The following is a 61,117-nucleotide window of genomic DNA, read 5'->3' as shown; positions in this document are numbered from 1 at the left end:
GGCTTGCAAGTTCTTGCCAACCTCAAGCACCCACAGGATAAGCGGAACACGAAAGCCACACCAAAAGGTACGACGAGTCTGTCTCGCTTACCACTTTACTCTGGTAAAGCACAAAGCCGAGCTGCATATCGAACATTTGCTCGCATCCCTCGTGATTACCTTCCTCATGCTTTGCATTCTCATTCTCGGTGCCGACCTGTACTCTCAAGTTTGGTGCCTACCTCCACCTTTGCATCTACCTCAAGCTTGGCGCCTACCTCCTGCTTTGCGTCTACCTCAAGCTTGGCGCCTACCTCCAGCTTGGCGTCTACCTCAAGCTTGGCGTCTACCTCAAGCTTGGCGCCTACCTCCAGCTTGGCGCCTACCTCAAGCTTGGTGCCTACCTCCAGCATGACGCCTACCTTAAGGTTGGCGCCTACCTCAAGCATGGTGCCTAACTCAAGCTTGCGCCTACCTCAAGCTTGGCGCCTACCTCAAGCTTGGCGCCTACCTCCACTTTCAAGCTTAGCGCCTACCTCCGCTCTCAAGCTTGGTGGAGACCTCTACTCTCCCTCTCAGGGCCGACCTCTACTCTCATTCTAGGTGTCGACCTCACAACCTTCTCCCGCACTTTCATAAGTGCCGACCTCGAGAAGTGTAGACATGTTGCCTTGCAAAGAGCGACCTCACCTTGCTGAGCTGTATCCCGAAGCATCAAGTCGACCATGTCTTGCCAATCAGCAGTTCTCCTTTCCTTGCCGCCCTCGCTGGAAGTAAGCAAACCGACCCTCGCTGGAAGTAAGCAAGCCGACCTTAATATCTTGATGAGGTTGGACCAAAGTAGTCCGCCCTCATGAGAACCAAGCTCTTTGGCACCTCAACCGCTCTCACAAAGCCTCACTCCATCCTCTCGATTCCTGGATCTAACATGGTGCCAACCTCACTCCATCTTCACTTAATTGGTACGCCGACCAGCTTCTCTTTCTACCATTTTCACGAGAACCGACCTCACAGACGCCGATCTTGCAAGCCTCTTAGGGGTGAGACCTCGCAATCAACGACGACCTCATCCATGGAACCTCTGATTTGTGGAAACCTTGGAACTATCAAGAGGAAGCTCAACCAATCTCTTAATTTTATCACGCCGATCTAACAATGACAGACCTTAAGCGACCCACCGTTAGCGCCGATCTCCTCTTGCCGACATCCTCCCTTGCCCGCAAGGCTGATCTCGAAGTCACTTTAACCCGCGCAAGCACCAACCGCCCTAACGGGCTCCCTCACAAGGACGAAAGTCTACTCTCATCGATCCATGCTCGATGACCTCCTCGTGATGAGCCGCTCTCAATGTCGAACCAAGATGACCGATCTTGCATCATGTTAGCCCAGATCTACGCCAACCAACCATGTCGCAAGGAAGAGACGAGCTGACTATGCCGATCTCAACCTCTCTCACCAAGCCGACCTCGTCGACTTTCTCCTTTCCTAGGCTAGTAACACGCACCTGCCGACCGTCGACCTTACAATCTCTCCTTACCTCTCGATCCCGTTCGAAGGCGCTGATCATCCAACTTCGCGGATATCACTCACCACACTGATCTCGATCTCACCGGCTGGTCGCCAAGCTCTGCCTGAACCATCGAGTGTGTCGACCTCACTTATGTCGCCCTCTCTGCCGACATCTTTCGATGTCTTGCAATTACCAACCTCAGCTTCGCCGCCCTCATGAGGGTGAGAATCCACTCTCATCGATCCTTGCTCGCCGACCTCGACCTTGCTTTCGCTGATCTCCCTCTCCAAGTTTTTTTATGTCGCTCGATAATGCCGATCAACCATCTCGCGAGGAGGAGAGTCAACCCCGCTGACCTCTCTTCCCGTATCTCTTAATCCCATTCGGTGATGCCGACCGAATTTGTTCAAACATGAACCACCATGATGACTACCGACCAGTTCGCCGTCGACAAGCTCATCACCAACCCACGACAAGAACATCCGGACGAGCTCCACGCTCCACGAAGACGTGCTTAAGACACATAACATTCAGACATGCTCTGCGCTCCGCAACAACATGTTTAACGCATACAACATCTGAACGATCTTCAAGCTCAGCAGAATCAATCGTTTTAAACATCACCATACAAAGGTAGATCGTCCCGAGGTAGTCCAGAACGCCCAACGCCGAGCAGGTATATGTGAAGACTCGAAGTACGCCCGCCGATCATAGAAATACCTTGCTCGCCGGACTAAGGAGGAACTATTGTTGGATATGGACTTTTCCCCATATACCAACTCGGCCCAACAAAGACTCACTAGAGATAACACGAAATGAGCCAACTTTGGAGGACAAACTCGGGATTTTGCGCAAAAAGTCTAGAGTGCCCTAACTCCACACTCATCTATAAATAGCTCAAAACATTTATTGGAAACCTCATTCTAACTCCCAGACCTTACCCAGAGAGCAATACTTTGCATCGAAAACGGAGTCTATTGCCTTTTATGTAACTCGTTTCCATTTTTAAGCTAATCATTTTTTTGGAGCAAGCTGACAAACTTTCTTACGCTTTATAATTAACGACCTCATTTCGTTAATAAAAGATTTGCTCCCTTCTTTCTCTGCAAAATCTTATTTATTAGTATTGTACAAACAGCTATAATCTAGCGCAAATTCCCATATCCACCACTCTATAAAACTACGCTCTCTTTTCTTTCGCTTATTTTTTTATTTTTTTATTTTGGTCAAATCACTTATCTTTTTATCACCCCTGTTTTTGTAACTTAAAAAACTTAGAGATGCTTTATCATGCTTACGTATTATGGGAATGTGTTTTATTCTGCGAATATCTTTTTTCTGATAAATGTGTCGGATGTCTTTGTCTCCTTTCGTATAATAACAACAGCTGGTCAAATATTTGGTCATTTTTATATTTCTGCCAGATAAAAAACACAAGGAGACTAAGAATATGTATTAAATGAACAACAACTAACTTCAAAATTTAGTTGGGGGTTTTATCATGACTTGAAAAAAAAATACTTAACACTTGCTTTTCTCAACCTCTCCCAGCTCCCAGCTCCCATATGGATATTAGGAACCTTTTCCCAACCATTCTCGTGTAGCTTATATCTTAAGAAGTCAATTATTATGCAACTACCATGAACCATGGAATAATATGTAGTACAATGTTCCCATCTTTGTTCCCATTTCTCCCCTGGATGTACTAGATATCAAACATCTCTAGTGTCCTTCAGGTTCTCTCTTGTTGATGACTACTGTTATTTAGATTTAAACGTACAGATAGTTACCAATGCAATGTTTGGTCATATACATGAGACTATTACTAGCTTAGAGAAGACTGCATCTGAAGCAGGTGTGGCTAAGAGGATGAAGGAAGAGAGACTGAGCTTCCGTAACTAGGAGGAGAGCGCTGGCTGACGTTATTAGGATGTCAGACAGAGCAAACGTGGAAACAGAGCCTGGTCCTATAAATGTCAAAGAAGGAAGTCTCGTTGGGAAATATGAATCACTGGTGCAAATCCCACTGATAACCAAAGGCAAAGAGAAGGGAGATAAATCTTTTACAGGAACCGGAGGTGTGACTGATCGACGTAGATAACAATGCAATGTTTGATCATATACATTAGATCATTGCTAGCTTAGAGAATACCAGATCAAAAGCAGGTGCGGCAAGAGGATGAAGAAAGTGAGAGTGAGCTTCAGTGATCAACTAGGTGGAGAGGTGGCTGAGATTGTTAGGATGTCAGATGGAGCAGACGTGGAAACAGATTCCGGTCCTATAAATGTCAAAGAAGGAAGTCTCGTTGGGATATATGAATCACTGGTGCAAGTCACACTGATACCCAAAGGCCAAGGGAAGGAAGGTAAACATTTTACAGGAAGCAGAGGTGTGACTGATTAGCTCCTTTAGTTATCTAAGTATTGTGTAGTGCGTTTTCATTTTAAACTGAAACCTTACTGGACTTCGATTTTGGAGCTGAAACATTAGATGTTGTTTGCTTTGATTTCAAAGCGATATGGATCAGAGATGAGTGTAGATGATTGGCTGAGTTTGATGCTTTAAAACATGACTACAAGGTTGATTGGCACTTGAAACACTTGCAGAAGAATTTAAGTCCGACTTCAGAAGAGCTGAAATCGAGGTCTGTAGATGTTAGGAATAAAAGACTGGCTTGTATCAGAAGGATAGTATTTCTCAGAGGGAGGGTATGAGAGATAGAGAGTCGTAACTACACCACGAGTATGTCGGGACATTTCAGGATTAATGGGAAGGAACATGGCTAGGCCTGGAGAAATTTGGTCAGAGATGTTGATGAGACGAGCAGAGGAAGCAACATTGGTTACTCGGGATTAGAGAGGAGCAGCAGAGATTAGGCCTTACTGCAGAGAGTGATTGAATTGGTAATGAGAAGATGGAGGAATCAGAAGAAGAGAAATCAGAAGTAGATGAAGAAGTGAAGAAAAGACAAGAATTTGTCAGATTCATGGCCTTGAATTTCCCGGTGTTGGACATCACGGCTTCCACGAAAAGCATCGAGTTTAACTATTTTAACAGCTGCTGTTCCAGCTTCATCCTAAAAGTATCAAACCATAAGTTATATATATTATCATACATATATATTATTGAAAAAGCTGTCAAGTAGAGGAGTATATGCAGAAGACAGAAAAGGGCAATGAAAAGAATTCCAAACCTGCAAGGCAATGTAAGTATCTCCCATATAGAACTTTCCATGGTTTCGGTTAAGTGAATATGTTCTTTTCTTCGTGTATGTGTTATAGCTTAATTGAGATTTTCTATAATCCTAAAACAATAATTCCATTTTTAGAAAAACAAATGTGTAAGACAAACCTTACAAAGAGAAAGAAACCAAACCTGTCTTTTCTTTTTGGGCAAACCAGACCTGTCTTTTCTAATGTTGAAAATTTCCACAAAATGCTTGCATTATGATCAATCATAATGCAAGCAACAACACTATATCAATCAAAAACCAAGCAACCACAACTAATTCTAGTACTACAACAATTAAAACACAACTAACAAGATACACTATGGTTAATCAAAATGGAAGCAACAACACGATGGATGATATTATTGAAAGCGGAGGAAATAAAACATGTACTTAAGCTGAGATCACACACCACTGCCACATAAGATATCATGATTTGAGAAACATATCAGATTTATGATCAATCAAAACGCGAGAACAACACTACAATAATTAAAACATATCATAGTACTACAATAATTAAAACGCAAGTAACAACACAATGATACACTATGATTAATCAAAACGCGAGAACAACACTGTGATATTTATTGAAAGCGGAGGAAAGGAAAAAGCATGTACTCACAGACCACTGCCACAGAAGATGCCATGATTTGAGAAACATATCAGATTTATGATCGCGATCATGGCATGTATATCAGATTAATGATCAATCAAAACGCAAGCTACCACAACTAGTTCTAGTACTACAACAATTAAAACGCAAACAACACTTTGATACACTATGATTAATTATAACGCAAGCACCAACACTATAATATTATTGAAAGCAGAGGAAAAAAAAACATGCACTTAAGATAAGATCAGAGACCACTGCCACAGAAGATGTCATGTCATGATTTGAGAAACATATCAGATTTATGATCACGAGTCATAGCATGTATAAAAGTTACAAAAATTAATAGAATACCAATACATACCTGCTTGCAAAGAGGCTGAATGTCCCATACATCCAGCATCTTCCCAAATGCATGATAATTCCCCCCATGTTTCCTGCAGATAAAGTAGCAGATCCACAAAGAAATTGTCATACAAATTTTTAAATATCGATTCTGCAAATGTTATCAAAGACAACGGTGCAGCGTTAACTACCCTACTTGTTCTTTATCTTAACTCTTACAATATATTATAAACACTAATGAATATAAACTACAACGAATTTATTATCAAGTCAGAAAGAAGCCTATATGATGTTGAAAAATTATGAGATGTATCATTCATCACTACCACTGTAGTATATGAACTTCATGAACTATCTACGAATTTACATGTCAAAACATTACAATATACAAAGAACAATCATTTGGTCTCTGACTCAAAACATATGATACAAATACATACTTACTCGTTCAGTTAATCCTGTTGTGCACTAGAAGTCACCAAAATGCCATCAAAGAATCACATAGTCTCCCACAAATCCTCTCACTACAACAATATAGATAGACACAACCAATAACACTATAACATTAGAAACTGATTGGAAAGATAGTTACAAAAAGTCAAACCTGAGACAGATCATTGCACACACTCTAGTTCTCTAGTTCACTAACCTTCAAGAACTCAGCAACTTTAGCAGCCAGTGTCAGCTGTTCATGCACACTTTGATTTCCATGCCATAGGAACATGGAGGTACCAGACTGCAGAAGGAAGCATTCATAAGAATTTAAAAATGTTGCCACCTGATGGAGGTATTGCAACACAATTACAAGTCAATATAACAAATCAAAGAATATTATGTTAGCCTAAGTCACCTCTATACAAAGCTGAATAATAACACTACACACCCTTATTCAAACAACAATATTTCAAAAAATAAGAAACTAAAATTTAAGGTACCAATTCAAATTGCATACCATTATTATTGTGAACCAGTTCTAGATACTTGAATAAGTGCAATTGATTCTGGCGTGTAAGTTTCGTCTGTCGACCCTGTCTCTCCCACACTGTTTCTGTACCCAGAGCTCAAACCACCCTAAAATTAATGTCCATGTAAACCATATGAATCATTGTATTTTCTCTGGCGACTAAAGTCAACTTCACCCTCATCTTGTAAACAACATACATACAAATACCTTTAGGACCACCGTAGGTTGAAAAAGGGCAACAAATTGGGGAGGCTCTTTACCTTCGTATATACGGCCCTGCAAGAAGACCCAATTATTCAATTTTTTTAGTACTATTCATAATTGCTTTCAGTATAAAGAAAACATTGTACCTGCACATGTCTTCCTTTTAACGAGTTTAAAATTGTAGTCGCTAGTCGAATCGTCGTATCTTGGTCCTCCTGGATAAGGGAGAAATCAGAACTTTAAATGGTTAAACTCAAGTGAAGTTTAATATCTGAGATCCAGAACATTAATACATTATTTTCATAAAGCTACAAAACAACAAACTATACTAACATCAGGAACCAATAATATTTAAAGCTAAAAACAGCAGCGCTCTAACAAATATGAATCAGGTAATTACAATATAATTTGGAAACATTTACTGGCTACTGTTAACATTCATATGGAAGATACAATCACAACCAATTTCGAGCTTAGTCATAAATGTAGTACAAGGAAAGACCAGGATAAAACCAAGATAACCAATATATAAAAGTTATAAATAGAAAAAGAAACTGAAATGGAGGATTATACGATAGGTGTAAACTAAGGAATCATTTTCTATAAATTACATTAAAATTACTTGAATGCTTTTCTTTCCCAACCAACAACACAAGAAACGGTCGTCTTTTCCGTCTTTTCTATCACCAACATCTTCTTTAGGTAATAGACCTAATACATAGACATAATAAATATCAAAATGGATATACCCAAACCTAACGGTGAAGAGTAAAGGGATAAACAAGTCAAATAGACTAACAGACCTTCAGCTTTCCACCACCTTCAAGCAGAGGTGGAAAATCCTCAATCACTGGTGCACTTTTCGCAATGCCCTTGAGCCCAACACCTTGTTGCTTTAGTAAAGCTAGAGAATAGTGCAGCGCCAATAGTAAATCAAGGCTAAAAAGACTGTTAATGTTATTTTTAGTGATTTAAATTTCACAGTGGTATCTTACCGGAAAGTTTTCCTCGTCCTTCCTCGTTACCAGGAGTGGCCGAGCTTGATGGCCAAGAGTCAAAGTTAGACTTGAAAGAATGGGACTCATAATCTTGAATAACATGGGTAACACGTGTTGCCTTTGGCCTATTGTCACTAGCAAGGAAATCCTGAAGATGAAAGGTAAAAAGTGAGAAGCAATGATCACTAGCAACTTTCCTCTCATCCATAGTCCAAGAGGTAGCATTTTGTGTTTTCCAGCATAGATTTGGATAGATCACCATCTATATAGGTTCCACCTTACCATCAGTGATGTTAAAAAAAAAAATTAGTACTGCAGAAGATATAAGTAGAAGAATGGTGTGTATTACTGTATTATATGAAAATAATTAATGAGAAATTAACAAACCGGATTCTAATTAAAGGGAAGAGAGTACCAATAGAGTTTAGGGGGAGATGACTCTGGAGAAATGTCATCATCATTGGCAACTTTCCTTCCAATTGGTGCAAAACCACCAAAGAGGACCCAAAATGCACCAGAATCTGATCCTGTATCTAATTTTCTATCATCTTATACCAGCAAAGTATGAATATAGATTAGTTTCCACCATCTCTGTAAACTATGCCACACACAAAATCTATTCTTTAAGCATTCAAACACTGTTTCTTGACTAGAGGGAAACTGAGGAAGAGCCTGCAATTTGCTTACCAACAATCGCAAGTTCCTTCGTGATACTTGTCTTTCAAATACTGAACGACTTCCAAAGCTTTGGCTCTCTCCTGAATGTTCGAATTTGCACCATTGAACTGATAATCTTTTCCTTGGTTCCAAGATAAATACTTCATCATGATTCAGCAATGGGCGGGCAAAAGGAACCTACGCAAAAAAATGGAAGAGAAGATAAGTTAATGCACATTGGTTATCATTCTTCTAATGCGAAGAGAGAACAATAGTTGAAACATGCTTCAAACGGATTACAGGTATATCACCGGGTCTCAAACACCTCTTCTTCATGTATTTTAAATTTAGACGCAACACCACACTCTAACAGAATAATACATGATTTGAAGTCAGACAAGAATTTGTCAGATTCATGGCCGTGAATTTCCCTGTGTTGGACAGCACGACCTCCAAGAACAGCATCGAGTTCAACTGTTTTAGCAGCTGCAGTTCCAGCTTCATCCTAAAAATATCAAACCATAAGTTAGTATATAACACTGTTTCTCTATCAAAAACAGCCGTTACCAAATGAAAGAGTCTTGGTGCTAGGTACCTGACTTGTACATTTACCAATCCACAAATGGATATCAAACAATAAGCATCATCCCCTTTATTTTGTCTTGTCTGCACAAATGGAAGATAAACATAGCACAATGTGAATGATGATAATAAAAGGAACGCACACTTCCCATACATATGCTACTCTGTCTTGTAAGAGATATTAACATTATATATAATCGAAGAAGCTGTCAGGTAGAATCTCATGAAAAAAAAAATCAAATTGCTCCTTAGATGTCTAATACTAATGCAAAAAGTAGTTATTTTGCTGAAAGGATACAGTTTCTGGCCAGCTCCTTAAAATGCAGGATCCAACATTTTTGTTGAACCAGACGGTATTCTGTAGAACAGTCAAATCCTTTTTTGTGTCAGCAAAACTTTGTAGACTAGAGACGCCAATGAACCTGTTGGATAAAAAAAAATACAGAACTAAGTTAAAAGAAAAAACTGAGATTGTCATCTGAACTGAGCTGGTTTATTAAGCGTTGGAGTTGAGATACGTACCTCTTTATTAAGACGTCAGATTTTCTCTCTTTCTCTCGTTAGTGCTTTGCTCGAGCCGCAACCCATCAAGCGTTGCACAATAATGTGCCTTCGCTAACAAGAAGAGCTTCAAGATAGGCGTAGAGCATTTCCCAATCGGACAACATTAGCCAAGTCTTACTTGAAATATTTTATCCTCATCAAAATGCAGATCATTGAGAGTTTTTTAACTCAAGAAATTTAAAAGCAGATCATTGGGAGTTTTTAAACTCAAAAGTTTTCATAGCAGAGCATTGAATATAATCTCCATCAATAAGCAGATCATTGAGATTTTTTAAACTCAAAAGTTTTCATAGCAGAGCATTGAATATAATCTCCAACAATAAGCAAGAGCATTGAATATAATCTCCATCATTAAGCAGATCATTGAATGTATAATCTCCATCAATAAGCAGATCATTGAATGTATAATCTCCATCAATAAGCAGATTATTGAGAGTTTTTAAACTCAAAAGTTTTCATAGCAGAGCATTGAATATAATCTCCAACAATAAGCAAGAGCATTGAATATAATCTCCATCAATAAGCAGATCATTGAATGTATAATTTCCATCAATAAGCAGATCATTGAATGTATAATCTCCATCAATAAGCAGATCACTGAATGTATAATCTCCATCAATAAGCAGATCATTGAGAGCTTTTAAACTCAAGAGTTTTAAAAGCAGAACATTGAATAGATCTCCATCAATAAGCAGATCATTGAGAGCTTTTACAGCAGAATATTGAATCCTTACTATCATGCTGCCCAGCCAGCAATGAATAAAAGATAATCTCAGAGATCATGTGACAAGTCTTACTGTGTTAAACACATGCTTAGGGACATATATCTCTGTTTCATTCACATTCTTAGGCAACATTATATGACAAGTCTTACTGTGTACACATGCTTGTCTTACTTGGGAACAATTATATGACAAGTCTTACTGTGATAAACACTTGCTTGTCTTACTTCAGGAAAATTATATGACAAGTCTTACTGTGATAAACACATGCTTGTCTTACTTCCGGACAATTATATGACAAGTCTTACTGTTATATTACAAGTCTTACTGTGTTAAACATATGCTTGCCTTACTTCGGGACAATTATATGACAAGTCTTACAGTGATAAACACATGCTTGCCTTACTTGGGGACAATTTTCCCAAATTAGAAACCGGACAGAACACAATCATATAATGTGTCATCCCTTTCTTTTGGGTTTGTGGAAAACAGAAAACTTTAGTCTTGAAAATCGATGAAATATTGAACAGAGCACAATTCATGAGTCTGTCCGTTCGGATGAAAAGTAATTTTGATAAAAAAAAGGGTTTCTTCTAATCCATTAAAAAACGGAAACAAATCTTTAAAACGTGATCTTTGATCAGAAACCAACACATGAACAAAAATCTTTCAAAAATTAAGTAAGAAATCACGGATCTAAAAAGAGGCTCTTGATAAAAAAAACTCTAATTTGTAACAAAAACAAAGAAAGGTACAATCTTTCAATAACCTGAAACGTCAAAAAAAGTGCTTTGCGAAATTTGAAACCTTGTAGAAACTACGAACTTAATATGGTCACCTAACTCAGAATCATACTTGTTTGTCCCTATAGACTCTTCAGCAAGATCAGAGATCTAAAGATTGATTAAAGGTAAAAGGGTCTAACCTTGAGTGGAAGCGGTATTATATGCTGGAATGTATAAACAAACTGCTCAACCTGCATAGCAAACGAAACAGGCTGGCCCTGCCAACAACAAAATTTCCCCCACGGGATGAAAAGATAGTATCCATTTAAAAAACAAAAGAAGTCAAAAGACTTTGAAAAATTGGAGTATTACCAGTTAGTTCGGATCCACTAGACAAGATGAGTCCAGAACCAACTGGTGCATAATTAACACCTTGAAACATGTCTTCAAGTTCGTCCAAGATAGCTAGGAACGAAACGATCAGCTGTTCACAAGATTTGCAGTATTCAATATATATTTCTTTCTTTAACAGGCAATAGAGTAGATACCAGAATTTGAACTCAGGCAGACGGCGGATAAATGGCTTGGAACTCATCAGAGACCTCGAGCTCAGGGTCAACAAGAGGCGACAAACAAGAATCGGATAAGCAGATTGAGGAGGTAGATGCCAAGACAATAGAAGATGATGTAGAAGGCCCTGAATAGAATAGAGAAAACCCCTCAAACACAGTAGATGAGAAAGAGAACAAGTGTTCTGTAAGTTGAATGAGGTGTAGTATTGTTCAGATAATATTGGTACAACCCTCGATGCTTCATGTGCCTTCTTTTGCACAGGTGATGATGCCATCGAACCACTGTCACCACCAACGCTTACGTCCATTGTGATTCTTGAAACCTAGAAATTGAGTAAAATACACAATAACGTCACTCACATTACATCCTCTCAGACAATCAATGACATGTTCTCGACCACATATATAATTTTAGCCTCTGCAAATAACCTACCCAAATTAATGCAAATAAATTTAACACAGACACATTATAAGCAAAAGCAAAGAAGAGTCCCCAAGAACATGATGAAACCATAACGATAAAAAAAAAAAAAAAAAAAAAAAAAAAAAAAAAAGAAAGAGGGCTTTTGGAATTGCGAAATTTGAAGACTTGTAGAAACTATGCCTGAAACGAAAGATTTACAAACATAAGAAAAAAAAAACATAATCACGAAAATCAAAACCCTAAAGACAGGAACACAAAATCGCAGAATCAACATTCAAATTCAAATTCAAATTTATGATAGGTTTCTGAATCGATTGAAAAAATAAAGAAAGAAATAAAGAATAAGAGAAGTCAAAATCCAAGTTGCTGTAGAGAGATTTCGAAATTCTAAGATTCACACAATCAGACAATCGAAAGAAGGCTGGATCTGTATGTATATGCCATAAAACAAACCCAAATAATTTCAGAAGAGCAAAGATAGAGAAACAAAACCTTGAAGACGATGAAGAATTGAAGAAGGTGCTCGAAGAATCTTCTCCTCCGCTCCGAAGAGAGAAAACAAAAAAAAAGGAGGAGAAAGAATTGAGATTTTGATGACCGTTGTGAAGAAATAACAAAGAGACGGTCTGTGGTGATCTCTCTCTCTCTCTCTCGCAGTCTCGCTTATCTTTTTATTTTATGTATTGGGCTTAAATGAATTTATAGCCCAGCCCATATCTTCATTCTAGGCTTTTTTTTCCTTTATAATTAATTACTCTTCTAGCTAGGTATAATATGTGTTGTTGTACAAAGTTTCTACGTATATCTTGCCAAGTTTTATTTTTATTGACTTCCAAATCTTTATCATGTATTTGATCAGATTGTTTTATAGTTTTGGAATTGAATTTTTAATATTAAAAAAACATTACTGACAATAAATTACAAATATTATAGACAAATTCACTTATACACATACATACATTCAAATTTATGAAAGAAATAATATCAATTGTTGTATTTTAATAGTCTATCAAACTATCAAAATGTAAATGATGCATATCTAGAAACTGAATATTTTTCAAAAAAAATTTAGCTATTTATATGACATGTTATAGTTTATAGAGTCTTTTATATCATTATAGTTTGAAAACACAAAATAACAATTGTTTTACATATATGAGCTTTAAGAGAAGTATACATTATTATATATGTATATATAGATGTAAATTTACATGATTGTTATCCCTAAATGATAAAGAAGTATAATGATATATGTGTGTTCAACATGAAATACAAAGATAGATTTAACAATTTCCTAAAAAAAAAAAAAAAAAAAAAAAAATTAATAAACTTAAGTGTACTCATCTTCAATAAGATGGCACTTAAGTCTTCTTTTATCATCAAAAAGATAATGAGAGCTTTCATCTAGGATATAATATTAACGTCAACATGTGTGTAAATGTTGAATGAACCATATATGACAACAACGCACAACTTATTTCTCTATGAAAAAGCTTGGTAGACACTTCATTCAAGCAAATCTCATAGTGATTAATGATTATCATCTACTTCATCTGTTGAAATAACAAATACAATCTCCTCAAAGGCATAAACTTGGTAAGGGATGGTAAAAATAGAAAATCTCCATCAATATTTTCGTTATGCCATTTGTCGATATAATGAGCTGGAATTTTCTCTACTTTGTATTTGACATTGGAGTAGGGTTTTATTTGAAACCATATACAAAGAGAAAGATAAACTGGCTTCAAATGCAACATTTTTTTTGTTTCAAATAAAAGTTTCAAGAAAACCTAATTGGAATAAATCATTTACTTTTATTCGTGAATGTCATAGAAAAGAAATCCACTCTCATATTATGTGGCATTAAATTTTCAGAATTCTCCCATTTCAGCTTGTTCACCAAAACCATAGAAAAGTCCAGATTAAGTGCATGCGTCGTTAGTCCATTCAAAATATTAACTGAAAGTGATGATCAAAACCTTGAGCAAAGAAATATGGATCACCAATATCAAAAAATGAAGTAGTATACTCACTGTTGAGTGGTTGAGAATGCATTGGACTCTCAAGAAATTGAGATACTAAAATACATATGCTATCAGTTCATATATGTGCAAAAAAAAAAATTCAAAAGGATTGGTTAGATTTTATGCAAAAGAAAGCACAAATATACATATGAACTTGGAATTAAGTTTAAAATACATTTTTCCAATCAATGTTGGTGAGATCCGACGTAATAACAAAGTTTTGACTAGCTTATTTTGAACTATACATATAACCAAATAGAATCATAATTCCAAATGAAGGGTCATTACCAACTGAAGGTCTAAACAACAATTTCTCCAAATAAATATGAAATGTTTGGAAGACTAAAAAAATGTTCTTAGAATCTTAGGAACAGTAAACTAATTTTTAATAATGAATTACATATTTAGTAAAGGATTCCTAGAACGATTTTTGAAAAGAAACAAAAATCACTTTTGAATTTTAGGTTTTTAAGAATAATTTAATATTTATATATATAAATAATTAATAATTTAATATTTATAGATAAAAATAATTAACTTTTTATCAATTAAGATTAATTTAATAATTTTCCACTATAATGAATGATATTTTCTGAATTTCACCCTTGTGTGCTATTTTTCTTTTGTAAAAATGGTTGGGCTGTCAAAAAGAATTGCTCTAATTTTATTAGTCCAAGATATTGACCTATTCAAATTGTTTAAGAACATAAAATATTAAATAACTTGTAATAATTATATTATTTATCAAATATATATATATAATATAACTTTTTAGTTTATATAGTTATTAAAAATAAATAAATGAAATAAGTAAAACCATTTGAAATAGTCAAATGTTATTTATTTTTGAAATTAAGAAAAAACTTTCAGAGAAGTCGTCTCACTTAAACAAACTTCGGGGAAGACGTGATTAGTACTCCTTTTTTGAAATACAGACCTTTTTAATTAGCTATATATATATATATATATATGGTTACCTACCTGAGCTACCTCCAAGGGTGACCACAAGAGCAAAGAAAGCATTTTGACTCCAGTTAGAGATCCCAAAATTGATAGACTCTGCAAAGATATTGGCACCTTAATAACGAAAGATTTGATACCATCACAATCGTGTTGTTAACACAGTTGTGAATATAATTCCAGCAGATATAGGGTCGGTTTCAGAGGGGTTTTTGCTAAGACTTGTTAGTATAGCGAGTTATGTGGGAGCATCTCTCACAACAAAGACTAACTTAATTAGAAAAGCTGGTATCTGCAACTCGAGGAGGCAACTCTTGAAGACCTCTTGTTGCGTTCACACTCATCCTCTCATCACCGTCGCTATGATACCGACTTGGTGGCTATTGATAAGCCATTTCAAGTATAAACAAGGAAGAGGAGGAGTGAAGCTACAACACGTGTGGAGTAGAAGTAATACACGTGAGAGAGTAAAATGTGATGTTGTATATTAGGAAAGTGCGATTCTAGGGCGATTTTAGGGTTATTGCGCTCCTTGCTCACGCTAGGTTTCGCGTGATGGCTGCCGCCGGTGTGCCTCCATGTCGGAGCCGGATGCATCTGTCTCCTCTCCGGAGGATGTTCCTTCTCCTCAAAGTAAACAACAATCCTATGCTGCTGTGGTGGATAAACGTCCATTACTTAAGAAACACGATTTCGACATCAGTTTGGTTGACGGCGTTCCTACGATCGAGGTTCCTGAGGTGGTGCTCCAGGACTCTGTGCCTCTATGGGACGATTTTTTGGTTGGTAGATTTGCCTCGACGGTTCCACACGTTGCGAAGGTTCATGTCATTGTTAACAAGATCTGGCCACTTGGTAACAAGGATATTCGAGTTGATGTCTATGAAAACTCTGCTACCTCTGTCCGGTTTCGTATTCGTGATGAGTCCACACGTCTCCGCGTGCTAAGGCGGGGTATGTGGAACATTGTGGGTGTTCCTATGATGCTATATAAGTGGTCTCCTTTGCCTGAGGATGCTCAGCGGGTGATTACTTCCATGCTCTTGTGGGTGACTCTCAAGAATGTTCCCCATTCTATGTTCTCTTGGGAGGGCCTGGGTTTTTTATCTAGCCCCATTGGCATTCCTATTCGACTTCATCCGGACACTGAACTCTACAATAAGTTTGATGTGGCTAAGGTTTTTGTAGAGGTCAATCTTACGCAATCTTTGCCCAGTATGTTTCGGTTCAAATTGAGTAAAGACGAGGATGTTACTATTGAGTTTCACTACCAGTGGCTCCCTCCTAGGTGTTCCCAGTGTCAAAAGTGGGGCCATACTAGTGAGGGTTGTGTGTCGGCTCCTCTGTCTCCGGCTAAGTCACCTGTTCCTGAAGTTGAGGAGGGTGAGATTGTTCCTCCCCTTGTGGTTTCACAGTCCGCTCCTCCTCCTCTGATAGTTCCGGCTCAACAGTCTTCGGCTAGTGCTACTTCGGCTGTTCCATCCTCAGCTCGGTCTCCAGCAGAAGGGGTTCCCCCTCCTCCGTGGTTGAGGACTGTGCAGGTTGGTCTGTTGTTTCTCCCGGCAAGGGTTGTAAGAGTTATGAGAAATCTAAACTGCAGGCTGCTAGTCAAGCTACCATGTTGGCCTCTTCCCGCTTCTCTGTTCTGGGTGAAGCAGGGGACCCCTCTGCTGACTGTACAGAGTCTGACGTGGTCAAGAATCCCACTACTTCTTCAACTCTCCCTGGGGAGAACGCCCAGGGTCCTCGTGATACCGTGAAACAGGGCACCGAGGTTGCTTCCTCTCGAGCGTTTTTGCCGCGTCAGACTAAACTCTCAGCCAAGTCTTCTTCGGAGTCTTCTTCTCATCAGCCTAAGGGTGGTCCCCTTGGCATCTCGAGCAAGAAGAACTCCAGGAAACGTCATTAATGTCAGGTTTTTTCTGGAACATGTGTAGTTTTAACAAATCAAAAAAACATTAAGTTGTTCGCGATTGGGTGCATGCTGAATCCTTACAGTTTGGATGCTTACTTGAAACGCGTGTCCAGGAAATCAATGCTTCTCGAATCATCTCTTCAGTGTTTCGAGGGTGGTTGTCTATAACAAATTATGAATTTAATCGTCTTGGGAGGATTTGGGTTGTTTGGAAAGATGAAGTGCGTGTTACACCTATTTTTAAGAGTGGTCAGGTTATTACTTGTTCTGTTCTTATGCCGGGGGCAACTCACGAGTTTTTTGTTTTGTTTGTGTATGCGTCGAACTTTGCTGATGAAAGGAAAGAGTTGTGGTCTGATCTCAAGTACCACTATGATTCTCCTCTTTTCTTAAATAAACTGTGGTTGGTTGTGGGTGATTTTAATGAGACTCTCTCTTATGATGAGCATTCAAATTATGAGGATTCTCCCTCTATTACGAGTGGTATGAGGGACTTTCAGGATTTGGTTCGACATTGTGTTTTCTCAGATATGAAATGCCATGGTCCTCTGTTTACCTGGGGTATAGGAGAGATGCAGGGTCTGTTTGCAAAAAATTGGATCGAGTTTTGGTCAGTGAGGCTTGGAGCCGTAGTTTTGCGGATACTTATGGTGTGTTTGATTCGGGTGGAGTTTCTGATCACCTCCGTTGCCGGTTTACTGTGGGAACACACGTCTCTACACCAAGAAGGCCTTTTAAGTTCTCTAATGTGCTAATGTCCTTCCCTGAGTTTCTTTCGACTGTCGAATCTTTTTGGGACAGCACTGAGCGTCTTTTCCACTCCACATCCGCTATAATTCGATTTTCTAATAAGCTTAAGGCTCTCAAGCCTCTACTTCGTACGTTAAGTCGACAGAAACTCAGCAAGCTCTCTGAGCAGGTGGACGAGGCTCACCGTGATCTCTGTGATCGGCAAACCTCCACGCTCTCACATCCTTCTCCGGCTGCGATAGCAGCTGAGGTCGAGGCTTTTCAACGTTGGGATCATGTTTCTGATCTGGAAGAAAGTTTTTTGCATCAACGTGCTAAGTTGCATTGGATGTTGGTTGGAGATAAAAACAACAAGTATTTTCACTCTGCAGTTCGTTCCCGGCAAGCTCTTAACGCTATTAGGGACATATCTACTCCTGATAGGGCTGTTCTTAATACTCAATCGGAGATTAAAACGGAGGCTGTGAGATTCTTTAAGGATTTTCTAACACACACTCCGTCGGACTTTGTTGGTTCTGGTGTTGATCAGCTGGAGCAGTTGATTCCTTTTCGTTGCTCTGCTTCAGATCACGCCAGCCTTCTCAAGTTGGTCTCTGCAGAGGAAATACGCACCACGCTTTTTAAGATGGCAGGAAGCAAGGCTCCGGGGCCTTACGGTTACACGGTCGACTTCTTTAAGAAAACCTGGTCAGTTTTGGGGTCTGACTTCATTGTTACTGTTCAATCCTTTTTCTTGAAGGAGTTTCTCCCTAAAGGAGTAAACTCGACAATCTTAGCCCTTATCCCCAAGAAGTTGGATTCTAAGGAAATGAAAGACTACCGCCCCATCTCCTGTTGCAATGTGTTGTATAAGGTTGTTTCAAAGATCATCGCCAATCGGTTAAAGTCTATCCTGCCAGCGTTCATCGCTCCAAACCAATCTGCTTTTATCAAAGATCGACTTATGATGGAGAATTTGTTGCTTGCGTCTGAGCTGGTGAAGGATTATCATAAAGAGTCAATCTCCTCGCGTTGCATGATGAAGATTGACATCTCCAAGGCTTTCGATTCAGTCCAGTGGCCTTTCTTGCTCAACATCCTCAAGGCTATCAATCTACCCAGTGTTTTCATACATTGGATTGAACTCTGTATTGGTTCGGCTTCTTTCTCAGTTCAAGTAAATGGGGAGCTAGCCGGCTATTTTCAGAGTACAAGAGGTTTACGTCAAGGATGTTCTCTATCTCCTTACCTCTTTGTCATTTGTATGAATGTGTTATCCCTTATGCTTGACAAAGCTGCAGTTGATCGCCGTATAGGTTACCATCCTCGTTGCAAGTCTCTCAATCTCACCCACCTCTATTTTGCGGATGACATTCTTGTCTTCACGGATGGGCGTTCTAGCTCTGTTGCTGCAACTTTGAGCGTTTTCGCACAGTTTGCTGCAGCCTTTGGCCTTAAAATTAGCTTGGAGAAGTCTACTCTCTTAATGGCTGGTTCCACGCCTGAGCAATAGCAAGATATTCTACAACATTTCCCGTTTGCGGCTGGTTCTCTTCCTTTTCGTTATTTGGGTCTTCCTCTCCTTACTAGGTCGATGACGAGATCAGATTATCTGCCACTTCTTAAATGTATCCGTCAACGTATTACCTCCTGGACAGGTCGTTTCCTCTCCTTTGCAGGCAGGCTCTTGCTCATCAAATCTGTGCTTGCTAGTCTTACCAACTTTTGGCTCTCTGCTTTTTGTTTGCCAAAGAAGTGTTTGCGGGAGATAGACGGTTTGTTCTCGGCTTTCTTGTGGTCTGGTCCAGATCTTAACTCGAAAAAAGCAAAGGTTTCCTGGTTGGATGTGTGTATGCTTGTGGCTGAAGGGGGGTTGGGGATTCATCGACTGCATGAGACAAACATGGTTTGTATCCTTAAGCTTACTTGGCGCCTTCTCTCTGCTCGATCCTCCTTGTGGGCTCGTTGGATTCGTTAAAACCTGCTCCGCTCTGATTCCTTCTGGTCTGTTAGTGCATCGAGTGTTAGTGGTTCCTGGATGTGGAGGAAAATATTAAAGCATCGCAACCTAGCCATGTCGTTTTACAAAATGAAGGTCTCTTATGGGATTGACACCTCCTTTTGGTTTGATAACTGGAGCTCCCTCGGTCAACTTTTTGCTTTGTTTGAGGCTCGGGGTTGCATTGATGTGGGGATCTCGAAGCAAAGTACGGTGGCAGAGGCTCTTTCCCTGCATCGTAGACGTCGACATCGTACTGAACTGTTGAATCAGTTAGAGGACGAGCTTCAGTCTCTTCGTCCTTTGTTGCAGGTCCTTGGCCGTGATCAGCCATTATGGCAATGCCGGAATGGTTCTTACAAATCCACCTTTGCTACATCTGATACTTGGCATTTAACTCGTCAGCACTACCCTCATTGCGCTTGGTCTAGTGGAGTTTGGTTCACTCACTCTACTCCGAAATACTGCTTTGTTACTTGGCTAGCTTTTCACAACCGACTTTCGACGGGTGATAAGTTGGTCCAATGGACGGCTACTGCAAATGGTGCATGTGTCCTCTGTAACAGCCAACAGGAAACTCAAAACCACCTCTTCTTCTCCTATCCTTACTCCTCTCAAGTTTGGTCTTCTCTGACTTCTACTCTGTTGGGGAATAAGTTCATTGTAGTTTGGGATCAGCTAGCCTGTTTGCTACTCGACGACTCCATCCCTCGGCTCCAACGTTTTCTTCTGCGTTATGCTTTCCAAATTTCGATACACAGTATTTGGCGTGAACGCAATGCTAGGCGGCATGATAAGGCTCCCACTCCATCGTCCAGTCTCTTTCGTTTCATCAACAAAAGCATTCGTAACAGGCTGCTCACCTTGTCGACGGTTCCTGGTTATGAGAATGGTCTTCAGCTCTGGTTCCAATCTCACCCATTTTAATCAGTTGTTTTAAGCAATTTTAGATTTCTATTTCTAAATTCAGCTACAATGATGCATTAAGTTATAAAACAGTCTTTTTTGGTGAATATAATTTAACATTCATACAAAAAAAAAAAAAAGATGTTGTATATAAATGTAAAATGTGATCTTTAGGTCGCTGGTTCGATTCTGGCAGGTCGGACCAATTGATAGAGTTGCATATGAGATAATGGCCTCGTAAGCCCATGAGCCCACACTCATCCTCTCATCACTGTCGCTATGATACCGACTAGGTGGCTACAGCCTACAGTTGTTGAGACTTTTTTTAAGCTAGAGAAAACAGTTTTCTTCGCATCTTTCTAGTAACAATGGTCAATTGGTGCATTCAATCAGGAAGGTGGCAAAGCTTATTGATTCCTATCTTCAGGCAGTGGCACAAGATGTCCATATATCAGTTTCCAAATTCGTGTCTCTTGCTGAGGCAGTGCCCGACATTGCACGTGAGAGCCATGCAGACTTTACAAAGCGATCAACATATATCTCAAGCAGGCCCGACTCTAGCGGTGTGATGGGTGTGCCAGTGCACCGAATCCACTCATTTTTTGGTTTTTTTTCTTTATATTTAGGGTCCAAAATTTTTTTTTTTATTATAGAAATTAGGGTCCAAAATTTTTTCTAGCTCAGGGTCAATATATTTATTGGGTCGGGCCTGATTTCAAGGTATCAGTGCAGAAGAGCTACTAACTATAGTTGAGAATCACACCAGTCTACTACTTTTAGCAATCATCCATTTTATGCACAGAACATGGATACAGTATTTGGAACTGAAAAACATTTGGGTTACATAACAGGTGCATCCCGAGATAAGCAAAGAAGAGAAGAAACAACTATGCCGAAGTCTTGACTGCCAGAAATTGTCTGCAGAGGTACGTCCACACGCTGTGAAAAATGAGAGGATGCCATTAAGAACGGTCGTCCAAGCCCTCTTCTTCGACCAAGAGAGCAGTTCTAAGAGAGCATCAAGTCGATTAGAGAGCCAAGAACTCTTCTCAAGAGGTAAAGAGACGTCCATGGATATACACAACAATATGCACAAGCTTCACCTAGGTCAAGCTGAAACAGCTTCTATAAGGAAAGCTAAGAATATAGTTGATGGAGCCGAAAGAGGAGAAGAGAAAATTAGATCGAGTACAACCAGCTCGAGGTGCCAAGCCACCGACGGTCCAGATTCGCGGGCAACCAGTGAACCAGCAATCAGGCTGCTGCTCATCTTGATTCCTCTTTGGATCATCACTCCATTATAAACTTCTCCAAATTAACAACTCAACGCCCCCTCTTTCTCTTTGGTTTTCCATTTATCTTCTTTTCAATATTCTTTTTTTTTTCTGATGTATTTCGAATGCTTGAAACACATAAATGGCTTTAGTAAAGTCCCTTTATGCAAGCACTAAGGCAATTTAGCGTAAAACATAAGTCTTTAGAAGATTTCGGCATTGATGAAAAGTTTGATTGAATAACAGAATTTGTAATACGAGAAATCGAAATATAAAAAAAAGGTCATAACAATTTTTTTCCATAACGTAAAAACAGACAACGGACATGTTTTGCAGAAAAAGACTTTCAGAGTGTAACAACAATAATAAAACTACGAACAAAAAATTCAACCAGAGAGATAGAAGAGAAGGGCTGAGGGGGACCAAGAGAGGGGGGAGGGGGTCTACTTGCCCAACGACGGGAACTGAGCAGTGTCTCCAATCGCCGGAGCAGAAGGTCCTCGCCTTTGATTTTCTCCTCCGTTACTACCACCTCTCTGATCACGACCACCACGACCACCGCGACCTCCTCTTCCGCCGCGGTATCCACCTCTTGCTCCATCAGCTGGCTTCAAGAACTCATTAATGCTCAAGGACTAAAAATTCACAAACACGCATCGGTTAGCATATTCATCAAATTGAAGTCCATATCTTGACTTCTTAAAGGTAAAAAGGTTAACCAATTTATATCATGGTATTCGTAATCTTAAATCAGTTTGTGCTTCAATTAAGAACTAAACAGAGTGAACTAAGCAGTATTTATGTTCAGAGTGCAAAAAAGAAAAAAGTAAGGACCTTTTTGGTCTTCTCGGCAGCATCTTTGCGTTTGTCCTTGTCAGATCCCTGAAACAATCAAGTGTTGACTATTGCTCCATTACAGCAAAGGGAACCGAGAAGGAAAACAACATTTAAAAGATTTCTAACCAGCTTGACGAAGATTTCCTCCTCAGTAGTCTTCTTGTTAGAAAGCTGTTGCATGGACTCAAACACTTTGGTGTCAACTTTTCTTTCCTCGACCTTAGTGGCTTGCAGAGCCTTCTTCTTCTCCTCCAGGATTTTCTCATACTCTTCCAGAGTCATCTCCTAGTACAACAAACAAGAATGAGTTTTCTAATTAGCAATCATTCAAACTTTACATAGGAGTTGTTGCAATAGCTGTAACTGATGAATGTACCTTGTCTTCAGCTTCTTTCTGTGCTTTCTCTTCGGCTTCTTTGGCTGCATCAGCGGTTTCATCCTCACCTCCTTGCTTCTCAGCAACAGGGCTCTTCTCAACCTCCGTGGTGGGTTCCTCAGTAGCTCTAATATACCAAAAAACATTAGTTTTTAAACAGCCTAGAGTTCAAGACATATGAAAACTAAAACTGAAGACCAGGATGCTTACGGAGCAATGTCATCTTCAGTAGTTCCCCAGTTTCCACGACCACCACCCTCACGTTTTAGATCAGTACTAAACAAAACAAAACAAAAAGATCACAAATATTAGAAGCTAAACAACGAAGCAGTAACCAAAGTAGTGGAAAGAAGAAAGTAAAAAAAAAAAGCTTACCCACGACCAGTACCGCTACGGCGCTCATAAGTCCTTTTTGGGCGTTCAACATCACCTCCTTCACCATTGGCAAATCCACGGCGACCTCCACGACCACGGAATCCACCAACAATACCCCCACGCCTTGCTCCATCAGCATCTTCAGAAGCTCTGTATCCGCCAGAAAAGCCATTCTCATTTGCAGGAGGAGCATCATTGTTCCGGTTGTCCCGGTTAAATCCACCACCCCTACCACGGGAAAAACCACCACCACGTCCACCAGCACCACGACCCCCTGAAGGAGCATTTCTTGACTCCCTCACTATATTCATAAAACAGACAAAACAAGGCCACAGTTCATTCAATAACTTTTCAAGACATCATTATATATTTTGACTTATGAACTAACGAGAAAATGTTAATATTCTGAATACAATAAAGCTACCTTTACTTAAAAATCGAGATTAAGCTTTCCATAATCAAAAGCTAGCAGAAGACAAAAACTAAAAATGGATAAAGAAACTAAAAACTTCAAATGACAAAAGCAAACATTTCATGACAACAATAAAGAAGCTTCGAACCAATCAAACACTACGCAAGTTCAGTGTCAACTACATATAAGAGTAAAATAAAGCAAAGAACTTTAACCTGCTTGAGAAGGAGGAAGCGGCTTGGTTGGCATCTTAGCGGACTTAGCAGGTTGAACAGCAGCAGCTTTCTCGACTTTTTGAGTCAAAGTAGCAGCGAGCTGGCTGGGATCCTCAGCGTCATCTCCTAAGAGATCGAAAGGGTTCATAGACGCCATTTTATCGGTCTGATAAAGATCGAAGTTAGGTACAAAGTCACCGGAGAAACTGCTTGCTTTGATGGGTTTATTGAAAAGGGGAAATCAGTAATCCATGACTCGATATACAGATTCTTAAATAAGAAGAAAATAACAAGAAGAGGTAAACGAACGAAGAGAAATGATTAGGACAGTGTGTTGTATCTAAGAGAGCAAATGAACAAGAAGAAGAAGAAGATGAGAAGAAACCCTAAGAGATGCTGCGGCAGAGAGATGTGCGCGACTTAAAACCTAATCTATAAACCCTTCCTGAGTTATTATCCTCTGCGGGAGGGTACTCTGGTCCTCTTCTGTTTTGTCCGTGGGCTATATTATAACTAGTTAAGCCCATTTGTAATTATAATTGTAAGGGCTAAGGGCTCATTGGTTAGGCCCTTCGATTCACAACATGTCTTCTGATAGATGGAATTTTTTTGGTTACACTTAGCATTATAATTCTCAAACTGATTAAGAAATTGCATCCGGGGATTTTGGTATTATGTAAGAACTAAAGAAATAACACCAGATTGAAAAATTAACACTCAGGCTTTGTAAAGTGTCTGTTTAGTAGTAGTGTTATTACTTCAAGAAATAAACAAATAAAATTCATATTCCATAAGTAGTAATTTACATGAGGGGAACAACACTTTACTTCTTGGCCTCTCTAATAGCATTTCATAACAAAACTTTCAACTACAAAACTCACACAAAATCAAACCAATAACTCGTCAATACGTGTCTCGTCACCAACCTCGCACTTCACCTCCGACGTCAGATACTCTGTTTTTTTCCTCCGTTTCAACTTCCCGTTTTCAGACGAAGATGACGATCTCTTAGACGTGATCCGAACCGGTTCAGGTTCACCGGAGTTAACCCTCAATGGAAAATTCAACAAAGCGCGGGAGCCACGCATCCTAAAAGCAGCTCTATCGTAAGCCAACGCCGCATCTTCCGCCGTCTCAAACGTCCCTAACCAAACCCTAGCTCCGTTTTTCGCCGGATCACGTATCTCCGCCGCGAACTTCCCCCACGGCCTCTGTCTCACTCCTCTGTAATGCTTCCCCTTCGGCGCCTCCTCCGCCGCAACCGTCACCGCTTTTTTCGGTTTCTCCGCGGCCAAAACCTCAGTCGGCTCGATTTTAACCGCCGGAAAATCGTAGAGACAGCTCAAGTCCGACGATGACGTGTCGAAATGGAAGGCGTCCTTGAGGAGTCCGTAGACCAACATGTCCTCTGAGTCGTTCTCTTTCAAAGGCAAATCTCCCCAGCTCTCAGTGAGACACGAACTCGGCATCGACTCATTGAGCCGCAGCTCGTTCTCTCCACCTAGCAAGTGACATCGCACCATCTCTAACAAATCGTAATCTGATTCTATATCGCACTGTCCATACATTTTCGCAAGAGAGACTATAGATTAGAGTTTTCTTTTTCTGTTTTTTTTTGTGTTGTTTTGATCGATTTATCAAATATCTAATTTTTTTGTTTTCGTATGTGGAAGTGGTTTATATAGAGGATACGAGGTTCATGAACCTAACTAATAAAGGAAGATAAACTTTTTACATGTTTATTACTTACTGTATAGTTTTAGTAGGGAATTAAAAAAATATGAAAGTTGTGGATTTTTCGTAACTAGTTACGAAGGTTCGTGGATGAGTGAATTAAAAAACACGTGCGCTTTATCCGTAATATGAGTTCACGATGAAGAAGGGTCAAGATGACGTTACTGGTCATCATGACATTTTTAGGGAAGAAAGAAGAAAGATGCTGATTTGGTTTTGTCTCTCTCAACTTGTCCCTTGTTTTGTCCCTTCGAGTTCCGGTTTTATTAAGCAACTAAAAGTGTTTAATTAGTTTGTTAATATAGAAAAGCAAGGTCTTAATTCACATTTTAGTCTTTGTTAAATTGACAATTTGACATGATTTTTTTGAACCAAAACTAGACTTCTATCGACTCCACTAAACTAATTCTTTTTTCCTATGGGGATAAATTAAATATCATATACATAACCAGAGCTGCTAATCTATACTTTATTAGATAGTTGCCAATTGTATATTATAAGTTTAATTACATGATATCTAAGATTAGATCTCGTTGTTATATATGGTGGTGGTGAAACAAAAATCTAACAAGGTGGGTCATACTTATATGAATGCGACACTTGAAAATGTCTGCACAAATTGGGATACATTTCTCCTGGACACCAATTAACAACATCTCAACTTTTTCCCCCCTTTTACCTTTCATATTTACCAACTTCTAGCTTAGAATTTTCCTAATTTCCAATGTTTGTTATAAAACTCATGAGTGTTAATTAAATGAGTGATTAAGAAATTCAGTAGTGCAACTCTAGTCAATGAATAGTAAAATAAAAGTTTTCATGCAAAACTCAATTCAGAAATTATAGTTCAATTCATATATATATATATATATATATATATATATATATATATATATATCTGTTATAATTTTTTTTTACTAAAAGAAATTGGAAATAGCCTTAGATATTTTTGTGCACCAAACCAATGATTTGGGATTTTATGGATAATTATTTGAATTTCTGTTTTATCTTTCTATCGACTAAAAGTCAATAACAAAAAAGACTGACAGACAAATTTAATGGTAGGTCTCTCACATCTATCAACTTGCAAAAGGGACATCTTTCACGGAAGCATAGTTTTAGACTTTTAGTCAATAGTCACTCAAATTCTCTAAAATATTGTACTTTTTTCATTTTCTAATCGATTCCAAGAGGAGTTTTGGTTACCATGGTTTGATGGGTTCGATCAGCTATGCTGATTTTGAGTGTAATTATGATGTTATGGTTAAGTATGTCAACAAGTAGGTAACCAATATAGATAAAAGTGTTTTACAAACATAAAACAAATAGTTTTAAATATTGGTTTTACTTTTAAATATTGGTTTTACTTACATAGTTACATATAATGCAATTTCTTTAACTTTAATACTGTGGGGTTTGTGCATTTAACATAAATTCGAAGCCATTTTACATAAAGAATTGTCATCAAATTGGGATAAATACTAAATTATAGCTCAATTTTAGCAAAAACATGATACATGGATAAACAAGAGTCATCATATAACATAAGCAATATAATAGTTAGTGTAATATACAAACTATGGACGATGGAAATAAATAGAAATGGTCACAATTTTTAAACAATACAAAAAAAGATGATATAAATTTTGCAGATTCGTCCATGTGGCTGTGGGAAAAATTGCCAACGTGATTAATTAGACTATATTTCAGTCATATAATTAGGATTTCGAATTTATTCACAAAATCTCTACAATCAAAATATTTTTCAATTAAAATTTGGTGATCAGATTATTTTTACATTTTATCGGTCAAATATCTGACTTTCTATGTTTGGATCGTCAAACTATTTTAGTTTATAAAATTTTAGACAAAAAAAAGCTCTTCACTTCCATAGTATATCATAATCTTAAATTGACTAAGATTAAAACTTTGATCATTTTTAATTTACAACCGAATGTATTTGTTAATTTAAAACCAATACCTAATTTATTTCAACCAAACTTTCTCTTCCAAACTCGAATATCGAGGCGTTGCTACCCCCAAAATTCTCCGACGCCGATGGAGCTCTTGCTCGCCGGCGTCGGGGTATTTCGACTTTAGCTTCCGTCCTTTGCTTTCTTTGTTTCCTTAGTTTTCTTTCTCAATATCTTTTTCCCCTTTTGAGTCTCCTTTTGCAACCTACGCAAACCCACTTTAATCAATCAGATCCATGCAAAGGCTTGCGCAACACCGAATACAGAGGTCGGAGGAAATTGACAAACTCCTCTCTCTGTAACCCCGACTCAGCCTCACTGCCGGCGGAAATCAAGTCCCTTTGTCTTTCTAACTCTCGATCCGGAATGGTAATTGTCTCTGCAGCACTTTCTATCCCAACGTCACTCGAGCCTTGGCAGGCAGAGACGGAGATAGCGGTTGGTGAGGAAACCTCCAGAGAAGTGATTTTTCTCCGGTATTGTACTACCGCCTTGAACGCAAGTCACCCCCTGAGCTTGGCAGATCTGTATTTGCTTTCACCGGAGAGGCAGAAGTTTTCTTCAATCTCCTCGGTCAGCCACTGTGCGCATCAATTATCCTGGTAATCCACAACAACCTCTCTTCTGTGGATGAACACTAAATCTGATATCAGCATTTTAGCTTTACAAAAGATCTTGCCCAATCTCCAAAAGCCCAGGTTCTCTCTATCTAACCCCATGTTATCCTATTGACTTTGCCTAGTTTTTTTTGCTATCCTCGGTGTTCGAAGACTGCATCAGAGAACCCATTTAGCTAGTTTGTCTTGGGTGTACAAAGGGTATGTTGGAACTATGGTTACTGCTCAGCTTGTGACATTGTCTGTTAGATCCCAAAACTGGATTTTTCAAGGATTACTCAAATCCCAGCAACCATCCTCTCTTCTGAAACTCAGGTATGTTGTTTCCTTGTCCGTGTCTTGCCGATTACAAACTTTGTATGGAATTTTTGATCACCATATTCATGGCAGAGAGGATCCACATGTTTTGTTACGGCTTTACACTTATTTTTTTGCACATGTTAGTAGCTTCAATGGTGAGCTTTAATGCTCCCAATACCCTGCAACCATCCTCTCGTCCGAAGCTCAGGTCTGTTTATTATCTGTCAGTGTCTCACCAACAACATAATTTGTGTGGAATTCTTGATCGTCATTTTCATGGCAGAGAGGATCCACCTGTTATGTTACGGCTTTACACTTATTGCTTGCGAATCCTGGTATCAGCTTTAATGTGAACCTTACTTCTCCTAAGTTTTTGAAGTCTCATGGCATTTTAGTTCTAAATTCAAATTGTTGAGGCTGTGACTATGGTCTTAGAGTTTTCTCTACCAACAATCACCCCTCGACAATTCTAGCCAACTACTTCAAGCACCATTTTTTAAAGCAAACCACCATCAGCATCTCCACCACCATCTGGGCTTTTGCCCCCTGAATCCCTGCCATGGCACTGCTTCTGCTAGTGCTCCTCACTCCGGTGAGTTCTTTGGCTTTGACCGTGACCTATTTGTCATCTCTCGAGTTCATCGACAATGTCCAATCTTGCAACTTTGATCTTGCATTCTCCAACTGCTCTTTAGCACTTGTTTCATAGCTCTCATGGATTCTTGCTTGATGCTTTCTTTATCTTTTTTCATGCTTATGGCTTTGGGCAAAGTCTATGCTTGTAACCTCTTAAACTTTGGGATACTTTATCTCCCTTCTTGTAATGCTTATGTTTGAATGAATAGAATCATCCGTTTATTAAAAAAAAAATATATATATATATATATATATATATATATATATTTCAAACAATACCTAATTTAATCACCCAGTTCCTCTTCCAAATATCTTCCCACTTCTTCAGTAAGAATCTCTCAGAATGTCTCATCTATCAATCATTACAAACGATTTCTATTAGTAAAAAAACAAACAAACCAATTTCAAAATAAGAATTGCAAAGAGACAGGCGTAAAAAAAATGACAGAAATGAGACATCGAAACAAAATAATCAACCAAAACAACAAGAACAGATAAAATGCAAATCACACAAAATCAACTCAGTGAACAATAATCAGAGAAATTTTATCAGTTGAATCGAAGAGTAAGTTCTTACTCTTGCGGAAGATGAACAAATCAAGAAAAATCGCTGGCAAGAGCCGATTAAATGAAGGTAAAAATGAAAATGACAAAAAAAATAATATATTTTTGAAAAAAAGTATTTAAAAAGTGTATTTTTAACAAATTCTGAAAGAAAATTTACATTAATAATAATTTTTATAATCTTAGTTTCAAAATATTTGATTTGGTTGATTAGTTAGAGAACACACATGAATACATTTGCTTAAAATAATCTTGAGTTTTGTTGTTCATAATCTTATTATGTTGTAGACTAATTGGTAATCATATTTTGTAAATAATATTTTTTCATATCATCTTTAATGTGAACCTTACTTCTCCTAAGTTTTTGAAGTCTCATGGCATTTTAGTTCTAAATTCAAATTGTTGAGGCTGTGATTATGGTCTTAGAGTTTTCTCTACCAACAATCACCCCTCGACAATTCTAGCCAACTACTTCAAGCACCACTTTTTAAAGCAAACCACCATCAGCATCTCCACCACCATCCGAGCTTTTGCCCCCTGAATCCTTGCCATGGCACTGCTTCTGCTAGTGCTCCTCACTCCGGTGAGTTCTTTGGCTCTGATTCTTCTACCAACGGCACAATGTCCTTTGACCGTGACCTATTTGTCATCTCTCGAGTTCATCGACGATGTCCAATCTTGCAACTTTGATCCCGCATGTCTCCAACTGCTCTTTAGCACTTGTTTCATAGCTCTCATGGATTCTTGCTTGATGCTTTCTTTATCTTTGTTCATGCTTATGGCTTTGGGAAAAGTTTATGCTTGTAACCTCTTAAACTTTGGGATACTTTATCCCCCTTCTTGTAATGCTTATGTTTGAATGAATAGAATCATCCGTTTATTAAAATATATATATATATATTTCAACCAATACCTAATTTAATCACCCAGTTCTTCTTCCAAATATCTTCCCACTTCCTCAGTAAGAATCTCTCAGAATGTCTCATCTATCAATCATTACAAACGATTTCTATTAGTAAAAACCACAAACAAACCAATTTCAAAATAAGAATTGCAAAGAGACAGACGTAAAAAAAATGACAGAAATGAGACATCGAAACAAAATAATCAACCAAAACAACAAGAACAGATAAAATGCAAATCACACAAAATCAACTCAGTGAACAATAATCAGAGAAATTTTATCAGTTGAATCGAAGAGTAAGTTCTTACTCTTGCGGAAGATGAACAAATCAAGAAAAATCGCTGGCAAGAGCCGATTAAATGAAGGTAAAAATGAAAATGACCAAAAAAATAATATATTTTTGAAAAAAAGTATTTAAAAAGTGTATTTTTAACAAATTCTGAAAGAAAATTTACATTAATAATAATTTTTATAATCTTATTTTCATAATATTTGATTTGGTTGATTAGTTAGAGAACACACATGAATACATTTGCTTAAAATAATCTTGAGTTTTGTTGTTCATAATCTTATTATGTTGTAGACTAATTGGTAATCATATTTTGTAAATAATATTTTTTCATATTACATAACAACATGTTTGAATCCTCTTATAAAGAAGTACATCTTTTCAACCAATAAAAATATGAGATCCACCATGTATAAAAAATGTGATTTTGACCAATGTGTTGTTCACAAATTTTCAAAATTATTTTACTACTATAATTTTTCATTTATAACATAAATGTTGTGTAAAAAGGTAACAAATTATAGTTCAATTTTAGCAAAAACATGATTCATGGATAAACGAAAGTCATCATATAAAATAAGCAATAGTTAGTGTAATGTACAAACTATAGACGATGAAAATAGATAGAATCGGTAAATATTTTAAACAATACAAAAAAATGATGATATAAATTTTGCAGATTCATTGATGTGGTTGTGGGATCATTTTCCAACGTGACTAATTAGACTATATCTCAGTCATATGATTAGGATTTCGAATTTATTCACAAAATCTCTATAATCAAAATACTTTTCAATTAAAATTTGGTGATCAGATTATTTTTACATTTTATCGATCAAATATTCTGACTTTTTATGTTTGGATCGTTAAACTATTTTAGTTTATAAAATTTTCGACAAAAAAAAAGCTCTTCACTTCCATAGTATATCATAATCTTAAATTGACTTAGATAAAAACACTGATTATTTTTAATTTACAATCGAATGTATTTGTTAATTTAAACCAATACCTAATTTATTTCAACCAACATATGAATAAATTTTGTTAAAATGATATTTGTTTCATAAGAATAGAACATATGAATTTAAACTAACTTATGATTATACAAGAAAAGAAAAGTACAATTTAAAGCTAATAAGGGGGAGAGGCATTGTGCATCAGCAATTCAAAAAGTTTGAAATTGACCAATTCTAGTCTTGTTTGACTATATGACTTTTCAAACATTTTCTTCTATTTGTAGCAAAACTCAATTCCATACATGCAAACAACCCGCACGTGCGTTCCCACCGCAATGTTTGATTTTTCTTCCAGACAAAGACGATAATTTTTTTGGTATGATATAATATATAATTTTATTATATTAATTGGAAAATACTAATATGAAACTAACCATTACATTCAATTGAAAACCTTAATTAAAATTAATTAATTAAATAAAAAACGAAAATTGAAGATACATAAAATAAAATAAATTGTAAAAAAGTAAAAAAAAATCTATTAGAATCAAAACTAATTTACACTTAAAAAATATATATATAACAGCTAAGATTTTAAAATTTTAATCGAATAAAATCTATATAACTACAAATTTTATCAAAAAAAATTTTCCAGCACGAGTTAAAATATTTATCAAAAAACAAATTGAATAAAATATATAACAGTTCCGTTTAATTGACTAAAGTTTAAAAAATTTATTCATTACATGCAAATGTTTTATTGACAGGTTTCCAATAAACATTTTTAAAATACAAAAATTTTAATATAAACAAACCGATTTTTTAATCACAAACCTTTATAAATAACATAATAACAAAATGAATTATTAAAAAAATTCAGAAAAAAGTCTAGCCTGTAGTTTTCGCGGGTTAGTAGTACCTAGTAGAACATTAGATGAGAATTCAAAGATTCTTTACAAAATAATAAGTATTTATTTTTAAAACAAGATTCACTATTACTAATTATCCCATTTTCTAATGTTACAGTAGTGGTTACGTTGAAGATTGGTTGGTGAATATTGTTGTTTATGCATCATTGATCAATTAAAATTGTTATTTTCCACTGAATATTATTTTCTTGACCTTTGAAATTTTGTAGTGTAGATTTATACGGAAAAAGTAGTTAATCATTTATGTGACGAAAAATGTATTGTCCCATAACGACAGAAAACTATAAAACAAACTTGTATGGGATTACTCGATTTCGAGCAACAGCTGTTATAAATGGTGACCATATTGGTTCACATATATGGTGATTGTCATTTATAGGTTTTTCTTTGTTTTATCATTTTTTTTGTAAGGAAAAGTTTCGTTGGTTAAAGTACTCTTTTTTGTTATTAAGTACAAAACTTCTCATTCCTTCATGATATGATCAAATTCATACAGACACTGCAAATTTTACGTTTATTGTAAATCGAAAAGGCCAACGACTAGAATTGAGAGGGATTGCTACAATGCTTACAATCAAACTTTTTTCTTTCTTTTTTTGGGGCAAAAACAATCAATCTTTTCTAAAAGTGATAAATTAAATTTTATTTTATTTCTTTGTAATGATAACATGGCTTTCTAGAATCTAGTGACTCGTTGTAGTTAATTCATTCTACAAACAAGTTAATGCACCGTGTAAAATCTTTCACGTGCATGGTCATAACGTACAGAATAATGTTTTATATTCATAAGGTATAAAATTAATTGGAGCAGGTGGAGGTGGTGCAGTGCATGAAGATCGAGCAAAGTAAATACGAAACCAACATATAATTCACTATAATCTTTTAAAATAATATTTTAAAATGGAGTTTATGTATAATCTGTCAATTGAAGGCCGTATGCATTGACTTGACTCTTTCTCTTGTTCTGCTTACTAAATCCTCCATTATGCATCGAACTAATCATAACTGCTAACTAGTTGTACATGTTTGGTTAGACATTAATGGTTTACTATCGTTTTTTCTAATAATTACACGGATTTAGGTTTAGGGTCGTGCAAGTGTCATCCGAACTGATGACTTATAGATTACATGATAAATTTTATACTAATTTTTATTAGTTGAACTATTGACATTTGGGTTTTACGTCTCTTTGTTTACCATGTAAAAAAATATCTTCAGAAGGATTATACAATGTTGGCTTCAATCATATAGGTGTATATTCTTACAACACACTATTTATATTCCCGTGCTAGCTAGATTAGCCGGTTGATATAAAATGTCCTTCAACTACAACGGGTTATTTCTTTTGTGAATTTGGTGTTGATTTTTTTCTTTTTTTTTGTAAATCGATTTTATTCAATATTTGAGTAAAATTTACCTATAAAATATTAAGTGAATGAAAAACGTTCACTTCTATAAACTACGTAACCAGTTAACTTATATGAACACAAAATAAAGTGATCGAGTAAACAAAATAATGGAGTAGATACGATATATCATAATAAGCTAAAATGTAAAAGTAGTTAGACGTAGATGCAGGCAAGTTTATCCCCAAAACAATATAATTATGCAATATTAATTGGGGTAGTTCTAGTCTTAAACTACGAAGAAATGATAAAGCGGAATGAAAAGACGAGGAAAGGCTCATGCATTTCCATTCGAAAAAGGAATTGTTTGCAGCATTATATTTGGAATCAGTAAACAATAAAAGCATATTCCGGAAAGTGGGAAGACTGGGTAGGTATTACCGTATTAGTAAAAACCACATTCACACACTGTACTACGTAAAGAAAGCCTAAGTGCGGATGGGGGCAGCAAAATCTGCGCTTGGAAAACAACATGTAAATTGTACACTCTGTAATTATTACGATCATATATGTTATTTGCTTAACAAGATATTAAACGTAAATAGAAATAGTGATACTTAGGTGTTCTCATTAGCATATAAAATTTGTTGAAGACAGACAGATCTAAAAGTCATTTTTGTTATTTACTATATGGATTATACATGGATCAGATTCATACGTTACAATACTTGAAAATTTGGGTTTGTTCAACTATTTGGAGACTATTAAAAGAGTGTATTGATTGATCACAAGTTTACGTCTAATAATATGATATAATAATTGAATAAAGGAAAATATGCGTTTTCACTTAAAAGTATACGACGATATTTCTCTTAGCTTTAAAATGTAAAATCATTTGTTAATACGAAAAGATTGTTGTAGAGAACAAGTGCAAAACGGAACGATCACAAAAACAATGTCGACGAGACGAATCCAGTCATATGATCCAACGGCTCAAAGTCCACGAAACACGAAACCCAATTCCAAGTGGTGCTCTCTTCTACACCTGATCATAAATGCCTCTTTATTATAAATAAAATAAAAAAGGATGGTTCGTTCGCTCCTTCTTCTTCTTTGTTTCTTGATTTTTAAATTCAAAAAAAAAAAAAAAAAACTCCATTGAAAAAGTCCACTTGACGACAAAGTCCCCCTTACGGTTCTTCTTGTAGTATATATACATCTTTCCACTCCCTCTTCTCTACTCAAATCAAATCCTTCTCTAATTAAGCTTTTGAATATTACTTAATTACCTGAAACTTCAAAAATTATACCAAATGGCCACTCCTAACGAAGTATCTGCACTTTGGTTCATCGAGAAACACCTACTAGACGAGATCTCTCCCGTGGCTAGACACGAACCAGCACCATCCGAATCTAGCTCCGACTCTTCTTCTATGTTCTTCCCTGAATGCAAACCCGAAGAAATCATCGATCTCGATAATCCCAGATTCTTCGATTTTATATTCGACGACTCCCCCCAAGTCTCTCTTTCCGATTTCGATTTTAAACCGTCAGACCAAACTCAATTAGAACCGGAGCTACGAAAACCGCCGTTGAAGATCTCGCTTCCAGCTAAAACCGAGTGGTTCCAATTCGTCGCCGAGGATCCTAAACCGGAAGTTACTGAACCGGTGGTTACTGAAGAAGAGAAGAAACATTACAGAGGAGTGAGACAAAGACCGTGGGGGAAGTTCGCGGCGGAGATTAGAGACCCGAACAAACGCGGTTCTCGCGTTTGGCTCGGAACGTTCGACACAGCGATTCAAGCGGCTAGAGCTTACGACGAAGCGGCGTTTAGACTACGAGGTTCGAAGGCCATTTTGAACTTCCCTCTCGAGGTTGGGAAGTGGAAACTACCACGCGCCGCCGACGAAGCTGAGAAGAAACGGAAGAGAGACGATGTCGTCGATGAGACGACTGTGGTCGAGAAAGTGTTGAAGACGGAACAGGGCGTTGACGGTGACGGTGGAGAGACGTTTCCGTTATGCAGCGACTGGGATTTAACGGGGTTTCTTAACTTTCCGCTTCTGTCGCCGTTATCTCCTCACCCATCGTTTGGTTATTCACAATTGACCGTTGTTTGATTTTTTTTTTTTGGCGATGTGTATGCTGACGTGGACTTATGGTACACGTAGGTGCATGCGATAAACATTTAAAATTAAAAAATATTCCATTTGTTCATATCTTTGCTTACTTCTATTTGTTCTTTCTTTTTTTTTTTTATTATTTTTCACAAATCACAATAACGTTTTACGTATTAATTCATTATGAGTGTAGTAGAAAAAATCAGAGTAATTCAACTTATAAATAACACTCCTGAAATTATAGAATTAATGTAAAAAAAAATCAATTTGTTCGTATTTATGCTTACTTCTATTTGTTCATTCTTTTTTTTTTTTTCACAAATCACAATAAAGTTTTACATATATAATTGATTATGAGTAGTAACGTAGTAGAAAAAATCGGAGTAATTCAACTTATAAATAATACTCATGAAATTGAAGAATTAATGTAATTTGACATTGAAGAATTTTATAAAGTTGACATTGTGATTGAAGAATTCACATTATGAGTAGTAGTATAATGAATTAGATGAGCAGTATAATTCAATGCAAATTTGACATTGAAGAATTTTATCAGCTAGCTAGAACCTCGTCGTATATAAAAAGAACGTATTCATACTCCTGAAATTGACCGGCAAGAGTTGAAGACACAATAAATGCAGAACCGTGAACATGTCTCAGGTCTGAACAAGTCGATTCAGTTTTGTCTTTAGGATAAATAATGATGGATACACTTGGTCAAAACGATGTCGCACGTGGGTAGACTTTTGCGTACTTGGTAAAACACATGACGAATAATATGTAAAGCCATATCATTTTTTTATCTAGAAGATTATTTCTTGGTATTTTTAGTATTTGACATCTAATTTGGAAGACCATTAAGAATTAAAAACCGAAGAATCTCGTTGGGTCTTGTAACATTTTTCAGTTCACTACATTATCTCATTGATTACACTAATAAATGGGCCTTGTGTTCTAGACCTTGACAGTATGTCATGTGAAGAATCTTTTTTTCTTTTTCTTTTTTTTTGAACAACAGTGAAGAATCTAATATCTTTCTCTCTAAACATATCTAGAAGTTCTGGTCTGGATGGATAAGTTCTACAGCAACATATCTAATTAATATATACATCGAAAAAACTGAAACTATACAAATAGTCTTTACCTAAAATTTCTTAATTTGAGTTGTAATCCGTTGATGAAACCGGATTATACAAAGCGTTTCAAAGATGAACCGTAATCAATTTTATTCGGTTAATATATGTATAGGTATAGTATGTGGTTTCTGCCTCGATCACAAAATAACTTGCATATTAAAATTACTAGGCTAGTATTATATATATGTTCTATATATAGAGTACCATAGAATGGTTCGTCATCCTACGACTATTCAATATCCAAACATATTTTATTTGAAAAACCCGACCAGGAATGATGATGGTTGGCATTACATCATTATCCAAACAAACTCAAATTGTTAAAAACTTATTTAAATTGTAATATGGAAGACACAATGTTATCACGAATGTGGATCATCATGCACTTCATCAGGTTACCTAATTATCCTACGTGGACAATACCTAATCCTTCCATAATTTCCAATTATTGCATTTCATTTTTCTAAACGTCATCATTGTCCTGTCCATAACGCAAACTTAATTAGTAATACATCTCATCGTTATTTTTTTTTATTTTTTTGGACAAAATCATCGTTATTTATTTACATACATTTTTTTTGTGAAAAAAACTACATAGATAAGTAAATCTTTACATATTTAGCAAAATATTTTGTATCTTGTAATCTCTCTATGATATAATATATTTGGTTTGTCGGAAAAGAAAAAGTAAGGCCAATGTTATCCAATGTCGAAACAAAATTGTATACACAATCTTGATTACAAGTATTTAGAACCCTATTCTTTTCCCCAACATGATCATTGATCACAAACCAAAAATCCAAGTTTTTTTTTGTGATATTTATATTATTAATTTACTAAATATAAAACAGAGAGGACAAGATATCTAAGTCACCAAGGCCCATATCCACGTAAGCTTGAGCAACAACCAGATGCTGTATTATCCCACTCTCGTCGATTACTGCCGTCGATTACTGCCGTCGATTACTGCGTGAGGGGTACATACACGCTTTATTTATAAATCAACGAACGAGATTATGAAAGAGTGTTGACTGTTGAGGAAGAAAGACCCTCTTCTTGAAGGAGAGGGATCGGATCATTGAGATAATATCCGTTTTATCCATATCCTTGAACTCATGAAGATTCCTTCGTACAGACAACTCTCTTGAACTTGTTAAAGATTCTCTGATACCTAACTTATTGATTCCTTTTTTGTTCTCCTGTATTTTTCGTACACTAATTTGCTTTTACTTTGTTGATTTGAATTAAAAATCCTGCCACTATCGTGTAAGTTTATTTCCAAAAACTTTGGAATATTTTATTAACCTGATAGATAATTAAGAAAATACTATAATTAAGAAGTAAGTATAATGTTTCAAAATAATACTCCATCCATTTCACTATATATAATTGAGTTGGTGTATTATTAAAGGATGTTTTGTTACATTTTATATAAAAGACATTCTATATAAGTCTGTCTATATAAGATATTTTATATTCCTTCTAAAAACTGTATAAAATCCCCAAGACATCATTATTTATTGTAATAGATAGACACAACACGTAGCCTATCTGCCTATATGTCTTTATTCAACCAAATGAAAAAAAAACACGTAGCTTTAGCTATATATATGTAGTATTAGAATAAAATTTACATATATTAATAGGGTTTGTAATATATCTGGCCGGTTGAAAAATAAAAATCGTAGCTCAAGAAGAAATTCACGTGTATTTTGTCTTTTGATGTAAGATATTGAAACTGTTCTTGGCTTTCCTTTTCTCATTTCTCACTTAACCACTCGATTCACTTTACACCACACATTATAAGTGTGCCTCAAAAAAATCTCTCATTACATACATTTCTCTTTCTTCTTCATTTCATTCTTATTTAAGATTTTAATCTGCTCAATCGCTTGTAAGCAACTTCTAAGTTCTTTAATCGCTGTCCATTTATAGTAAAAACCTTTTTTTTTTCTCACATAGATCTAAGTTCGAGATCTTCTTTGATCTCCAATGGATTCTATATCTGTCTCTGAGGTTACTGTTATTGGAAGAACACATTTGGGTTTTATGCACAGTTTCAGACAGCCATTTTCTGGTGTTCCAATGTCTCCAAAGTTCTGTTATTCCAGAGGTAATAATAACACCTAAAAATCACTTCCTCTTCACAATAAGTTATTTCTTTAATTTTTTTTTTGTATAATTTTAAAAATGATTTTTAAATTCCTCTGCATTTGGATGAAAAGTTGAAGGGCCAAGGGCAATATCATCAAGTGATACCAACACAACGAGCCAATTTGCTTATGGAGAACGCACAGCTGCAACTAATTCAGATCTAGGGTACAAGATCAATGGAGTAAACCTAAAAAGCAGAACACTGATAAGTTCTGTTAAAGAAAGATTATTACTTGATGCTAATGATGATGCGTATGGTGGAGTAATCGTTGATCATGAAAAATTACCATCAAATCCTTACGCTTTCGCTTCTATTCTTCGAGCTTCTCTTTCCGACTGGAGAAGAAAGGTAAACTAAAAACCCTGTAGAAATCTTAAACCCATTTTTACTAAAAAGTCATTTATCTCTGACCAATTTTTATCAATTGGGGGGAAATTTTGTAGGGGAAGAAAGGAGTTTGGTTAAAGTTACCTGTGGAACAATCAGAATTTGTCCCAATAGCTATAAAGGTAAACAATATGAAAATGGTGCTTGACCTTGTCTGATAAAGCAGAGTTGATTTGTGTATGCAAGTTAATGATGTTTTGTGGATTTTTGCAGGAAGGTTTTGAGTATCATCATGCAGAGAAAGGATATGTGATGTTAACATATTGGATACCGGAGGAGGAACCTAGTATGCTTCCTGCAAATGCTTCACATCAAGTTGGTGTTGGAGGTTTTGTATTAAATCAACATAAAGAGGTGCTTGTGGTACAAGAAAAGTATTGTGCTCCATCGATTACAGGTCTATGGAAGTTACCAACAGGGTTTATAAATGAATCTGAAGAAATTTTCTCTGGTGCCGTAAGAGAAGTCAAGGAGGAAACTGGGGTAATTATATCCGAGAACATTAGTATAAATCTTGATTTTTAATTGAAAAATTCCCACGATCATAACCATATTTGGCCTTGTTGTGTTGTGTTCTTTAGGTAGATACAGAGTTCTCAGAGGTTATAGCTTTCAGACATGCTCACAACGTTGCTTTTGAGAAATCTGATCTGTTCTTCATCTGTATGTTGAGACCTCTCTCTGATAAGATAACCATCGATAGTCTTGAGATCGAAGCCGCAAAGGTAAATGTAATAACAAGTTTGTAGTTAAGAGTCTACAAAGGGTCCAAATTATGACGATTGTTGTGTGTTTTCAGTGGATGCCATTGGTGGAGTTTGTGGAGCAACCGATGATAAGAGAAGATAAAATGTTTAAGAGAGTGATTGAAATCTGCGAGGCGAGATTAAGCCATCGGTACTGCGGTCTTTCTCCACATCGACTTGTCTCTACTTTTGATGGCAAACCTTCTTCTCTCTATTACAACGTTGTTGATGATGATCATGATCCTTCCAACTATTGCAACACTGATTTCTTATAAATAGAACGGATCAAACCGAACCAAACAAAATGCTGTATATACTTATTCACATGTAATGTGTATTGTATTACTCTCTTCAGTATAGTAGATTGTGTTGAAGCATAATCAAATCCCGTATCACAACATATTTGCATAACATAACATATTTACATAACACAACACATTTACATAGCACATCACATTTGTATAAGTTAGTTATTTGATTAAGGGACGCAAGTTGTTCTGTTTTACAGTTGTGTCTTTTGATCAAAGAAGTTGTGTCTGGTCTGTTATCACAACACAATGGTTCGGTTCATATAAGTATAGATCAAGTCTTTGTAACACAATACAATCGAGTCTATAATACATTCAAATTTCAGATCAATAAAAGTATTACTTTCTTACTCTGTTTTTTCATCATCGTAAACACACAAATACAAAACATCAACATGGTATCAGAGCTTTGCGATTGAGAAGACCAGAGAGAAAACACTAAAAGAGAGAACAAGAGAGATCGTATCGTCATCCGCAAAAAGCAGAGACGATGCAAGGCTCCTCACATCAAGTGATCCCTATATTCGATGGGGAGAAGTACGACTTCTGGAGCATCAAGATGGCAACCATATTTCGAACCAGAAAACTATGGTCGGTGGTTGAAGAAGGCGTGCCGGCTGGACCGGTGCAAGAGGGAGAAACCCCTGAAACTGCAAGAGCAAAGACGCTCAGAGAACAAGCAGAGGCGAATGATACGATGACTTTGCAAATTTTGCAAACCGCCGTAACTGATCAAATCTTCTCACGAATTGCAGCAGCATCATCATCAAAAGAGGCGTGGGATGCGTTGAAGGATGAATATCAAGGCTCTCCACAAGTCTGATTGGTTAAACTCCAACCACTGCGTAGAGAGTATGAAAATCTAAAGATGTATGACAACAACGACATCAAGACATTTACCGATAAGTTAATTGTTTTGGAAAATCAATTAACTTATCATGGTGAAAAGAAATCAAACTCACAACTCATACAGAAGATACTCATCTCTCTCCCAGCCAAGTTTGATAGCATTGTTAGTATCCTAGAGCAAACTCGCGATTTGGATTCACTAACAATGTCATAACTTCTTGGTATCTTAAAAGCACAAGAAGCGAGAGTTATTGCAAGAGAAGAAAGCACAAGAGAGGGAGCGTTCTATGTTCGTTCCAAATGATGAGAATCCGGTTTCAAACGAGACAACACCAACAGCCATGTCAATCAAGGCAAGAGGTGGTGTGGTTTTCACAAGAGTAACAACCACACAGAAGAAGAGTGTCGAAACAAACCGAAGAAAGATGATCATGGCAAGAAACAGAAGAGTAACATCAAGTGTTACAAGTGTGGTAGGATCGGCCACTACTCCAATGAATGTCGCTCAAAGAACAAAGAGAGAGCATATGTAAGTATCGAAGAAGAAGACTTAAGTGAAGATCATATGCTGTTTAGTGCAAGTGAGGAATCAACCACAACTTTAGGCGCATATGTTTGGCTGATCGACAGTGGCTGCACAAATCATATGACGAAAGAAGAACGGTACTTCTCTCACATCAACAGAAGTATCAAAGTACCAATTAGAGTCGGAAATGGAGATACAATCATGATAGCCGGTAAAGGAGATATTACCGTCATGACTAGCCATGGCAAAAAAATCATTAAGAATGTATTCTTAGTACCTGGTCTGCAGAAGAACTTATTGAGTGTTCCTCAAATCATCTCAAGCGGCTATCAAGTACGTTTTCAAGACAAGAGATGCATCATAAAAGATGCAAAAGGCAAGGAGATCTTGAATATTGAGATGATAAACAAGAGCTTCAAGATCAAGTTAAGTTCAGTCGAAGAAGAAGCCATGACGGCAAATGCACAAATGGAGGAAACATGGCACAAAAGACTTGGCCATGTAAGTAGCAAGCGTCTGCAACAAATGCAAGACAATGACTTGGTAAAGGGGTTACCAAGTTTTAAAGTCAAGAAGGAAGTGTGTGAGGCATGTAACCTTGGGAAGCAGTCACACAAAAGCTTTCCAAAAGAATCTCAAACGAAGACAAAAGAGAAGCTTGAGATTGTGCATACAGATGTATGTGGTCTGATGCAACACCAATCACTTGATGGAAGCCGTTATTTTCTATTGTTTCTGGATGACTATACTCATATGTGTTGGGTATACTTCCTAAAACAAAAATCGGAGACCTTCTTATTATTCAATAAGTTCAAAGCAATGGTGGAGAAGCAATCAGATTGTACCATCAAGACGTTGAGATCCGATGGAGGTGGTGAATTCACTTCACAAGAATTCAACCAATTTTGTGAAGAATAAGGAATCAATAGGCAAGTGACTTTGCCTTACTCACCACAACAAAACGGTGCAGCAGAACGGAAGAACAGATCCTTGATGGAGATGGCAAGATCAATGCTTGTGTAGCAAGGATTACCGCTCAAGTTATGGGCAGAAACGGTATATACTTCGGCTTATCTACAAAACCGTCTACCATCAAAAGCAATCGAAGACGACATGACGCCAATGGAGAAGTGGTGTGGACACAAGCCAAACGTGTCACACTTGAAGATGTTTGGAAGCATATGTTATGTGCATATTCTAGATCAGAAAAGGAGAAAAGTAGACGCTAAGGCAAAGCGTGGGATTCTTGTTGGCTATAGCAATCAATCTAAAGGCTATATAATCCTCATCTTGGAGAATGAAAAAATTGAAGTGTCGAGAGATGTGGAGTTTGAAGAGAATAAGAAGTGGAGTTGGGATAGACAAGAGGAAGTCAATAAGATCGTTGTCTTACCCATCAATGACACACAAGAGTCAAGAGATCAACGAGGAGAAACCTCCAGTCATGTTCTGTCTCAAATCAATGATCATGCGAACAATGAAGAAAGAGAAACCTCCATCCCAGTTTTGTCTCCAACCAATGATCATGTGAGCGATGAAGAAGGAGACAACTCAGAAACTCCAAAGAGATACAAGAATGTGAAAGAACTCATGGAAAATACACAAAAGGTGGTTCTCAAAGAAACAGCTCACGTCATAGAAGTTTGTCTTCTTGCTCATGAAAAACCACAAACTTATGATGAAGCTTGTGATGATGAAGAGTGGAGAAGGTCCATGAGCGAGGAGATAGAAATGATCGAGAAAACAGAACATGGAAACTAGTAGACAAGCCAGAGAAGAAGAATGTGATAAGCGTGAAGTGGATTTATAAGATCAAGACGGATGCAAGTGGAAATCACATCAAGCACAAGGCAAGGCTAGTTGCAAGAGGTTTTTCTCAAGAATATGGAATCGATTATCTTGAGACATTTGCCCCTGTCTCAAGATATGATACAATAAGAGCCTTACTTGCGTATGCGGCTCAAATGGAGTGGAGATTGTATCAAATGGATGTGAAGTCTGCGTTTCTAAACGGAAAACTTGAAGAAGGGACTCCCATCTTCTGTGACAACAAGTCTGCAATAGCAATTGGAAAAAATCCGGTGCAGCATCGAAGAACAAAACACATAGAGATCAAGTACCATTTCGTGAGAGGCTGAGCACAAATGACTCATTCAACTTGAGTATTGCAAAGGAGAGGATCAACTCGCGGATATACTTACCAAGGCTTTAAGTGTTACAAGATTTGAAGAGCTTAGAAGAAAGCTTGGAGTGAAGCCGAGATATGATTAAGGGGGAGTGTTGAAGCATAATCAAATCTCGTATCACAACATATTTGCATAACATAACATATTTAAATAACACAACACATTTACATAACACAACACATTTGTATAAGTTAGTTATTTGATTAAGGGACACAAGTTGTTCTGTTTTCCAGTTGTGTCTTGTGTGTGGTCTGTTATCACAACACAATGGTTCGGTTCATATAAGTATAGATCGAGTCTTTGTAACACAATACAATCGAGTCTGTAATACATTCAAATTTCAGATCAATAAAAGTATTACTTTCTTACTCTGTTTTTTCATCATCGTAAACACACAAATACAAAACATCGACATATTAGAATAGTTTCTCGGCAAAATCTATTGTATTAAAAAAATAAAAAGCCGAATCCAAATCAAAGACTCTTCATTTAAACTCAAACTGACATGAATCCGAAGTCTTGACTACTCTTTCCAACTCTTTTAGCATCTCAAGTCTCTCTTCCGAACTACAATTCGTTTTGGAGAACGTTACCTTTTTCAAACGACTTGCGTTCCTTAGTATATATTTCGCTACCTCTTTCTCTTCTTCGCGTTTCCCCTGGTAGCCTTCCCACACAAATGTCTCGAGATGGAGCAACAAACATTCAGGAACAGTCTTTGGTTGATTCCATTTCTCACAGACCACATGATCTCCAACCTTATGCCATTGCTGAGAGGGAAACACAATGTAACATATTATATATTTATATCAGATCATCAAACCAAAAACCATGTAGACAAATGAACTTGTAGATGCGTACATCAATGAGGAGCTTGAGGACTCGTAATGTAGGCGAAGTATCGAGCATGAACATAAGTAGATTCCACCATGCCGGTTTACCTGTATATATCTACAAATCTACCAACCCATAGTAGATACTACCAGTAGGATACTACGAGCAATGATGCAATATTATTAGTACAATAACACTGTAATAACAAAACAAGTCAGCTGCCAAAGATATAAAGGTTACCTCCAAGGGTGACCAAAAGAGCAAAGAAAGCATTTTGACTTAAGTTAGAGATCCCAAAAGCTTCTCACTGATTGTTTCACATGAAATTTTCGCCTCTACCAGCTTCAGAGAAGTCTCACTTAGACAAACTTCAGGACCCTTCTCCAAATCAATGTGCAAGGATTTCAAAGAAGGAGCATTAATCACGTATTCCCAATGGTCTACTCCGTCATTTTCATCATGAACTGATAGACTCTGCAAAGATGGCACCTCAATAGCGAAAGATTTGATACCATCGCCACAAGCAGCTCGTCTCACGACCAGAGTTTCAAGACAAGGGCATCCAGATAACAGGTTACGCACTGATTTGTCGTCTTTGTAATACATATAATCAAGATGCAGAGTCTTGAGGGACTTGAGACAAAATTGAGAAGAGACATCGACAAGGGCATGAAACCTAAGTATCAAGGTCTCTAGTGTTTGACATGTATACAACAAGGTCGGAGGGAAACTGAATGGCCTAGTATTCTTCCTCCTAATCTTGGGGTACACGTCAAGTAAGAGCTTACGCACATCGCGTCCGAATGCGATTCCAAGCAATATCCCAATATCCATGGCAGTACATGTATCCAAATCAACTTCAAGATGCAAACTTAGTAGCACTGGAGCTTTATGTGATAGCAGTGATTTGCAAACATCCTTTGAAAATGTCCCGAGCTTACGTTTGTGATCGCAAGAATCAAACATGAGGACAGGTACCTTCTTCCAGTGAGACTGCCATTGTTTAGACAGAGCAGTAGTGGCTACGGCATCTTTTGTTGGAAGTAGAGACAGTATTTGCACAATCAGAGCTTCAGGAAGTTGAGTAAGTCTGTCTTCCTTCACAACAGCTCGTTTACTCTTAATTTTAACACTAGAAATTGAACAAAAACATGAGTTTGGGAGCTTTATATATATACATGGTTACAGGAGACCGTACCGTCGTTTCATTGAAGAGATGACAGCAGCGTTGCTTGTTAGATACACTAATGCTGATCGAACTATGATGGCCGACGCTAGGGCTTCGGAGGAGGGAGGAAGCTGCGGAGGAAGAGAAGATCCTCTGTAAAATTTCCAAAAAATTTTCAGGTTTCTGTTCCAATTTTATTGCAAATTTCAGTATGAACCGATCATTAACCGGATTGAACCAAACCGGACTACATAATTGTAAGAACCGAACTAAACCAAACGCAGACCAGAATAATTGGAGTATATCACAGTTTACCATTTCAAGTTTTGCAAACTTTTTTCACATCTTTGAGACGGAGTCCGGGTTTCTACAGTCCCAAGAGATTGATCTGTTTGGAGAAATAGCTGGGATCTCCTTCAGCCCCGACAGTAAGGCACTATATGTTGAAGCTTGATGGAGTATAAGAGGAGAAAGGATAATAAATCACTATGTAGACTCCTTTTTCTGATGAAAGGAGTATTTGTGTTCATTTTAGTATGGAGACTTTTCTCTTGTAATATATGTGTGTGTGTAGAAATCAGTATATGTATGTAATCCTTGTCTACAATTTTTTTTTTCTTGCCAAACTCAAAAGTGAAAACTCTTTTTAAGTAGTAATTTTAGGATTGAGAAAATTATTTAAAAGTGAACAACACCATATCTGTAAGATATGAACAATTTAGTTGGGCTTCCCATCGAACATCCCAACGTAGTTAACAGAAGTTGAACTCAACATTTGTCAGCAAATAGTTCTACCTTAAGCGGATGGGATGCTAGCTTGTGTTGTGGCCTCATCAACGGGAAGGGAATAACCAACTGCATCTGCGTTACCACTTAGCCTAGTTCTACCTCAAGCGGATGCTGGCTTGTCTTGTGGCCTCATAACCGGGAAGGTAATAACCTCCTGCAACAATGTTTAGAATCATGAGTTTTGTCACAAAAAAACATAAATCATTCACCAATGGTTAGCCAACCTCTCTAACCATTGTTGCACAGTAAAAAGAGGGACCTTGATGTTCAGGGAGTCAGTAAAGAGCATAGCAAGTCTGTCTATTCCCAAACCCCAACCACCTGTGGGAGGCAATCCGTATTCTAAAGCTTTACAAAAGGTCTCATCTAAAACCATTGCTTCATCGTCTCCAGATTGTCTATCCTTGAGCTGATCAGCAAAACGCTGGCGCTGTACCACTGGGTTGTTCAACTCGGTGTAGGCATTGCAGAGCTGCGGTTCAGATATATATAACATGCTTGCTAGTCAAACAAACAAAACACTAAAGAAAGAAAGTAGTGTGATTGAGTCAAATTCATCAATCATCATCATCAGCTTTTACTTACTTCATGTTTGTTGATGAAAAGCTCAAATCTTTCAGTCAAAGCATTGTCCGATCTGTGCCATTTTGCCAAGGGACTCATGATCACTGGATGGTTGATGATGAAAGTTGGGTTCACACACATTTCTTCAAGAAATTCTCCAACAAGCTGCAGACAACATTAAAGATTTAAATTTCCTATTCTTGATGATTGCAGAAGACAGGGAGGGAGAAGGGAGACAGAAGAGTTTTTACTGTATCCAAAAGACGAGCTGTTGTCAAAGGAGGAGGGCATATGACATGAAGCCTCGCACATGCATCAACCAGATATTTGTTAGCTTCTTCACTAGCCAAGTCTTTTGGTATATTGAGGTTAGCCACCTTCTCTAACTCCCCTATCATCTCAATCCTCCTACCAAAAAACAAAACAAAAACGATGCAGATTATATTACCTACTACAGATAAGCTCCTAGGAAAAGATTTTTTGAGGTGTAAGTGTAATCAAACCTAAATGGAGGGGTGAAGTCGATTTCAATTGGATCCTTATCATATCCATTAGCATGATACTTGATTTTGTAACCACCTGTAAGTTCCTTTACCATACCACTCAACATATCCTCGGTCATTTCCATCAAGTCATAGTAGTCTGCATAAGCCATATAGAACTCGCAAGTGGTGAACTCCGGATTGTGTGTCATGTCAATACCCTCATTCCTGAATTGATTTCCTATCTCAAAAACACGGTCAAATCCACCGACAACAAGTTGCTTAAGAAAGAGTTCAGGTGCGATACGCATGTAAAGATTCATGTTCAGATCATTGTGATGTGTCACAAAGGGTCTGGCAGCTGCACCACCAGCATTCATGTTCATGATAGGCGTCACAAACTGCAGGGGGAAAAGAACACTTGAACCATAAGCCATAATCTAAAGGGAAGGGAGTGAAATATATTTTGGTAAGAAAATGAGAAAACATAGAACCTCCAGGAAATTTTTATTCTTCAGGAAAGTGCGGATGTAGTCAGTGACATTAGCTTTGGCCGTAATTATCTGGCGAACCTCCTTGTTCAACATCATGTCAAGAAAACGCAGGCGAAATCGAGAATCCTGACACAGCAAAACAGAGAAAAGTAGTATCAGCAACATGAAATACAGAGAGGAAGTGATCCAAATTGAGGAATCTAGATATATAGCCCTAGGAAAACTCATCATACCGGATCTTTTAGAATATTAGCTTCAGGATTTCTTGATTCACCTGGATGCCAGTTGGAACTGACGTTATCGGCCTTTCTCGGCAACATGTGGAGACAATGGGACAGAACAATGAATGATTGCGGGAAGATAGTCAACTCTCCCCTCTTTGTTTTTCCTGAAATGTAAAGAGTGATTGTGTGCATAGTGAAAAAGGATGACGGGATAGGCTACATGAACGAAGGAATAATAGAAACAAAGAGGCTGCACAAACCTGGAAAACCAATGACACCAACAAAATCACCACGCTTAACATTCGAGTGGAGCTTCGAAAACTCATCTTCATCCAATCCAGACTTACTGGGACAAGAAAAATCTTCCCAAGTAAAAAACCATAGTTTCAAGAGCAATAAGTTGAGAAAGAGGAGAATCAGGTAAAGAAAGATTCACCTTGCATCAGCCATAACTTGGACCTTGACATCATTACCGTGTAGATCATAGAAGAAGAGCTTGGAAGACGAAGATCGTTTGCTCATTATCCGCCCTAACAAAAGTAATTTTAAAAAACACTTACTTTTCAGTGCAAAGAGCAAGTGGCAAATGGGCATTGAGCGTGATTGAAACATACCAGCTAGAGAGACTTGAGCATCTTCAAAATGTTCCCCATCGCTTAAACAACTAACGTACTTGTTAATATATTCAGGAATTGACATTGACACAGAAAACTTGTGAGGGTATGGATTCTCCCCTTTAGCCATCTCTGCCTCAATATATTTGATTCTGTTCTCCAAGTATTGCTGCAAAAGGAATTTGATTCAAGTATTGCACAAAGATGAAAATAATAAATTATTGAACAGGTGATTAATTTGTGTACCGTTGGATCCTCATCATCTGCTGCCACTGGATTCTGCCTCATCGTATCCTTCTTCGATGTCTTGAGAGGCTTATCACTGACAGAGGTAGAATTATCCATGGATAGCTTTCCTACTTTGAATACCCGAACCTGATTCAAAACACCCACAAGAAAAAGGTGAAAACTTTCACCGATTGCTTCAAGTTTGTGAATGTAAAACTAAAGCTTGCTTTTCAAGTAATCATATAGACCCTAATTCAAAACACCACAAGGTAAAGGTGAAAACTTTCACCGATTGGTTCAAGGTAGAAGTTTCGGATTCTCTTTGTATCGATCTTTGTTTATCTGCCTCGATTCTCTCTTTTTGATTACTAACCAATTTGATTCTCTAAACAAAAACCAACTCAAGCTTCTTTTCAACTCTTATCACACCGATTAAGTTTTTTTTTTTCTTTTATCGACAACACGATTAAAGTTCTAAAAGACAGATTTTGGGGGTTTTCAATTTAGAGTTCTTATCAATGGGAGAAACGAAATCGAAAAGAATCCGGACCAAGTCGATGTTAGTGAAAGAGTATCGAAATCAAACAAATAATTGTTAGGGTTGAATTGAAATCAAACAAATAATTGTTTGGTTGAATTGATAGGAGATAATATTATTGGTTCTACTATTTTGGAATAATGTTAAAAGCTGTTATTTTTTGAGGAAATTAGCATTGAAGTAGAGATAATTTAGGGATAAAATTTCCGATTAAAGATTTCATTTGATTAAATGTCTGATTTCCAGTAGATATATTTCCTTATACGTTTATTTCGGAATATATATATATCTATAATTAACTACTCCGATTAATTAAAAATTATTTAGGATGTTATTAATTAAAGATTATTTAGGATGTTATTAATAAGGATTTAAAGCATGATCCGATTAGTGCAATCAGGTTTGTTTGTTTGAATTAAAACTTTTGAAAAAATAAGATGACACAAATTTGTACTTCAAAAATGTTAAGATAAATCAAATTTTAAGTTATATTTATGTGTTAGTTTTGTTTAGTGTAAGATTATAAAGTTGTATTTGACTGTTAATTATAAGATTTAACCTACAATTTACCGCAAAATAATTTGTTCTCTACATTATCATAAATTACTCAATTTAATATATCTAATATTCTAATATTGATAATGTTAGCAAAATAATGAAATGATAAATTATTCGTGTAACACCAAATTAATGATAATTAAATTTATATTCATATTGATCCAAATCCTTCGCACAATATAACTCCAACGCGTGATATTATAACTTTTAAGTGTAAATATTCATTATATATTAAATTAACTCAAATGTAAAATAATCTATATTCGGATATACTTGTTTAGTTACAAAAATCCTAAAACAATTTTTAAAATATATATCCGTTTATAAAAATTCAAATCACATCATATGCTAAAAAAATATAAAACTTTATTAATTTTATGTATTAAATAGTAATTCAAATAATTAAATATAAAATTTAATAAAAAGTGAAAGGAGAATTATATTTTAACATATTGCTTTAAATTAGGTAGATAGATTTTAGGAAATTTGAAACTAATATTATCAAATAGGAAAACGATTTTGTTTGGTTGTAAGAATTGTAGAGAATTTAGTTAAGACTTGTTTGGATACAAAGATAAATAAAAAATGGAACAAAAATGTAATCCAAAAATGTTTAGATAGATTGGAATTTTTCAGTTTAAAAGACTTCTTCATATTTCTCGACAATATCTGAACCTTGTATGAGAATCATTTGAATAGGATCTTTCTTCATAACCGATCCACGCTTTTTACAACCCATCACTTTGAGTTCGTTTTAGCAGTAACTTAACAATACTAAAGACATCCTTGCTTTTTACAAACCAGCAAAGCTTAACAAAACAAGCAAGTAGAGAGGAAAACAAACAAGAAATAAGAACTGGACAATACAAAGATGAGAGCCAAAGTGTGAATGTAGGAAAAAATCGCTCTTGAGCTCCTCCACTATCCCCATTCAACGGCCTAGCTTATATGAGATCATCATCGTTTTTCTTCTACTGGGCGTTGATGAAGATTGGGGCAGTTTTCTATCTCGACTTTGTTCAGCTTCAGTTTTGGAAAAGAGACTTGACTCCCATAGATGCTTCTTAGTTCTTTCAAATAATGTAGACGAAGGACTTGTAGCTCTTGAAATGGATTCACTCCAGCAACACCTTCAGCTTTCGCTTTGTTTATTAATTCGGTCATCTTAGGCGAGGATTCCACGCTTAGAGACTCGAGCTTCGCAGCATATACCAGCCATGTCAAATCTTTCAGATGTATGCATGAGTTTATTACCACAGCTGTGAGATCCTTGAACCATGGATTGATTGGAGAGATTTCATTGGATGCTGTGGATGGAGCACACTGGTCTATTCTGTGGCCTTCCCATGCTGACTCTGTGATATCGCAGTTTACCATTTCAAGTTTGTGAAGACTACTCAACTCACCAATGGCTGCAAATGGTATTTTAAGTCCTTCGAGATATAGACCATGTGTCATCCCTGCCAATCTTTTGCTTCTGAAAAACTCTTTCAAAACAGAATCGTTATTCACAGTAGCGGTCAAAAATTGTAAACCCTTCAACTGATCCAAGATCTTCAGCAAGCAGCAATCTAATGCAGCAGCAGAACCATAAAATCTTAAAACCTGCAACTTTTTTAATTCTGAAATCAGACGGATGTTTCGAAGATTGGACGTGGACTCCAAATTCAAGTGTATCAATTTACTCAAGACACTTAAACCTTCTGGCAGATACTTTATACTCGTCCCTTTTAAGTTGAGAAGCCGCAAAGAAACCAACTCCGAAATTCCTTGCAACTCGGTGATTTGGAGGTTCCAAGATAGATCCAAAACCACCAGAGTCGACATGACCAGAAAGAACTTACTAACGATATCTACCAACTTGTTGTTCTGAAGGAACAAGGTTACAAGATTTGTCTGGTCAGGAAATTCAGGATCTTCCGGTATGCTCTTAATCTCATTGTTGATGAGAGACATCTTTGTCACGGTTGTCCAATCCGTGACATCAGGCAGCTGGCTTAAACCAGCATCTGTTTTCACAAGAAATCTTTCTCCATCCCTGATTTTAGACACTATCAACAATGCCATCTCACGGATCATATCATGCATATACACTTTCTTATTAGACTCCCCACCATCCACCAACAACAAACCTGCCCCAACAAGAGTATCGATGATCTCATAGCCTCGATCCTTTGCCCTCTCTCTTCCGTCTTTTTCATCTATGAAACCCTCACCTATCCAATACTCTACCAGCTCATCTTGTTTGATATAATATGCCTTGGGAAACAAAGCACAATACTGGAAACACTTGGCATCTTTTATTTCCAAGTTATCATAGCTTAGCTTCAAAACTTGAAAGATGCCCTCCTCTGTACCTTTAAACTCACTCGGATAAGACTCCAAAGTCTCGAGTGCACGACGCCATTGATCAACACTAGTTTTAGATGCCAGAGTCTTTCCAATGACTTCAATTGCAAGGGGTAAGCCACAACATTTAGCCGCAATCTTTTTAGCGATATCAGAAACTTGGTCATTAAACCCGTCGCATCTGACCTTGAGCTTGAACAAATCCCATGCTTCACTCTCCGCCAGACACTGAACTTGTATGTCCTCATTTGCCCTCATAGTCGAACAAACATCCTTAGAACGAGTGGTAAAGACGACTTTGTATTTTCTCCCCAGCAATGGAATACCGATTGCTGTTAAACTCACTTCCTCCCATAAGTCATCTAATAACAGAACGAACCGGGGCTTTATCTGTCTTAAAACCCTGCTTATTTCACCAGCTTTCTTGGTTCTTGAGTGTGTAGACCAGTTACTGTCACAGATGCGTAACCTTTCCCCAATCGCATCTTGAATCTTGTCGACGTCAGTATCTTTGGAGGATTCAACCCAAATAACAACATCAAACTCATTCTTGACTCCAACGAACTTGTTGTTAATTAGAGTGAGGAGGGTAGATTTGCCAACGCCTCCCATACCGTAGATTCCCAAGATTCTAAAATCATCTTTCCTGAGAGTTTCCCAAGTCTTCTCCAGCGTGGCATCAAGACCAACAGTTTGGTGGCAAAGTCTCACTTGAACCACAGGAGGAGGAGGTTGCTCAGTCACATGTTGAAACCCTTGACCGGAGAGGCTTTGAACTTGAGTCAACTTCTTGAATACCTCTTGGGCTAGGTCGCAGGTAGAGAACCAGCAGCCAGATGTTGAGAGACGGTGATCCTGAGAAGAAGAAGAAGCAGTACGAGAGGAAGCAAGATCAATTAAGAGATAGGTGTGAGTCTCAATGGTCTGGACAAGTGAAAGCCACTTATCAACAGTAGCAAGGCGTTGCTCACGCTTAAGCTCCCCAGCGTTGACTCTGTTCAAAACATCATCCCGTTCAGCAATAAGCTTATCCAAAGCACTCGTCAACAAGACAAGATTTTTCTTCAATTTCCAAATGTGACCGACCTTTACACAAAAGTAAGACAGAGCAGAGTTATAACATGGCTCAACAACGGGCCAACACCAACTCATATTTTTGTTTGTGCTCTCAGGTATTGAGAATAGCAAAATCTAAGAACAGATCTCTGAAAAAAGAGACGAGAGAGAAAAAGAGAGATGAGATGACTAATAAGAGAAGAAGAAAAATGCCGCACATGTCTAAAAGAATTAAAGGTCTAGTCTGCTTTTCCTGTGTGTGTGTGGGGGTTGTTAGAAAAGATAAAGATGTATCCTTTTTCTCTATTCTAATAATATACACAGTAGAAGAGACGTTACGGGCCTAAAAGAGATGGAAGATGGAAGATGATCTTCTCGAATTCGGAATCGTATCAGGAATTTTCCCACTCTTTTTGCTCATATTGAAGTAGGCAACTAGCTGCCACTCTCTGATCCTCTTCTCGCATCATACTTTTCAATCTTCAGTTCTGCTGTTCGCCGGCGACGTTCTCTCTTGTCCGTACCGTAACATCTCTCTAGTCACAAGAAAGGATTAGGACCTTATGTAGAGGGATTGCTTCATCGGGTTTCTTCCTTTTTGCCGCCAAATCCGAGGTGAATTGCTGCTCATCTTATGCTCTTTCACCAATTTTTTTTTTTGCCGGCGAGAGGAATTTAGGTTTTTTTGAAAACTGAATCATCGTCTTTTCTGCTTTTTTGACATCAACAAAAAGGAAGGGCAAAATTGTCTTCTCGTTCCCAAGTCAGCCAGCCAAATTGTATTACAAAGCCTCAAGCTTTTCCCTCCAGGTTTCTCATAAGTAGTGATTGATTAAGGAGTGCTAAATCTGCCATCTTGATTCTCTTGACAGCTTTTTCAACTCACAAATACAAAAAAAAAAAAAAAAAAAATGGGTAATAGTTTGTCCGTTGAATCTCCATCTCTGCTGAATCGAAAGTATTTAGAAAACCTGGAGGAAAAGCTTGAGGCTTTGCAGAAAGAAATGCAAGACCTCAACGCAATGAGAAACGATCACTCGAAACGGCTGTCCGAAGAAACACAAGGTCTACAACAAGTCAAAGAATGGGTTTCAATGGTCCAAGAGATTGAACCGAGAGCCAATCGTCTACTTGATGAAAGTGTCTCTGAAATGCAGAGACTGTCAAGGTACGACTATGGTTCCCTTATCCCTGCATCCACCTATCGTTATAGTGAAAAGGTTCTCATGACTCTTGAACAAGTTAAAACTCTGAGAACTAAGGGGGTCTTTGAAGATGTCGTCTCTCGCAGACCTCTTCCGCCTCTTGTGATAAAGTTGCCCCCGATTCAACTAACTCTTTCTCAACAAAACTTGTTTCAAAGGGCGTGTCAGTTTTTAGAGGAACAAAATGTTGGGGCTTTGTGTATTTATGGTAGGGGTGGAGTAGGCAAAACCACCCTTCTTACTGAAATCAAAAACAAGTTTCTTTTTGAAGCATTTGGTCTTGTCATCTTTGTTGTTGTCAAGTCTGAAGTGGTCGAGAGCATACAGGACGCAATCATCGGTAGATTAGGCCTACTATGGGGAACAGAAACTAAAGAGGACAAGGCAGCTAAAATATATATGGCCTTAAAGGGACAGAGATTTTTCTTGTTATTGGACGGCATCCAGAGCGGATTGGATCTTGATAAAATTGGAGTTCCTTTTCCCAGCCAAGAAAATGGATGCAAAATCGTGCTCACTACTCGATCTCGGGAAGCATGTGATGATAACAAGTGGGTTGATGCTAAGGTAGAAGTTACATGTTTGAGCCCAGACGAAGCATGGGATTTGTTTCAAGAGACCGTCGGAGAGAACACGTTGAGAAGTCATCAAGACATACCTAAGCTCGCAAGAGTTGTTGCTAGTTCATGCCGTGGTTTGCCCCTTTCTCTCAGTGTCATTGGTGAGGCCATGTCACGCAAAAGGACTGTACGCGAATGGCGTTACTCTATTCATGTTTTGGCTTCATCCACAGCCGAATTTCCAGATATGGAAGATGGGGCTCTTCCCGTGTTAAAGTCTATCTATGATTATATGAGTGATGAGAATATCATCAGGTTATGCTTCCTTTATTGTGCTCTGTTTCCAGAAAATTGTGATATAAGAAAAGAAGATCTGGTAAACTACTGGATATGCGAGGGAATCCTTGCAAATGTAGATAGAGAGAAAGCTGAGCTCCAGGGATATGAAATTATCTGTGATTTGGTTAGGATGCGATTGTTGATGGAGGCTGGAAATGGATATTGTGTAAAGATGCATGGTTTGGTTCGTGAAATGGCCTTGTGGATAGCATCTGACTTTGGGAGGCAGATTGAACACTTTGTCGTGGTAGCCGGTGAGAGAATACATCAGATGCCAATGGTCAACGACTGGGGGATGGTTAGAAGAATGTCAGTGACATCTACTCAGATTCAGAATATATCAGATTCTCTCCAGTGTTCCGAGCTTACAACCCTTGTGCTCCAAAGAAACAGACACTTGAAATTGATCTCGGGTACTTTCTTTCAGAGGATGACAAGTCTTGTAGTCTTGGATCTATCATTAAACAAAGAACTTGGTGAATTGCCGGAAGAAGTTTCAAGCCTGGTGTTGCTGCGGTTTCTCAACTTATCATGGACATTTATAAAAGGATTGCCCCTTGGTTTAAAAGAGCTTAAGAGTTTGATACACTTGGATTTGGATTACACATCTAATCTTCAAGAAATTGACGTGATAGCAAGTTTATTGAATTTGCAAGTACTGAGATTATTTCATTCTGTTTCCATGGATCTCAAGTTAATGGAGGATCTACAACTTTTGAAGAGCCTGAAAGAGTTGAGTCTAACCGTGAGAGGATCTTCTGCTTTGCAGCAGTTACTAAGTATCCATGGGTTGGCAAGTTCTATCCAACGTTTACATCTCACTGAAACTACAATAGCCGATGGAGGAAGTTTATCGTTGAATGCTATGTTTGGTCTTCGCGAGCTTGATATTTTGGGATGTAATATCCCGGAGATAACCACTGATTGGAGTAGCACCATCCAAAGGGACATTGTGAAAATCCACAATTGCAGAACATACGCACAATGACTATTCATGGTTGAATGTCTTAGAGACTTGACATGGTTGCTGTTAGCCCCGTGTCTTGGTGATCTAAGTGTATCTGAGTGTCCGCAAATGGAAGAAGTAATAAGCAAAGAGAAAGCTATGACCAAGCTGGGTCATACGAGTGAGCAGCCCTTTCAAAATCTAACTAAGCTCGTCTTAGATGGTTTAGAAGACATCTACTGGACTCCTCTACCCTTCCCAGTTTTGGAATATCTCGAGATAAGGCGTTGTCCAGAGCTTAGAAGACATCCATTCAACTCTGAGAGTGCTGTAGGAAATCAAGTTGAAATGAAAATCGATGAGAAATGGATAAAAGTGGTTGAATTGGAGGATGAAGCTACGAAACAACGTTTCTCCCATATCAGTAACAGGTATCTATCTTTTTCCTCATCTTACATTTTGTTCTCTACTACGTACCATCTTAATTTTTTTGTTTTCCCTATAATTGTCAATCGTATTATTAATAGAAACTGGAAAGCTAAACTGATAAGATTTTGCAATGATGATCCTCATTTTGATTGATCATTTTTTTTTGTACGAACTATGTAGCAAACGGACGGAGTACAGAGACTTTCCACAGATGGCTGAAGATCCGAAGATGGATGGTCTGACTCTGACATCGGAGTCACATCCAATCCAAAACATTGACCAGGTCGGGACTACAAGAAGTGGAAAGACGGCCGTCCAATCTGGAACACACGCAACAGCTGGTATGATTGACACTCCTGGTACGAATTTTTGTAACCATGGCCCATTTCAAAAAAAGATCATTCTTCTCTTTTGGCGATTGAATTTTATTTTCTTCTTATAAAGCTTTGATTTTTTTCTGTATACAAAATAATTTCAAAGGTGAGTTGTAATTTAACGCTTGTTCGATAAGTCACAGTTCTTTCTTTATGTTGCTGTTGGGTTTTAGTGTACTATGTATACAAATCAACTTGTGAAATTTCGATTACTTCTAGTTCTAGCTTCGATCCTAAATGTTGGGTAACTTTGGAAAGGCTATAACTTTTTAGATTATAGTTGTTGGGTGATATGCTCCAATTAATGTTCTGGTTGCGTATATGTACATAACCAGTGTTTATTTGTTTCGTGCAGTGGAGAACCCTCGCCGTTCTAATCTCTTCTCGACAGTGAAGGGTTTCTTGTTCTCAGGTGGGGACAAGAAAGGGGTTTCACTGACCTCTAACTCCTCTGACCGCGAAGTCAATCAAAGCGGGTCAGTGTTTAACTCTCCGGATGTCTCTGGGACGAGCGCAGAATCTTCCATGGGGAGGAAGAACTCGTACCCTACAATGTCCACTAGAGCAAGTAATCTCAGAGAGTTCAGCATTACTGATCTCAAGTCTGCAACAAAGAACTTTAGCCAATCTGTTATGATTGGAGAAGGCGGTTTTGGTCGTGTCTTCAGGGGAACAGTTAGGAATTTAGAAGACCCGTCAATTACAATCGAAGTCGCGGTGAAGCAGCTTGGTAAAAGAGGGTTGCAGGTAAGTCTTTTTCTCCAGCTTTGTTCTCAAGATTTTGCAGTTATTCACGGGGCTAACTCGATTATCTCATTTCTTGGATTTTTTAGGGGTATAAGGAATGGGTTACAGAATTGAACTTCCTCGGGATTATTGAGCATATAAACTTGGTAAAATTAATTGGCTATTGTGCAGAAGATGATGAGCGTGGAATCCAACGGCTTCTGGTTTTTGAATATATGCCTAACCGAAGTGTTGAATTCCACTTATCCACTCGGTCACTCATAGTCCTTACTTGGGACCTCAGATTGAGAATTGCCCAAGATGCAGCTCGCGGCTTAACATACCTGCTCGAAGAAATGGATTTTGAGGTAATGTCATGACTCTGCTACGTGATTGATCTCATCTCTGTCTATTTACTGACTTTAATCTTTTGTTCTTTCAGATTATATTCCGTGATTTCAAGTCCTCAAACATTCTTTTGGATGAGGATTGGATAGCTAAGCTCTCGGGGTTTGGTTTGGCTAGTTTAGGTCCATCTAAAGAACCAACCCATGTTTCTACTTCTGTAAGTTCTGCATTTCACAATTTTTCGGTTACTAGATTTGAGAAAAGACATCTTAATCTATTAACACGTTACAATGAAACCGGCTTTATTAGGTTGTAGGAACTATAGGTTATGCAGCACCTGAATACATTCAAGCCGGCCGTCTCACATTGAAAAGCCATGTGTGGGCTTATGGAGTGTTCCTCTATGAGCTTATCACAGGGAGGCGACCGATAGACAGAAGCAAACCCAAGGGAGAGCAGAAGCTTCTAGAATGGGTGAAACCTTATCTATCGGACACAAGGAAGTTCAAGCTCATATTAGACCTGAGACTCGAAGGGAAGTACCCGATCAAATCGGTTCAAAAGCTAGCTGTTGTGGCCAACAGATGTTTGGTTAGGAATCCAAAGGCACGTCCCAAGATGAGTGAGGTGTTAGAGATGGTGACCAAGATTGTGGAAGCTTCTATAGGGAACGGCAGCCCGCAGCTAGATCCGTTGAACAGTCTAAAAGCTTCTAGAGATGCGGCGGGAGGACAGAAACAAACCCAAGGGAAAGCAGAAGCGTCTAGAATGGGTAAGACCTTATCTATCTGACCCAAGGAAGTTCAAGCTCATATTAGATCCGAGATGATGTGTTTGTATTTTATAGGTTTTAACCATAGTTTTTAGGTTTGTTTGTCTTTTATTGAGTTAAAGTGTGCTTTTAGAGTCTTTTTAATATTTTGTGAGTCTGTACAGGTTCTAAGCTACTTTGGAAGGAAACTGAGTGTTTTGGTGATGAAAATAAGCATCTGGAGCAAACACAAGAATAAGCATCCAGGATCGGCTGATCCTCATTCGTTTTAAACTGACTTTTAGGGTTTTATTTTAGTATTTAAGCACGAGGCTCGATCTCTAGAGACACAACTTTTATTCTACGCAGCTTTTGAGTACTTGTAAGCTTTGGGAAAAGATCTCTAATCATCTCTAACACTTTGGAGAAGAATTCTGAACCTTTTTATTTATCTTTGCAGTTCAATTATGTTTTCTTCATCTTTGATTTGTTGTTTCTGTTTATCTATGTTTGAGTAGTTTTACTTTTGGGTTTCGGGTTTCAAAAAGGGATTTATGGTTCTCTAAATTTAGGTTGTTAGATTTGGGATTGATCTTATTGTTCTTCATATACTGTTGTTGGGAGAGGCACTTTAAAACATTTCTACAACATTGTCTGAATGACTATGCATGTATCTCCATGCCGAACCTCCAAATCTTACTTCCATTCCGATGTTCGGCTGAGGATGTGGATATGCTTCTAAAGTCGGTCACGACAGATGAGA

General features: G+C 37.5%; 9 protein-coding genes across 20 annotated transcripts; 3 read left to right on the top strand and 6 right to left on the bottom strand.

The window, feature by feature from the left end:
• Nucleotides 1–2,877: 2,877 nt before the first annotated feature.
• Nucleotides 2,878–12,741, bottom strand: LOC104724645 (villin-2-like). 8 transcript variants are annotated; one of them, XR_015572144.1, is made up of 19 exons: nucleotides 12,585–12,725; nucleotides 11,899–11,991; nucleotides 11,645–11,793; nucleotides 11,529–11,561; nucleotides 11,297–11,347; nucleotides 9,608–9,713; nucleotides 9,099–9,507; nucleotides 8,804–9,008; nucleotides 8,534–8,701; nucleotides 7,844–8,394; nucleotides 7,652–7,752; nucleotides 7,471–7,559; nucleotides 6,995–7,063; nucleotides 6,852–6,920; nucleotides 6,633–6,751; nucleotides 6,330–6,416; nucleotides 6,125–6,204; nucleotides 4,684–5,772; nucleotides 2,878–4,566 (listed from the first exon to the last, which is right to left on the bottom strand). XR_015572144.1 is itself a non-coding variant. In XM_087474771.1 (12 exons), exons 10-12 carry the CDS (start codon nucleotides 8,106–8,108, stop codon nucleotides 7,467–7,469), a joined length of 459 nt encoding a protein of 152 aa, XP_087330897.1. In that variant the 5' UTR covers nucleotides 8,109–8,123; nucleotides 8,262–8,394; nucleotides 8,534–8,701; nucleotides 8,804–9,008; nucleotides 9,099–9,507; nucleotides 9,608–11,374; nucleotides 11,469–11,561; nucleotides 11,645–11,793; nucleotides 11,899–11,991; nucleotides 12,585–12,741; the 3' UTR covers nucleotides 7,296–7,466. The 8 variants fall into 8 exon arrangements, 6 of the variants coding, with proteins under 6 accessions (XP_087330896.1, XP_087330897.1, XP_087330901.1 ...); XR_015572145.1 differs by lacking the exons at nucleotides 2,878–4,566; nucleotides 11,297–11,347; nucleotides 11,529–11,561; ... (1 more) ...; nucleotides 11,899–11,991; nucleotides 12,585–12,725 and having other exon boundaries at nucleotides 4,749–4,794; nucleotides 5,700–5,772; nucleotides 7,460–7,559; ... (1 more) ...; nucleotides 8,262–8,701; nucleotides 9,608–10,966; XM_087474771.1 differs by lacking the exons at nucleotides 2,878–4,566; nucleotides 4,684–5,772; nucleotides 6,125–6,204; ... (2 more) ...; nucleotides 6,852–6,920; nucleotides 6,995–7,063 and having other exon boundaries at nucleotides 7,296–7,559; nucleotides 7,844–8,123; nucleotides 8,262–8,394; ... (1 more) ...; nucleotides 11,469–11,561; nucleotides 12,585–12,741.
• Nucleotides 12,742–22,147: 9,406 nt separating this feature from the next.
• LOC104724643 (RGG repeats nuclear RNA binding protein C) lies at nucleotides 22,148–24,613 on the bottom strand. Its single transcript, XM_010443184.3, has 7 exons — nucleotides 24,115–24,613; nucleotides 23,488–23,788; nucleotides 23,323–23,388; nucleotides 23,113–23,239; nucleotides 22,863–23,021; nucleotides 22,734–22,781; nucleotides 22,148–22,534 (listed from the first exon to the last, which is right to left on the bottom strand). The coding sequence occupies exons 1-7, from the start codon at nucleotides 24,269–24,271 to the stop codon at nucleotides 22,343–22,345; spliced, it is 1,050 nt and encodes a 349-aa protein (XP_010441486.1). The 5' UTR covers nucleotides 24,272–24,613; the 3' UTR covers nucleotides 22,148–22,342.
• A 268-nt stretch (nucleotides 24,614–24,881) lies between these two features.
• On the bottom strand, nucleotides 24,882–25,844 carry LOC104724642 (ethylene-responsive transcription factor 2). The gene has a single exon (XM_010443183.3). It carries the CDS (start codon nucleotides 25,680–25,682, stop codon nucleotides 25,002–25,004), a length of 681 nt encoding a protein of 226 aa, XP_010441485.2. The 5' UTR covers nucleotides 25,683–25,844; the 3' UTR covers nucleotides 24,882–25,001.
• A 9,622-nt stretch (nucleotides 25,845–35,466) lies between these two features.
• Nucleotides 35,467–36,582, top strand: LOC104724641 (ethylene-responsive transcription factor 5). The gene has a single exon (XM_010443182.2). It carries the CDS (start codon nucleotides 35,676–35,678, stop codon nucleotides 36,483–36,485), a length of 810 nt encoding a protein of 269 aa, XP_010441484.1. The 5' UTR covers nucleotides 35,467–35,675; the 3' UTR covers nucleotides 36,486–36,582.
• A 2,561-nt stretch (nucleotides 36,583–39,143) lies between these two features.
• LOC104724640 (nudix hydrolase 8) lies at nucleotides 39,144–41,286 on the top strand. The gene is made up of 6 exons (XM_010443181.3): nucleotides 39,144–39,734; nucleotides 39,847–40,124; nucleotides 40,220–40,285; nucleotides 40,377–40,646; nucleotides 40,745–40,888; nucleotides 40,963–41,286. Exons 1-6 carry the CDS (start codon nucleotides 39,614–39,616, stop codon nucleotides 41,182–41,184), a joined length of 1,101 nt encoding a protein of 366 aa, XP_010441483.1. The 5' UTR covers nucleotides 39,144–39,613; the 3' UTR covers nucleotides 41,185–41,286.
• A 3,977-nt stretch (nucleotides 41,287–45,263) lies between these two features.
• Nucleotides 45,264–47,098, bottom strand: LOC147934693 (putative F-box/FBD/LRR-repeat protein At4g13965). Its single transcript, XM_087472742.1, has 5 exons — nucleotides 47,046–47,098; nucleotides 46,799–46,933; nucleotides 45,952–46,744; nucleotides 45,640–45,729; nucleotides 45,264–45,548 (listed from the first exon to the last, which is right to left on the bottom strand). The coding sequence occupies exons 1-5, from the start codon at nucleotides 47,096–47,098 to the stop codon at nucleotides 45,264–45,266; spliced, it is 1,356 nt and encodes a 451-aa protein (XP_087328868.1).
• Nucleotides 47,099–47,343: 245 nt separating this feature from the next.
• Nucleotides 47,344–54,649, bottom strand: LOC104724639 (lysine--tRNA ligase, cytoplasmic-like). Of its 5 annotated transcripts, none has more exons than XM_087474760.1 (12): nucleotides 51,830–54,619; nucleotides 50,194–50,356; nucleotides 49,948–50,116; nucleotides 49,770–49,863; nucleotides 49,594–49,679; nucleotides 49,343–49,497; nucleotides 49,110–49,235; nucleotides 48,637–49,016; nucleotides 48,385–48,541; nucleotides 48,155–48,298; nucleotides 47,829–48,041; nucleotides 47,344–47,723 (listed from the first exon to the last, which is right to left on the bottom strand). In XM_087474760.1, exons 2-12 carry the CDS (start codon nucleotides 50,290–50,292, stop codon nucleotides 47,670–47,672), a joined length of 1,677 nt encoding a protein of 558 aa, XP_087330886.1. In that variant the 5' UTR covers nucleotides 50,293–50,356; nucleotides 51,830–54,619; the 3' UTR covers nucleotides 47,344–47,669. The 5 variants fall into 5 exon arrangements, with proteins under 5 accessions (XP_087330886.1, XP_087330887.1, XP_019087544.2 ...); XM_087474761.1 differs by lacking the exon at nucleotides 51,830–54,619 and adding an exon at nucleotides 50,465–50,964 and having other exon boundaries at nucleotides 50,194–50,322; XM_019231999.2 differs by having other exon boundaries at nucleotides 49,770–50,116; nucleotides 51,830–54,649.
• LOC104724638 (putative disease resistance protein At5g47250) lies at nucleotides 51,959–54,772 on the bottom strand. Its single transcript, XM_019231433.2, has one exon. It carries the CDS (start codon nucleotides 54,770–54,772, stop codon nucleotides 52,229–52,231), a length of 2,544 nt encoding a protein of 847 aa, XP_019086978.2. The 3' UTR covers nucleotides 51,959–52,228.
• Nucleotides 54,773–54,989: 217 nt separating this feature from the next.
• Nucleotides 54,990–60,835, top strand: LOC104724637 (putative disease resistance protein At5g47260). Its single transcript, XM_087474756.1, is given in 10 exon segments — nucleotides 54,990–55,291; nucleotides 55,411–57,738; nucleotides 57,741–57,775; nucleotides 57,777–58,157; nucleotides 58,336–58,514; nucleotides 58,885–59,276; nucleotides 59,363–59,650; nucleotides 59,653–59,820; nucleotides 59,913–60,375; nucleotides 60,540–60,835. Coding segments are annotated over 9 exon segments (4,131 nt in total). The 5' UTR covers nucleotides 54,990–55,291; nucleotides 55,411–55,587; the 3' UTR covers nucleotides 60,614–60,835.
• The last annotated feature ends 282 nt before the right edge of the window (nucleotides 60,836–61,117 follow it).

The sequence above is a fragment of the Camelina sativa genome, chromosome 11, assembly GCF_030686135.1.
Source record: "Camelina sativa cultivar CO46 ecotype springtype chromosome 11, ASM3068613v1".
In the NCBI taxonomy this organism is placed as follows: domain Eukaryota; kingdom Viridiplantae; phylum Streptophyta; class Magnoliopsida; order Brassicales; family Brassicaceae; genus Camelina; species Camelina sativa.
Note: the sequence above shows the minus strand (reverse complement) of the source record. Positions and strands in the feature narration are given on the sequence as shown.

Excerpts from the sequence above, each read along its gene's own strand:
- LOC104724638 (XM_019231433.2), bottom strand. The coding sequence starts at position 54,772 with ATGAGTTGGTGTTGGCCCGTTGTTGAGCCATGTTATAACTCTGCTCTG.
- LOC104724641 (XM_010443182.2), top strand. The coding sequence starts at position 35,676 with ATGGCCACTCCTAACGAAGTATCTGCACTTTGGTTCATCGAGAAACAC.
- LOC104724639 (XM_019231999.2), bottom strand. The coding sequence starts at position 50,292 with ATGGATAATTCTACCTCTGTCAGTGATAAGCCTCTCAAGACATCGAAG. Across the intron at positions 49,236-49,342 it reads CTAATATTCTAAAAGATCCG|GATTCTCGATTTCGCCTGCG; the intron begins GTATGATGAGTT and ends TTGCTGTGTCAG. Across the intron at positions 49,017-49,109 it reads AGAATAAAAATTTCCTGGAG|TTTGTGACGCCTATCATGAA; the intron begins GTTCTATGTTTT and ends TTCCCCCTGCAG.
- LOC104724643 (XM_010443184.3), bottom strand. The coding sequence starts at position 24,271 with ATGGCGTCTATGAACCCTTTCGATCTCTTAGGAGATGACGCTGAGGAT. Across the intron at positions 23,389-23,487 it reads CGTAGCGGTACTGGTCGTGG|TACTGATCTAAAACGTGAGG; the intron begins GTAAGCTTTTTT and ends TGTTTTGTTTAG. Across the intron at positions 23,240-23,322 it reads ACTGAAGATGACATTGCTCC|AGCTACTGAGGAACCCACCA; the intron begins GTAAGCATCCTG and ends TTGGTATATTAG.
- LOC104724640 (XM_010443181.3), top strand. The coding sequence starts at position 39,614 with ATGGATTCTATATCTGTCTCTGAGGTTACTGTTATTGGAAGAACACAT. Across the intron at positions 39,735-39,846 it reads AAAGTTCTGTTATTCCAGAG|TTGAAGGGCCAAGGGCAATA; the intron begins GTAATAATAACA and ends TTGGATGAAAAG. Across the intron at positions 40,125-40,219 it reads TTTCCGACTGGAGAAGAAAG|GGGAAGAAAGGAGTTTGGTT; the intron begins GTAAACTAAAAA and ends GAAATTTTGTAG.
- LOC104724642 (XM_010443183.3), bottom strand. The coding sequence starts at position 25,682 with ATGTATGGACAGTGCGATATAGAATCAGATTACGATTTGTTAGAGATG.
- LOC104724645 (XM_087474770.1), bottom strand. The coding sequence starts at position 8,108 with ATGGTGATCTATCCAAATCTATGCTGGAAAACACAAAATGCTACCTCT. Across the intron at positions 7,753-7,843 it reads AGGACGAGGAAAACTTTCCG|CTTTACTAAAGCAACAAGGT; the intron begins GTAAGATACCAC and ends ACTATTCTCTAG. Across the intron at positions 7,064-7,470 it reads TGGGAAAGAAAAGCATTCAA|GAGGACCAAGATACGACGAT; the intron begins GTAATTTTAATG and ends TCCCTTATCCAG.
- LOC147934693 (XM_087472742.1), bottom strand. The coding sequence starts at position 47,098 with ATGGTAAACTGTGATATACTCCAATTATTCTGGTCTGCGTTTGGTTTA. Across the intron at positions 46,745-46,798 it reads AAACGACGGTACGGTCTCCT|TGTTAAAATTAAGAGTAAAC; the intron begins GTAACCATGTAT and ends TTCAATTTCTAG. Across the intron at positions 45,549-45,639 it reads TCCTCAAGCTCCTCATTGAT|CAATGGCATAAGGTTGGAGA; the intron begins GTACGCATCTAC and ends TTTCCCTCTCAG.